General features: G+C 31.2%; 7 protein-coding genes and 1 non-coding gene across 9 annotated transcripts; 3 read left to right on the top strand and 5 right to left on the bottom strand.

Annotated features, from left to right (window-relative positions):
• Positions 1-10,115: 10,115 nt before the first annotated feature.
• TRNAA-CGC lies at positions 10,116-10,188 on the bottom strand. The gene has a single exon. It is a non-coding gene; the product is annotated as a tRNA-Ala (tRNA).
• Positions 10,189-13,249: 3,061 nt separating this feature from the next.
• LOC107004974 (putative U-box domain-containing protein 50) lies at positions 13,250-17,399 on the top strand. The gene is made up of 8 exons (XM_015203411.2): positions 13,250-13,421; positions 13,525-13,637; positions 13,724-13,851; positions 13,947-14,367; positions 14,943-15,083; positions 15,324-15,863; positions 16,073-16,759; positions 17,022-17,399. The coding sequence occupies exons 1-8, from the start codon at positions 13,250-13,252 to the stop codon at positions 17,217-17,219; spliced, it is 2,400 nt and encodes a 799-aa protein (XP_015058897.1). The 3' UTR covers positions 17,220-17,399.
• Positions 17,400-17,546: 147 nt separating this feature from the next.
• Positions 17,547-26,490, bottom strand: LOC107004975 (nucleobase-ascorbate transporter 11). 2 transcript variants are annotated; one of them, XM_015203413.2, is made up of 10 exons: positions 25,208-26,489; positions 21,832-21,929; positions 21,562-21,732; positions 21,254-21,354; positions 20,950-21,085; positions 20,513-20,563; positions 19,997-20,284; positions 19,206-19,440; positions 18,226-18,506; positions 17,547-18,019 (listed from the first exon to the last, which is right to left on the bottom strand). In XM_015203413.2, the coding sequence occupies exons 1-10, from the start codon at positions 25,914-25,916 to the stop codon at positions 17,798-17,800; spliced, it is 2,292 nt and encodes a 763-aa protein (XP_015058899.1). In that variant the 5' UTR covers positions 25,917-26,489; the 3' UTR covers positions 17,547-17,797. The 2 variants fall into 2 exon arrangements, with proteins under 2 accessions (XP_015058899.1, XP_027768766.1); XM_027912965.1 differs by lacking the exon at positions 20,513-20,563 and having other exon boundaries at positions 25,208-26,490.
• A 4,856-nt stretch (positions 26,491-31,346) lies between these two features.
• LOC107003343 (protein SKIP34) lies at positions 31,347-32,029 on the bottom strand. The gene has a single exon (XM_015201658.2). The coding sequence runs from the start codon at positions 31,921-31,923 to the stop codon at positions 31,630-31,632; it is 294 nt and encodes a 97-aa protein (XP_015057144.1). The 5' UTR covers positions 31,924-32,029; the 3' UTR covers positions 31,347-31,629.
• A 6,864-nt stretch (positions 32,030-38,893) lies between these two features.
• Positions 38,894-43,060, top strand: LOC107004694 (protein ecdysoneless homolog). The gene is made up of 5 exons (XM_015203002.2): positions 38,894-40,218; positions 41,139-41,459; positions 41,885-42,018; positions 42,359-42,525; positions 42,715-43,060. The coding sequence occupies exons 1-5, from the start codon at positions 39,092-39,094 to the stop codon at positions 42,895-42,897; spliced, it is 1,932 nt and encodes a 643-aa protein (XP_015058488.1). The 5' UTR covers positions 38,894-39,091; the 3' UTR covers positions 42,898-43,060.
• A 1,142-nt stretch (positions 43,061-44,202) lies between these two features.
• Positions 44,203-46,461, top strand: LOC107004695 (nicotinamidase 1). The gene is made up of 5 exons (XM_015203003.2): positions 44,203-44,398; positions 45,296-45,479; positions 45,560-45,693; positions 45,782-45,967; positions 46,104-46,461. Exons 1-5 carry the CDS (start codon positions 44,243-44,245, stop codon positions 46,197-46,199), a joined length of 756 nt encoding a protein of 251 aa, XP_015058489.1. The 5' UTR covers positions 44,203-44,242; the 3' UTR covers positions 46,200-46,461.
• Positions 46,462-46,602: 141 nt separating this feature from the next.
• Positions 46,603-50,685, bottom strand: LOC107004693 (kinase-interacting protein 1-like). The gene is made up of 2 exons (XM_015203001.2): positions 50,381-50,685; positions 46,603-49,542 (listed from the first exon to the last, which is right to left on the bottom strand). The coding sequence occupies exons 1-2, from the start codon at positions 50,472-50,474 to the stop codon at positions 46,817-46,819; spliced, it is 2,820 nt and encodes a 939-aa protein (XP_015058487.1). The 5' UTR covers positions 50,475-50,685; the 3' UTR covers positions 46,603-46,816.
• Positions 50,686-56,609: 5,924 nt separating this feature from the next.
• On the bottom strand, positions 56,610-59,723 carry LOC107004909. The gene is made up of 2 exons (XM_015203316.2): positions 58,538-59,723; positions 56,610-57,094 (listed from the first exon to the last, which is right to left on the bottom strand). Exons 1-2 carry the CDS (start codon positions 59,004-59,006, stop codon positions 57,045-57,047), a joined length of 519 nt encoding a protein of 172 aa, XP_015058802.1. The 5' UTR covers positions 59,007-59,723; the 3' UTR covers positions 56,610-57,044.
• Between the last annotated feature and the right edge of the window lie 9,795 nt (positions 59,724-69,518).

The following is a 69,518-nucleotide window of genomic DNA, read 5'->3' as shown; positions in this document are numbered from 1 at the left end:
GTGGGTGGGTGGGTGGATGGGGGGACTAATATATAGGTACAGAATCGTAGAGTTATATGAAGGTGTTGACCTATGGCTGCAACATACGTACAAAGATTTAATTATTTTTTAGGACTTTGCAAATAAAGGAAATGAGTTTAACATTTAATTTAGATATAGGAACAGTCAAATACAGTCTCGATTTGGTAAATTGGTCCTACGGAATATTCATACATAAAAGAAAAAAAAAAGTTTGTAATTTTGTTATTAAATTTATGCTTTACTAAAATATATATAATGAGATCCCATACAATAATTGAAGTTGGTGATATATAACAAGTCATATCTCATAATGGAGGTTAAAATTTAATTTTTTTCAACTAATATTTTTTCAATCGAATTTATCGTATTTATTTTGCATAATGTGATTTACGTTTTCTCTATAATTTATGATTTATTACCGTAAGTGAATTTATCTAGTACATATTCAATAGAAAATAATAATGAATTCTCAAAAAAATTTACTATATCAATATTTTTTTTCAATTTACTTTATGAATTATTTAATTCGCATAATGTGATTTACATTTCCTCTATAATTTATATATTATTATAGAAAAATTTGTATATAATAACAAACTAATAACCTAAAATTAATGGAATAGCTAGGTTTGATTTAATTGTGCTTCATAGCAAAAGTTTGCAAAAAATTGTCAGGCGCCTCTCTCCCAAATATCTCGCTCGCCACTCTCCTCCAATCTCTCGCTCGCTTCCTCACTTTTTATGCAAACACAAGTGTATAAAAATTGTTTCTAATTGCATAAAGCAGAGAAAATTATATAAATACATATATTTTTGTTCCCCTCTCTCCCCTCTTCCAGATTTCGCTCGCCACTCTCCCAAATCTTGCTCGTTACCCTCGCCTTTCTCACTTATACAAACAGAATCGAAATGTGTAAATTGCGTTTCTGTTTGTATAAAGCGTGAGAAAATTGTATATATACACATGCAAGTACATATATTTTCGTCCTATACACTTATAATTATACAATAAAAATACTCATCTGTCCAGTTTCTTTTGCCTTTCTCTCTTTCTCGTTTTATACAATTCGATTCAATTGTATATTCCTTGTTAAGTCTCTTTTGTCTTTCTCTCTTTCTCATTTTATACAAATTCAAATTGTATATAATCGTTCTATACAATTATAATAATACAATTCGTTTTATACATTTCGTTTTTATACAGTTCTTTGCCCAAGTATCTTTCTCTTTCTTGTTTTATACACTTTATTTTATACAATTTGCTTCAACTATATATGTATAGCGAATTATACAGTTTCTATGTTTGCTATGGAGCGCAACTATCCAAACTTTGCTATAGCATATAAATATGAATTTTTTATTTGCTATATATGAAAGTTAGCACTTTATTATATGTAAGTTAGTTTATCTAGTACATATTCAAAAGAAAATAATAATAAATTCTCAGAAATTTCACTATAAAAATATTTTTTTCTTCAGTTTACTTTTATGAATTAATAAATTACAAGAAGTAAAAAATGGAACACATTGCATCATCAAAGTGTGTAGAACTAAAAGTATTTTACAACCTGTATTTTTGTCTTGATTAGATATGAGTGAATTAAATGATATTTTTGGACACAAGTTAAAGAATATAATATATCAAAAAAATAATAATATTGCATGTGTAAGTAGTAGCAACACGTAAATATGGATTCATTCGTTAGTAATAGCGGTGCTAATCTCTAAATCTATTAATAGTCAAAAACAGTAGCCTCCGTCCACTATTTTTAATGTATATGTATGTATTTAGTGATAATCAAATTATTATTATTAATTAGTTATAATTAATAATTGTTATTACAATAATGTATCAAAATATATCACATGTTTTAGTAGTATGCTTAATCATATATCAATTGAATTTGATACGTATAATTATAAGAGATGACATATGCCATATTATTTATTTAATCATCTATTAAACATTTGAATATACTCTAAAGATTATTTTCAAAATTTGGAATCGAATGAAAAATAATTAATAGTATGTTTATATGTTCAATTTAAACGTAAATTTAAACTCTTAGTGTGGGACCCACAAGATTTCATAGGTGTGACGTGGCCACTTGTTGTGCTCCCTTGAATAAGGACACAATACTTGCTATTATTGTGTTAAAAAAATTCTCTCTTTGACTCCCTCTTTTTAGAAATTACAAATAGGCCTCTAAGTATTATTTTTATCCTTTTCGTATTTGAAATTTATATTAAAATTTAATTAAATTAAAATTTCGACTTTATATGTCACTCAACTCTAAGTATAGCGTTTTTAACATGATTTTTTTTTTCAAACTTTGAACCGAGAGATCAACTTAAAAAAAGAGAAATATAAAACATCACATCGCATCATAATAATGTTGGTGGCTTGAAATTTGAAATACTTTGGTCAAAGATTTTTCTATGAAGTAAAACAAATTAAACTTACGTACATATCTTTTTGAGCAAGCAAGTGAAATTCATACTACTACTAATAATAAATAAATATAAGTTTTAACACAAAGAATTATATTATTGCTTGCATTTTCAGCAAAATTATCATCTCCACATGTTAATTATAGCTGGAAAGTTTCAACTAGTAGTCCAAAACTTACTTATAATCAGATCACAACTTATTATAAATCCCCATAGGATATAAATAAATTAATACCAAATGGGAAATACATATAATGTTTCCTTCATTTAATTGTTTAAGATTTTAACTTGATAAAGATCGTTTGATATATTAGATAAATATAAGTATTATATTAAATCGTCATATCAAGTCATTTGTTCAGATACTCCTAATAATAAAGGTGAATATCAAAATAAGTTATTTCGAAATAAAATATTAAAATAACAAAAATACCAGTGTTACTCAAGCAAGCCATATTATAATCATATGGGATGATTCGTCTCAAAAAAAAAAATATTTCTTCAATAACTCCAAATATTATGTTAAATATTTAGTTCTATAAAATTAGTTTTAATTAATTTGTTTTTATTGGGGAAAGAAGAGAAGAGATCAGAGAGCTCTACTTTTAAGAAGGCAAATCTGAGATTAGAATTGCCTAATTTGATGGAGGTAGAAATGGAAGTACTTGATCCAATAACAAGTTAATTTATTATTCTCTTTTTTATTTTTATTAAAAAAATTACACCCTCAATTTTATATTAGTTTTTTATATTATTATCAACTTTGAACAATTTATAAAATTAGGATAAAATTAATTAAATTTAATCTCCAAGAGAAAAGAAAGGAGCGGAGAGGTCTATTCACGTAAGATTATTAGTGATTTTCACCGTCCTATTAAAAACGTATATTAAAAAGTGAACAATTAATATGAAACAGATGAATAAAAAAATTTGGAATTGTAAAAATGGTTTACCCGATGTCAATTGTAAATGGATTCTCCTCGGGTTTTCCGTTAAGCCGACCCAACTTGCACTTTTCCGGTTCCCAAGTACAATTTTAATTATTTTTCTCACAAAATTTTCGTTATTCGATATTTGATATTTATATTAAAATTTAATTAATCGGATATGATCTCATTTCCAAAAAAAAAAAATGTATAAACAAATATTAACTACCAAAGTGTTTGATATGTAATAAGTTTATAGCAGACATATCATAACGTTTTCTCAAGCTATCGTAAAAATACATTATAGGAAATTTTAAATTACTACAATGTCTCACATTTTTATTTTATGGTGATCTCATATTCAAATGGGATTTTTAGGGGTCGTTTGGTATAAAGAACAATAATGTAGGAATTAGTTATGCATGGATTAATAATGTAGGGATTGTAATGCAGGAATTAGTAATGTAGGGATTATTTTTATTAAGTGTTTGGTTCATTGTTTCTTATCTAATTCTGTGTGTGGTTTAAAAGTTTATAAAAAAAATTATTTTCAATTATACCCTAGAATCATTATGAGATTCATTTATTTCATGTAATTGAGTCAAAATATTAATTAACGAAGAATATTATTTTTTATAACATTTTTAACTTGCTAGGAGAATAGAAATTTTATTGTCATCTTCACTATTTTTTCACTTAAATTATTTGAGAATAAATAATTGTCATCTTAATAAATTGGAGTTAATATCTCAAAAGGTCACACAACAATAATGATCTATAGAGAAAATTTATTTATCATAAAATAAAAGAAAAATAAAAAATAAGCATAGCAAAATAATTTAAACTATTTTTATACTCTAGATGTGTGTATATATATATATATATATATATATATATATATATATATATAAACACTCTTATTACATATTATTTGTGTAATTTTAATGGACTTTCATTAAGAGACAATATTTTATATATGAATTATTCTTAAATTCATACATCAATATTAGTATATTAGTCCGATTATAATATTTTATATTAATAATTAATAGATTAAATAACTCATATTTTAGAAACAAAAAATTATATCTAAATAATAAAATTTGTAAGCTAATTTATTTAAATAAATTTATTAGTATGAATATAAAAATATACAAAATGATCAAAGGGTATTTTCATTCCATGGTATAAGAGCTAATATCACAAAATAAAAAGTATTAGTCATACACCCTCTAATACCATGTAAGGTGTATAACTAATTTATGAATTGATCCAAAATTCCTATCAAATATAGTATCAAATAATATCACACAAAATACACGAACTGTTTCTTCTAATACTCTCTACCAAACGATCCTTTATAGTCCAATAATTTCTTCTTATATTTTGATATATTGATATAAAATTTATGCAGAATAAATTCTATAATTGAATTCAACCGTCAATAATATATCTATATATTATATAACGTTAAAAAATACAAACATATCTACGTATAATGACGCTAAAAAATGCAAGCACTTTTTATTATGATATGTTTTCACTATTGAACGATTGTGAAAAAATGAGTACATGATTCATTAAATAAAATTAATAGTTTAACTTAGATAATTAATAGGTACATGAACTGTATATGGTCAATTAGTTTATAGTTATTCTGATTTACGTGCTGTAAATAGTTTTTGTTTATTATAATTATTTTATTTCATTTTTATGAATGACTCATAATTGAATAATATTTTTTGGTACCGTACATTAAACACTTATGTTGCAATTGGTTATAACTTTAGGTGACTAATAATTAAAGTCATTGGCTTAATTCTTTTTTAAAGGCCTTATTTAACGGCACGTGACACCACACGTGGTTGTACTATAGTGATAACAAAATTATTATTGTTACTAACATAAAATTGATTATTAAATTAAATAAACATAAGATAAGTAGGACTTTTGAACTAAAGGAAAAGCATTGTACATTTGTACTCTTTCTTTTAAGTATCTGTTAGAATTCGATTAATTTAGATTTATTTCGTATAAAATTTATTAAAGAAAAAGTATTGTTTATTGGAATTTTGTTTTATATATAGAGCTCGTTAAAATGAAGCAAAAAATAAAAATAAAAAAATACAAGTTTTGACTGCTATGATTAAATAATTTTGAGGGATCAAAAGCAATTTATTGAATTAGCTGAAACACATGAGAAATTCAAGAGTACTAATGGCAATATTTTTCGTTTTTATATAATTTATCTTTTTTTTTCCTGTTATTTTCTCAAACCACTTTTGTGTTTTTCTTTTTAAATTTAAGAATCATATCCCAAAAAAGGAAAAGAAAAAGATTATAAAAGAAAAAAAGAACTTGCATTTGATTTTCAAAATCTTTTCAGAAACTAAAACCTTTCAAAAAAGGAAAAAAAAAACTAAATTTCAAAAAGCAAGCAAAATTATCACTGAAAAATAAATTAATTATACTTTAATTTCAAACAAGTTAAAATCAATTATATGACTCTTCGTTTCTTCAACTAAAACTCATATCAATTAGCAGTTACTAACTATATGAATCTTTTTTTCGGATTGTGTCTCTCTTTAATTAAGTTCGTATTATACCAAATATTTGTAGTTTTTTAAATCCACTTCCTTCTATGTGATTTTAATTTTAGTCTATCACCCTTTTTGACATTTTTCACTTGTTATATTTCTATATATACGAACCAAATCGATCATCTCAAGCGATTTTCTTACATTTTATCCTCAATATTTGTTAGTTGCTATTTTTGACAAATATAATCATTATTTTTAATTTTATCTTATTTGAGATTATCGTAAATCTATCTTCTTATCCATGTTTTTGCAACACTTATTTTGTGGATATGATAAATTTTAGCAGCTCAACATTCATTACCATATAACATAATCTTCCTTAACATTGTTCTATAAAACCTACATTTTACTTAATTAGTTGGTATCCTTTTAAAACATAATATTTTCCAAAAAATCATAAAAACTAAAAGGAAAATGATGTTAAATATTATTTAAAATCTGAATGCTATCTCATTTTGTCAAAATCATATCATTATTTGATCAAGATAAACACAAACATGAAGAAAAAAAAATACTTTATTTTACTTATTTAATAAAAAAGATAACTACAAATTAGTCAAAAGTATACACAAATAGAAACCTAATCCCATTCAGACTTAACTTATATAATCTGAGAATGTCTGAACATAAAGCTAAGAATCTAAAAAAAATCCAAATTTGAAGTTTATCCCAAAAACCAAATCACCAAGAAAAAAAAAAAACATATTTATTTTTTTTAGAAAAAAAAGAACAGCTGTGAATTAAATTAATTAAAATATAATTAGCGGTTCCTATTTGTTCCATGTGGAATAAATCTAAGAAAAGGTAGAAATAAATAGCAAAGTAACATGCAAACCATGACCTATGTTCATAACAATTATCACCCTAATACTATTATTAATTCAAGAAAATAATCAAAGATCAACAGCCATGATTTGATCTTATCTTACATAATGATATCAGGTTAGCTTGCGAGCATTTTAACTAATTTATCGAATTCTCTATTCATTTTTATTAGCTCACAAGATAAAATTCATACATATGCTTAAAATGCTGAAAAACTGATATTTTGAACTTCAGATCTCAATAACTTATTTTTAATATCTTATTATTTTATAATTCAACATCCGAAATGTATGTTTTTGACTAATTCGAACTTTTATCACTAAAAAATCCACCATAAATTAATTAAATATTTCTATTAAAAACGACTCTATTTACATATTTTAAACATAAAAATTAACAACAAGAATTTAGTTAACGTTAGTAATAAACTAGTAATGCTATTTTATTTTTTTCTATCGATATTTAATTTTTCTATACCCAAAACTTAACTAATTTTAATTTGTGTTTAATAGGATACATTAAACTACACAAAAGCTCAAATTTATTTCGAAGTAATCATATTCATCACATCAATCATTTTAAGTGGTGTTATTCTAATGTCTTTATTAATATAAATAAACACAAGATTTTCCAAATAATTAAATACATTAATCAAAATGTGTATAATACCTTCGAGCAGGTTCTAAAAATAGGTAGAGTAATTTAAAAATAAATAATGTCAGAAATTCACCTTAATAAATTAAAAAAACCGTAATTTATATCATGTCTATATACTCTTTTAGAAGGCAGTAGCATATTAAGTATATTAATTAATCATATTATATAGTTTAATAAAGTGATTTAATTATGTTTTTACGGCCCCTAAACTCGTGCATTGTGATCACACTAACTTTTGACCATTGACCAAAGGCACGTGCGTGGTATCTTTTGACTCAAATATCTCGATGATTACGGAGCGATATGCACGTGCGCTTCTGCTATTTTCGAACAAATTAATTATTTTTTTTGCTTTATTTTAAAATATTTTGATACATGCTACCGTCCTCTAATTATTAATTTTGTTATTATTTGATTATATTATAATTTGGTATTTTAATAAAATAATGTTAACTAGGATTGGATCCTCTGTCATCCCTTTAAGGACATTTAACTAAGTGACAATACAAGAATTTGGATTCATTGTATTATTATAGATTAGAGGTCCCACTTTATATAAAGCAATGGAATTTCATAGATTTTATTTAGTATCATGACTATATGGTATTTCATTATAAATACTTGGTTACGAGATAGATTATATTCTTTGCACAAATGAATGAGGTGAGTTATTGATAGTTAAAAATTCTCGTGAAATGAAGAATTTTTTTTGTTTTTATAATTTATGGATTCTTAATCAGGTTGTAAATAAATTTTTCTTTATAGTTTGACTTTAATCACTTATGTCAAAGTAAAAAGTTAATTATTTAGGTCTACTCTAAGTCTGTAGCTGATCATGATACTGATTTTCTTATCGACTATGGTAAATTAATAAGAACAAATTGATAGCTATGAGAATAAGGAAGTTATTTCTAGAGTGGTGACGTTGACTCACGAGGCTAATAGTTAATTATATATAACACCTATTGATTGAATGTGGAACCTTTATTGAGTTTAATGTAGAGTGTTTGAATAAGAAATGTGAATTGAGTTCAAGTTATGACGAACAAAGGGGTTTTTATTTTTTCATCTTTCCTACCTTATCCAACATATTGCAATGAAAAACTTTGTTTAAACACGTATAAAGATACAATTATATTTTATAAGTAGGATATAGAAGGACGACAAGGTAATGTGTTGATTGATACCCTTATGAATGGACCCGATCCGATAATATTTTACAAATATAAAAATTAGGATTACATTTAAATTATCGAAGATGGTAAGAAATTCTTAACCAATTCGTACTTTAATAATATCATTTTAAGAATAAGGTTTTGACTTAATAATACCAATAGAATTTAAGATGGACATAAATCTAATGTGGAGAAGATTTGCATTTGAAGCTTCTTAGTTCTTGATCAATTTATCTTGATAGAAATTCTTAATATCGCTATTAAAAATAAAAAGCTACACATTTGATTGCTCTGTCAAAAATATTTACATGCATAAATATGCACCATATATAGGCTATTTTCTAGAACGGACGATTATTTACGTTAATTTCTCACTAAGAAATACATTTATAATATTTTGCAATATATGTATTTTTTTTAGTGTTAGATTGACACAATTTACCTATTAAACTTTATGATTTATGGCTTGATTTTCTTGTTGAACTGAGTTATTGGGCCTTATAAAACTGTATTATGGGCCATCAATATATATGGCAGTGGACTTTATGGAAGATATGGGCCCAATAGAGTACCCTGAAGTTCAACTTCTCCACCATTTTATTTGAAAGCCCAAATTTAATCACTATATATAATGTAATTTTTCGACGAGATTGTTGGCCATTATTAGCGGTTTTTTAGATACAAAGATACACGTATCTTATATATCTACTATAAAAATTAATTGTATCACTATGTTTTGTACAACCGTATATTATAAACTATCTCAATATCTACGCACAAAAATATGGTTGACCCTAACTAATTTTGTGTACTTGAAGAATAGTTGACTAATCGTCAATTAATAAGAGGATTAATATGTATAATTCCTTTTGAATTAATGACACATCGAGCCCGTTAAACTCGTCATATGATACATTGTTTCTATTAGAAATTTCCAACTAATAAATTGAATAAGTTTCATTCAATCGCCTCTTAGGTAGATTAATGAACTCTACTTAAAATATGTCTTTTTCATTTAATTATAGTTAATCCTATCCTCAATAAGTCGTAGAATCTTAATCTGCTCCAACTGATGTTGAGTGTATAGTTAAAAAAGATGACATATTTAAAAAGGTTTTCCAATAAATTTGAAGCGAAAATGTTTAACATGAACACTTTATCGTGTGTCAATTGAAACAGTTAATAGTTCACCATTTTCTGACAAATTAAGATATATACGTAAATATATATTTTTGACCTGACAGTTGATTAAGATACAATTTTTTTTAATTAAAAGAGGAAACCAAAAAGTTAGTGACACAAAAAGGATAAACTTTGCTTGGAGTACAAGAACTTGCCTCATATAATTTTCAGCAAATAAAATAAATGCACTTGACTATATATTAAAATTGGTAAAAAGAATAAAATTATGATAATTTGGTAAAAATATTATTTTATTTGTTAATAAAATAAAATAGAAGTGGAGGTGCGGGGAATCGAACCCCGTGCCTCTCGCATGCGAAGCGAGCGCTCTACCATATGAGCTACACCCCCTTGATGTTCTTTGCAATCTTAAAAAATATATAATACATATTAAGTGGTCTCATATTTTATCAATTAAAAAAATTAAGTTTATAAGATTTTAAAATAAGTTAATTTAATATTGTTTTATAACATTACATTACATTTATTAAAATGTGATAAGATTAGCAATAAAATATAGTATTGTGTTTCACTCAAAAAAAAAAAAAAAGAACTCTGTAATTGATGTAGAACAAGATATATTCATTAATAAGTAGAGTACGTTGATTTGGTTTGATTTTATATATTATCAATTTTGTTTATCCATTTTTTATTTGTAAACACGCTAAACTGATAACCTAATCAATAACATATTCATTAGTGATATTTTTTTAATTTAACAGTCAAGAAAATGCTCTTCTTATTTTATATCAAATCCTTTTTAGTTACATTAACATTACTAAAATGGAGCAAATTGATTTCAAGTCGAAATACTTGGAAGCTAAAGATAATATGTCACATGTAAATTTGTGATTACAGTAAATTAACTATATCAATACAAACTTACAAATATTACTGTTTATGATCAGTGACAAGATATTAATAAAAAAATAAATTTAGATTAAACTTAAATTACTGAACGAAAATATATACAAAGAAAAGGGATGTTCTTTTGTCATCTCTATATCGAAAAAGTAAATGTAAAGTTACAAGTGTAAATACGATAAACTTGATTACCATTTATGATCAACGACAAAATGTTAATAAGCGATAAATATTTAAGATCAAACTTGAATTACCGATGATTCGACAATACAATTAAAAAAGTATGTTTTTATCAGCTTTCTAACAAAAAAGTAAATGCAAATTGACAAATATAAAGACGATAGACTGTATTATTATTTATGATCAACGACAAGATATTATAACAAGCGATAAATATTTTCAAATCAAACTTAAATTACCGATGATCCGATAATACAAAGAAAAAGTACATTTTTATCGTCTTTCTATCGTAAAAGTAAATAATAGATAAACACATTATAATCAAATTTTAAAGACATATAGGATAAGTTCAAATAAGGCGTTACACTTACAAATAAGACAGGTACTCATACATATAATATACTCCCTTCTTCCGATATTACTTGTCATGACTTCTATTTTTAGAGTCAAATTATAAAAACTTTGACTAACATTTTAAGATACATTTATTCATCATATTAATATGTAAAAAATGTAATTTATAGTACTTTTTATATAGTTTTAGAATATCTAGTTTTTTTGTTTAAAATATCAAATTAATGTAATCTAATTTACCTTTGAAAATTAGTCAAATTGACTTTCGATAAGCGTAACATGACAAATAATTTCGGATGGAGAAAGTATTTTTTATCATGAATTTTTTCAGTGAGCTAAATTAATAAAAATGATTTTAAAAAAGTGATACTCTATATAACACAAATTTCCTATTGATTTGCAGTAGAAAAAAAACCTTTATTTCTAATTATAACCATTATTATGAAATGATAAATACATATACGAAAAAAATCATACTTTATATTTCTTTCATCTTATATAAATATCTGATACAAATAAATTATATCTCAAACAAAAAGTTGACTTGTCCTTGTAGTCGCACCAAAATATAAAAGTATAGTTTTCATTATTAATATTTAGTGTAAATTACCCGCAAAGAATATCCTCGGATATGCATTATATATCAAATGTCATAGAGTCAATCTTCTTTCTTTTCCCTTTTAACTAATCACATTAAATGTAATTACCAATAAAAATTTTTTAATCAAAGGGCTCGATTGACGTGAAGAATAAAGAATAAAGAATAAAGAATAAAGAATAATTAATTTTAAATAGATAAATTTTCAGTTTATGGGGTAGTTGGAATTCATAATCAGAGTGAAAATCACCCATTTGATTGAACATGCTGTCAATAGATATTCATCGTCTCATATTTAATTATGATATAATTTATTTTAAAATTAGTTATCTTAAAATTATAATATTATTTTTAATATATAATAATTCAATAATAATTAATTTCGAAATAAATAATCATATAATAACTTTCTCAAAAATCAAAATAAGATACCAATCAATATGGCCCCATCTTTGCTATCATCGGCTAAAATCCTAAACTAAAAAGTCCAAAATAAAAGATAATAACATTATTGCCCCCTTAAGTTATTAATAAATTTACTCTTAGTCCAAATGATATATGATTAGCATATTAAAATGAGTGCTTTGGTCCCCTTTAAAAGAAATATATGTTATATTTAGTTTATTTTTTAAGATTATGTTATTGCCTAATACTATTAACGTTATATAAACTTAACATATAAGTAAGACAGACACTTAATTTCATGACTCATTATTCATTCTTTTTCGACTCGATAAGAATTTTAATCTAGCACCAATAGGTAGATGGAGTACGTAGGTGGTCCGCACTTTCCAAAGGTAGAATCTTTTAGCTCCTTTTACTTGATCCGAAACCGATCGATCTAGCCATGAATAGGATAAAACTAGTGGAACAATGAATAATCATGATAAATTTGCGAAGATTCACAAACAACATATTCAATAATATTCCATAAATTGAGTAAAAAAAAAAGAAAAAAAGATACACCAACTTTATTCTTACCTTCTCGAGAATAGACGTTGTTTTCTAAAAATACACATTGCATAACAATTGGATCTAAAGTGCACATTTCAACTAAACTTTTAATCAAATATACTCAGTCAAATATCATAAGAATCAAAATCAAATTTCATCAATAACCAAAGGACCAAAAATGTTACTTACCAAAAGGGAAAAAAAGGACCAAAATTTGTTGTCTTGAGTCTTGCCACATCAAATATATAAAACCCAAATAATCCAATTCACTTTCCTTTTAAAAATCACCCCCTCAAGAAATCACACACAAAATATTCAAAAAAAAACCATAGGTTATTTTTTTCAAACCTATATATACTTTCTCCTCACATGTGCTTCACACTCTATACTTTCTATATGTCATGACTTATAAAATTACCACACAAATATAATATATAGTTTTTAAATTTAATTTCTTAGGCCATGGCTATAGAGATGGAGAGAAATAACAAGGTTTATGTAGCAATAAATTCAGATATACATGATGGTTTTTTAACCTTACAATGGGCACTCAAAAGATGGAGTTCTCACTCAATTACTATTGTTATTCTTTATGCCTCTAATAACATATGTAAAGATTATGTTATAACACCAAGTAAGTGTAATTCTATATGCATATATATATATATATATTTGATTGATTTAAACACCCTTTTCTTCATTTTTCTTAATTTTAATTTTTTGTTGTTGTTGTATAGTGGGAAAGCTACCAAGAGGATCAGTAAATGAAGAAAAATTGAAGGATCTTGAAAAGTTAGAAGAAGCAAAAAATCAAAATATACTTTGGAGATACAAAGTTTTTTGTGGAAATGTATATGTTTTTTTTTTAATAATTTTTTTTAATATATATATATATAAACTTTATGTTAACAAAAAATTAATCTTTTTTTTGTATAGGTGAAAGTTGAAGCAATCAAGATTGAAAGATATGATGAATCAATTCAAAAATTCATGGTGGATTTGATCTATGGTCTTAAGATAACCAAATTAGTCATGTCATTGACTTTTATGAAACCTTCATCATGGTACCAAAAAAAAAACAACAAAAAAACCCTTTTTTTGAATTTTTTTTTCTCTAATTTTAATTATTGTTTTTTTTTTGTGAATTTTGTTTTTATAGGAAATCAAGAAGTGCAATAAGTGGATCATTTTTTGTGCATAGACAAAAGCCAGAATTTTGTGAATTATTTATTATATGTGGAGGGAAATTAGTTTTTTTAAGAGAAGGAAATAATGAAGGATTAATTGAAGATGATGAAGGAATTATGGTTGCTAAATCAAGATCAATGAGACAAAGTTTTAGAGATTTGGTTGTAAAAATGTTTCCTGAAAATAGTTCAAAATTATTGAAAAATCAAAGTGATTTATCATCATCATCAACAAGTAATACTGAATTTGATCAATGGGAAAAATATAAAAAAGAAATTGATAATTATATGTGTCAATTATTATCTTCAAATTTTGAAGAAATTGATGATTTTGATGCTGATGAGATTCTCCACAAGAACATCATTACAGAGCTTGTTATGGCAGAAAACATGGTAAGTATTAATACATTTTTATATTATTCACGTATTTTAAATTATTATAACAGATAATTTACGTTAATTTCTAAATATACTTTTTATAGACGATAATATAAAATTATCTTCCAAGTAATTAAACAGATATTTGAAGATAAACAATAAACAATAAATTATGTGGCTATGATTAGTTGGTGTAGTTGCAAAAGGGATTTTTATTTATTTGACAAGTCAACTTTGGGTTTCTTTTAATTTCTTTATTTGTTTTTATTTTAAATTTTTTAATTTCTTGCTTAATTTGACATGATAATTTTCATCATAGTGAGAGCGTAAACTAATTATAACTTGTTTATTTGATCACGAAGCGTACTTCGATATTCGTTTAGATACTTGCTATCTCTCACCATTGCAAATGATGAATAACTAGTAACGTTAACGTATCTTGTCTTTATTGAGATTTGAATCACGACTTTCAATGTTTCTTATTGACTTCATCGAATGAGCTAGGCCATATTTTTATGTTCATAAAGTTTAATATCCTAATTACATTGGTTTTTTTTTTTGGATGAAATTTTGAGTTTTTTTGTTATTAGACTATGCAAGAAAAGAAAGAAGCCTTGAGAATCAAATTTTTGGAGATAAAAGAAGCAATACAACTAAGCAGAGAAGAAGCAAAATCTCATGTTGAAGCACAAGCTAAGGCTCAATGGGCTATCACTTTATGTACTAGAAGGGTAAGTGTTACGGTTTTACCGCACCGCGATTAATTCCATGGGTTACCTGATACCTACTACCAGTACATGTATTAGGTAACTCTGTCCACCGAGGCTTAGACATATGGGATTTGAACCTCGAGACCTTATGATTCTCAGTTCATTTCATTGATCACTAGACCACGCCCTTGGACGCGTTATACTTTATAGCTAGTTTCATTTTGCAAATTTACATACTTTAACAGTTTGTTGTATCTATAGGCTGAGGAAATTGATGGTTGCATAAATGATGAACTCGCGCGTAAGCCTGATCTAAAGAGAGAGTTAGATGCTACAAAAGACGAGCTGAGTGAACTTCACACGGAAGTAGAGGTCACGAAGAGTAAACTCAGCTCGAGTCTTGAACTACAACACGAGTTATCTACCAAGATGCAGCTGTCTTCTGTGGCAAGATCGCGTGCTGAGGTCCAAGTGGAAAAGTTATTGAAGCAGAGAATGGATACAGTTCAGGAGATTGAGGAGTTTAGAAGGCAAAGAGATGTTCTACGAAGAAGGATAACGTTTTGTAGAGAAAAAGACGCGATAGGTAATGCTTCAATGCTGATTGAACCGAGGCTCGAGTACAAGGAGTTCAATGCTGCAGAAATTAGAACAGCCACAGATGGATTTTCGAATCTTATGAGGTTGAAATCTGGTGGTGATTGGACTGATGTTTATAAAGCTAAGCTTCATCACACATCAGTTGCAATCAAACTGTATAGTTCTGCTGATGTTGATTCTGAAGACACCTTTCAAGCTAAGGTAATTCAACACACTTTATTTGCAGTTAAATCGGTAGAATTTCATGTGTCAAAATACTTTAGATGGAAAAAAATCGAAATATCCTCTGTTGTACTTCAGGGGAAAATACGAGATGATATGCTAATGGCAAAGGTATGAGTAGCTCTAAATTAACGATATCATGAAAATAGTAACATGACATGTCTGAAATCCGAAAAATTCTGATGCAGGTGAAGTTCTTAAGTAATATGAGGCATCCTCATATGCTATCGATGATCGGATATTGCTCTGAGCTAAGGTGCATCGTGTTCGAGTATATGCACAATGGTTGCTTAAGAGACATTCTCTTCTCAGGCACCAGAGGCTCTAAAAGGAGAAATAAGGGCCTAAACTGGCAAGCAAGGATATGTATTGTAGCCAATGTTTGTACAGGCTTGTGCTTCCTCCATCGTGCCAAGCCACGGCCCGTGGCTCATGGCAACCTGAACCCTTCAAAAATCCTTCTTGATCATAACAATATGGCGAAAATCCATGGTGTTAGGACACCTCTGTCATGTGACAAATCGGATATGAGATCAGATATCCGGGCTTATGGTAACTTAGTCTTACAGATTCTGACTGGAAGAAACTGGGCGGGGTTGGTTGAGGAGGCGATTATGATGGACCAGAGTAAGCTTATTGAAGTGCTTGATCGGATGGCCGGAGAGTGGCCATTGGATATAGCACTAGAACTTGGTAGAATTGGAATAAAGTGTTTATCTGTTCATGAAGATAAGGAGCTAAACATGTCGAATTTGGCAAGAGAGATGGAGAAAGTGAAGAAGTTAGCTGATGAAATAGTAGCAAATGGAAGAAATCTAGATGATCATCAAGACTCAACAGAGTTCCCTAATTTCTTCCTTTGTCCCATTTTACAGGTTCGTTGTCTATTTTGTATTATGCTTTGCTTGAGCCGAGGGTCTATCAGAAACAACCTCTCTATCCTCATAAGGTAGAGGGGTAAGGCTGCATCCACACCACCCTCCTCAGACCCCACTTGTGGGATTTTACTACTTATGTTTTTGTTGTTGTTGCTGCTGTTGGTGTCGTCTATCCAACATTTTAAGGGTGTTTTTGGTACAAGCAAGAGTGTCATTTTCTGGTGTTTGATTGACAAAATTGTTTCTTTTGTTGTTGCAGGAAGTGATGAAGAATCCACATGTTGCAGCAGATGGATTTTCATATGAGTTAGAAGCTATAGAGGAATGGCTAAAGAATGGAAGAGATACATCACCAATGACAAATTTAAGGCTCAAGGACAATATTCTCACTCCGAATCATAGTTTACGTGCTCTGATCCAAGACTCACAAAAGAAACAATCAACTTCAACCAGATAGATAGATAGATAGATCGATAGACAGATAGAGAGAGTTCATAGGAATTTGTACATGCAGGAGAAGAATAATAAAGGTACCAACAGCAACAAGAGAACTCATTCTCTGAGTAAACATGGTCTCAGAACCATCATTGCCAAGTTCTTTACTGGCTGAATGTCAATCATATAGTTTTATTTATAACTTTTCTCTTTTATAACTGAGTGTCGTTGGTGCATGGTTTGAAACTCGGTGCCATAATGGACCTGCCTTTTTACCCTTACTACGATAGATAGTAACAGAAATCGAAAAAACAAGAATCTACAAGAGTATTTCAATATAATGCTTCCATTCATCATAATAAAAAAACCAACTTACATTCTATATATAATAAGAAGAGTTAATTAACAGTTGATATGGGATTGCTCCATATAATGCTATATTTTGGTGAAATCTGTAACCTCCTTGTGTATAAGATGGTAAAATATGTATGTACCTTTCACCTATTTTAGCTAATACTCTTTTCTAAGCTTGAATAACAATAAGTTTCCTCCCTGAAGTTTGGCATGAAGCAAAAACGAAGTTTTTTCTTTTGCATTTCGTCATGTGCCAACACATTTAGCCCAGTGGAAACACCGTGCTACTCTACTCGGTAACGAGTAGTCTAAGAGGGAAGAAGGATCTGTCATAATGTCTTCAGCCTTTGACCACGCATACACTCCTCGTTCTTGTCTGCTTCCAGGGACAGTGTTGTCTAATACGAATGCTACTAATAGTGTGACCACCATGTTTAAGGACAGAAGTGCATTCATTGCAAAATTGAACTGTCAACAACACAAGGAAGAAACCATATGTAAGTTGAGTAAAAAGTACATCTTCTACAGAATTCCGTTCTTGTACACAAATTCCATGTTATGCCAAATTGTGTGCAATCAGAGGCAGAGTCAGGATTTCGACTTTATAGGTGTGATAGATAGTACACATTTAACTGAAGGACAATATATAACAGAAGTCTTTAAGATGAACTCACTTGTGCATTCCCGGTATGTACTGGTCCATTGGATGCTGCTGCATAAGGAACTAGATAGCCAGGCAAGATTAGGCCGGTCTCTGGTGCATACTGCTGAAAATAAGCAGGGACCGATAAACCAAAGAACAAGGATACACCAACAATTATAATGTTTCGGGAACTTGCATTTGTTGTATACTGCAATGTAGATAGTCCCAGAGCCACAATAAGAGCCCACGTGAAGCATAGTACCGCGGCTGCCAATGCTTGTGGTATAGAAGCAAGAATAGCACCAATTTTACCTACCACATCAGTTAAGAAATAAGAGGTTACATGTCTTTGCTAATGAACTTGCTAGCTATGCAAAGACGTCTTCAAGGCAACATAGTTTAGGCATTTTTCATATTAATAGAAGCAAATAACAAGAACATAAATGTTCAGTATCTACACGAATAGACCAAGAAGGCAGTGCGATTTATGAAACATAGCACTTAAAAACTTATCGAGAGGTGGAGCCAAGATTTGAAGCTTATGGGTTTGGGATTCTAGTTCTTTTAAGTTACTAGGTTGTTCTAAATTAATAACTTGTACATATCCCCAATAGATTTCCTAGGACAAATACAGGATCTGGACCAAAGCTACTAAGTTTGACCGAACCCGTAAGCTCAACTCTAGCTCTGCCACTAAATTTATTTGAACAATGCTACATGTTCCATTGATGAAAGTCTTCTTTATGGTTGAACTGCTAAATAGCAGGTTTCTGTCTCTCTTGTTTTCACATTTATTAACAAAATTCATGAACCAGTACAGTATTGTAAGAAAATCTTGCAATGCCTCTTTTCCATTCATCTAACAAGTATAGAAGTTTCCACAGAAGCGGACTAAAAAGAAAAGTAAGACAAACAAATTGAACTCGGGGAGTACTAACTAGAAAAAAAAAGAAGGGATAGGATAAGCTTTTTCCTGCTTCAATGAAGAATTGGTCTTTCATTAAGTCATACCTACAAAGGAGAATAGGATTAAAAGTACTGCTCCAAGCTGTACAGCCCTTCGGTTTGCTACTTTCGTTGCATTGATCGTGTGTACATTCTCTGTCAAAGTTGTTGCCCCAGTACCCGTTCCCCAAAGTCCAGCCAATACACTACAGAAACCTTCCAGACCAATCCCCCTGCTGACTATACCTGGAGTTGGGGGTTTCAAATTGATTCGTATTGCGGTGGAGTGATAACTTCCAATCTACAATTTGCAAATCTTAATCAATAATTAGTCTTGAATTATGAGAGATAGTAAGATCAGTATTTCAAGAGTGAAGGATCAAAAACACACCTACAGTATCCCCATATTTTGAGTTCCATGCCTAAACTATCAAGTGAGCGAATTTCCTAGCTATCACCAAATGTTCATTGAAACACACCTCGATCCTGACTAGATAAAATGTGTTTCGATAAACATTTGGTGATAGTTCAAGTACGAAACTTGATAAACAAGATAATTCAGGTGTGTTTTTGACCCTTCGATCTTCTCAAAGAGCAACATGAAAGATTTTACAGGAACCAAAAACAACAAAGAAGGAAGTTTTTCCTTTTTAAATCTTGCTGGTGAAATGCTGGTCAGCATAGAGAAAAGAAGAGTAATACTCCTTTTCCTCTTATAATAAATTATAAAAGAAGATGATATGCCAGAACCCAGAAGTGCCAAATTGTGAAAATGAGACCTAATGTTGGTGACACACTTAACTAGAATGATTTTGATACCATAAATGACACATTTACACAGGTAACTGCTAACTCACCGAGTCAATGGAAGCAACCAGTGACACAATAACCATAATGATTGAAGTTCGTAACCGAAAGGTCGGTACACCCCATTGGAAAGGGTAAGGAATCCTGACCCAGGCAGCAGTTCTCATAGCATTGGAGACATCAGTCCTACAATGCCTCATTGTATTTGCATGCTTTTGACAAGCATCAATAAGGATGTTGGAGTTTGGTATGTCGGGGTTACAACCCTTGAAGTTGTATGCACCACCAGCTGTCAAGAAAAACGCATACGCCCAAATGATCATAACACTAACAGGGACCTGCAATAATTCTTTTTGTTCGTTAGAAAACAGATGAACATGTGATGATAGTTTCCGTAGTAGCTGAAAAATCATAATACATCCCCAAAAGAGTTCTCCATAAGAAAAGTCTTGGAACTAAATCCACTAATATTATCTTGTTCAGAGGCTCCCGTCTCAGACACCCCTCCACCTCCCAAAAAGAAAATATTCAAAGAGAAAATAAGAGGAAGAGCAGAAACTACGTACAGCATATATACGAAACACTCGGTAACCAAAAATGGATATTCCTCCAAGGTACTGTAAAGAGAAATGACAGAATATAGTTATTGAAAGAAAACAAAATATATACTAGAGCTCAGAAGTGAGACACTGAAAACCTATGTTACTCGGACTCTTCAAAAATATCGATAGGTACATGTCGGATCCTCCAAAAATAGTGTATTTTTGGAGGATCCGACACGGTTCACGGGTGTGCCAGTATTTTTGGAGAGTTAGAGCAACATAGCTGAAAATCAGCTCATCATCTGATATTTAAGAGAGTATCTTATCCATGCCAATACAAAGCATTTTTCTTTAAAGTTCTATCAAGTAAGAAAGATTTCAGTAAATAAATGGAAAAATTCACGCAAGTCGTATACCAAAAACAAAACTTATGATCATAAAACATTCATACAGCTACCTACCAAGGTAAAAATAAGGATAAGCAGTATCTGAGGAAGGCTGATTTCTACACAACTACCAGCTTGTGGAAAGCCATAGCTAAAAAATGCTAAACCCACTGCAGCTACTGTTGGTGCGACCACAACGGGATTTACTAACCTGCAGGATATGTTCTTAAAACATATTGATTAATTCTTGGAAGTGTCTTAAAAATAGAACTAAAAGACTGATCAAGAAAGTCATATTTGTGAAATACAAGCTCCTACAAGGAAATTACAAAAGGGGGGCTGGTCAAGAAGGATAATGAGTAAAGAGCTCAAATATTACCGTAGAAAAAGGGACATCAAGCCACTGTAACCCAAGAAGCTCTGGAAAATCGATCCAACAATTATAGCTCCTTGTAACTCCCTCATTATGTACCTAAATTTCTGTGGACACCCAAAAAGTTTCCATCAACAAAAAACCATCATCTATTACAAGAACATGTGTGTATATGTATATATATATATATATATAAATTTCACGTGCAGTCAATATTGAGGGGTAGAGACGTTATTTCCAATAGACCATCGACTGATATATAAAAAACATTTACCTAAACAAAGTCTCACTAGGATGACTTCATTTTAACTTACATGATCAGCAAGATTCCGGTACTCCTCAGAATTCATGATAACTAATGCAGGAGCCAAATATACAAATGAACTCCCTTGAACTAACGGCAGACGGGTGCCAAAATATGAGTGCAGTATTGTGGTAAGGCCAGACACTAGCAGCACTGTGGAAACCACATCAGCAGTGTCTTTCTGTCACCACATGGAAAGAGAAATCAATGAGAATGACAAAAAACTTGCTAACTAGATTCTACTGTAATTCAAGATGTAAGTTCATAAGAAACAACTCACATCACTTCCACCCATGGTGGGAACAGTAATCAGAGGGATAAAAATAAGTGAACCAGCCAATGACAAATAGTGCTGCAACCCATAGAACATAAGAGGCACTGCAGTTAAAAGACCAAAAAGAGGTCAACAGTGATCAACAAAGAATCGCAGGAGATCATGCATCTGAATAATTTCACCATGAAAAGTCTTCGCTACTTCATCATGAATAAAATTCACCATGACATTGATATTATACCATATTCTTTGACAAGGGTAACATAATTTATACCACACGTGTATTTATTCATTTTTTTCCAACAGAGACAATTTTGTGATAAAATAACATAAATTTTGTTGAAGTGTGTGACCATCTCATCTAAATGCTTAAGCTACTATTAGAGAGAGCACATTTTTATATTCTACATTAATCATTATACAACAGAAGCTTCAGAGATATGTTTATTTAGTCAAAATATCTTGATTTTAGCAATGACTGTTACAGTGCAGACCTATCAATGCAAATTGGATGAGGACTTAAATGCATACAACGATTTCTTGGAATCCAGCTAGTTAAAAAAGAATTTTATATTTGGTTCAAAATCAAGAGAATACAACTTTGCCACAGGAATTAAATATGGGAAAGTAATGGCAAAACAGAATGGTAAAAACTTACCTCCAACAGGCGTTTACATCAAGCCAATGAATGCAAGGCATGTGTCATGCATATCACTTTATTGGTTTGGCGTAAACGCCAGGTGAGGGAGGGTGAGTATTTACCAACAAAAAGTTCATATAAACTATCTTTGTTTGTTTCCCTTGGTGAACTGAACCAAAATAAACTGTGGTTCTTTATAAATTCACTTCTTTAATCTATGTCTATACTACACTAAAAGTTGGAAGCCCCAAGTGTACTGTTGAACTACCAAAATATCCATTGAAAGTTGACATGCCATTTTACTCTTCACCACCACGGAGTAAAATTACCTTCGATTTTTATGATTAATTTGAACTACATTAAGCAGGGTAAATAGGAAGAGATATTTTATCTACCAATACTTATTGTTGATGTGGTAATTATCTAAATTTTATTTACAATGATTACAATGTCAGTTTTTTCACATTTCAACTTCAATTTATTTGCTCCATTCAGCTTCCACCATTAATAACATTCATGTATAACCTTTTCACATCCTTTATTGAACTTTATAAAAGTGCATAGCTATGTGTTGTTCACTTTATCATTTTCTCTTGTTTATATCAGAGCATTACCATTTGCAAGTTCCCTTTTCTTCACAATAACCTATTGCTCTTCCGTCTGGCATATCTTCTTAGCACCATTTGCAATAGACAGATAATTTTATATCTTTGTTTGTTAGTTGGCTTTCTAAATAGATAAATTTAAGTTCTACTTGTTGCCTACTATCTAGGAGTAAAAACATACCCGCACCGCATCAAACCACATCAACTCACCACGATTGAGTAATTTCATAATGTGAGAATACATATCAATTAACCATGGTTATGTGAAAGAAGTCCGTGAAAACAAGTGTCTTTCATGTATGTGAAAGAAGTTCATATGCAAGCAAATATCTTGCATCCATTGGTTTGTTGTAAGCATCAGGTGTGGTAAAAATCAACTCGCACACAATGTATACACCAAGCCAATGAATACATATTACATACACTGTGATCATTGAACCATAGTTAATTAATACACATTCTCACATTACTTTATCATTATCCATGGTAAATTAGTATATGTTGATCAACCACCAGGTGTTGGTAAATTTTTACCATTAATTAATCATCCGATCTCATAATTGCACGATGGTAAATACATATTGCAACCAATGTTTACACCAAATCAAGCACTTCACATTTAACCTTAGCATCTAAAATTAAATTGAAAATACATATCACTTAACCCTGATTAAGTGATAAATATGTGTATGAAAGATGTGTTTTGCATTCATTAGGTCGGTTTAAACATCGGATGCATATAAGATTTTACCATGGATTAGTGGGATTAATGGTCCATCTACTCTTGATGGACATTTTAGTATTCAATTTTAGACTTAAGGGCTCCCCAGTTTAAATATAGTATCAATAGATAGATTAGTTTCCAATGGTGAACCTATGTTTATGTCTACTGTAAGATGTCTCATTCATTTTTCTTAATAGTGATAAGTTGTCTACTGTACATTGTCTGGGGTGGCTCTTAAAATGCTTCTTATGCTTGAATTTACTTTCCACAAATGACCTTCTTAAGATTATACCCTTTCAATCTAAGCTCGGACTCTCTGAAATTGTTGTCGCACCCGTGTCGGATCCTCCAGACATACACAACTTTTGGAGTATCCGACACACACCCATCAACATTTTTGAAGAGTCCAAGCAACATAGATTTCAATTCGGATCAAACAAGGCAATCTAGAAATATAGCAGTGTACTTCAGTGTTAAAAGGCAAAGTGAGAAAAACAAAGAGAGGTGTGGGGGTCCTTATTTGGTGATAGTGTAAAAACCAAAAGGTGTTTGTTCATTTATTTGGTGATCGAATGAAAAAACAAAGTGCAGTTTACATTTTTGGTGATAAGAGTGAAAACCAACTCAGCAGTGTTGGTACTGAATGCTAGAAAACACAGATTTTACTAAAATTATAAAACTTCAAAATGTTTGAGATATAACTTCCTTGTGTTCCAAGGGAACTCGAGCAGGCACAATATTTGTGATATGAACCAGCATAAAAATTCCTCCACTACTTTACTTACTTGCAATTTATCTCTTCATACTTGTTCAACTGAAAAACTAATGAGTTTGTTATGCAGCTTATTATCTCAGTTTTCAGTCTAAATCAAACTAAGTCTACTCAATTTAGAGCTCCAAGGCCACTAACCTCTTGTGTTTTCAGAAGGAACGTTCTGTACAAATTTAAGCAAGACAGATAATTACAGTTCCATATATCAAGGATTGAATGTGTTATTGTGATTGCACATAAATAAATAAAAAGACACCCATTCAAATTTCACTGATTCACCTACATTGACTCCCTACATTACTAGATCTATGTTGCTCGGATCCTTCAAAAATATTAACAGGTGCATGTTGGATCCTCCAACAATAGTGCATTCCTGGAGGATCTGACACGGGTGAGGCAGCATTTTGGTTAGTCTGAGCAACATAGACTGAGATACTTCTCCCTGCTTCGCTTTGTGCTCTACTTATATGGTCACGGAACAGTCTCTTCTTAGTGATGATATTCTAAAAGATTCTTAAATTTCCACTAAAATCATTTGACATAAAGACACTAGAATAAGAATCACAACCAAGTGTAAGGGAAAAATGATTAGTTCAAGTCAGAGACCATACAACAATGTTAGAAGCAGAATAAATACTAACCAACACCCGGATTTTCCCTTAATCCACATTTCATCCGCGGAGACTGATGCCACCCTCCGTAACTAGGATCCTCGCAATCGGGATATATGCCCATTCCCACTTCTTCATCCACATTGCCGTCATCCTTCCGTGGTACTTCTGTAACTGGAGTAGCTGCTTGAGCTATGTGTCCATTCCCATTCCCATTAACAGCTCCATTAGCACTATCACCATCATTGCCATTCTCATTCCTAGCATCTTTCCTCTCCTCATTATGACCTCTCAAAATAGGCTCCATCTCAGTTCTCCTCCCAAGATTTTCACCTCTTCCTCTTCCTTTTCCTCTTCCATTTCTTAAACCCTCGTCGTTAGACCCGGAAATTGGCTCAATTTCAACCCCTCTATTCCTTGCCCTTCCTAAAATAGGATCAAGCTCAATCTTTGGAGATACAGTTTCAGTTTTATTAACCCCTCTTTCCAAATCAAATCCAACATTCTCATTACTACTCACATTCAGATCTCTACCATTATCAAAATCCCTCCTACTATGACCACCACCTCTTTCAGTCTCACCAGAAAAAGTAGTTGACACAAAACCAGTCCTCTTAGCCCAAGATTTTAACTCTCTAGGATCATAACCTTTCTTTGGTACAAAAGGCTCAATCTTTGGATTTACCCCCTTTTGCCTCTCCATTCTTTCTTTCATGTCTGAGTTTGACCCACCTTCCATTTCACTATTTCCTCAAATGGGTATCAAGAAAACACCAACAATATCAATTCTCTCACCCCCACCACACAAAAACAAGAAAAGACCAAATCTTTAAAGTAAAGAACTAAAGTTTCAACTAATGCAATAAAAGGGTGTCAATAAAACACCAACAACATCAAATCTTTCTTCTGTTTCACCCACCCCCACTACACAAAAACAAGTAAAGAACAAATCTTTAAAGCAAAGAACTGAAGTTTCTGATAATGCAATAAAAAAGTGTCAATAAAACACCAACAAAATCAATTCTTTCCTCTGGCTCTCTCACCCCACACAACCCAAAAACAAGAAAAGAACAAATCTTTAAGCAAAAAAAAGAACTGAAGGTTCTAATAATGCACTAATGGGGTTGTCAGAGTGAAGTTAACATGATTTTTCTGAGCTCTTTCAAACCATTAATGGCTACTGCTTAGCCAGTAAGAGCTCAAAAAACTACTACTACTATATTACTGCTCAGCTGTTGCTATCAACAACCTTAAGTTTCTTCTTGGAATGGTGTGGAAGTGTAAAGACAAGAGTGCCACTATTGTGTAAGTTGCCGTTGAGAAATAGTGACATTTGTATTTTCTTAAATTTCGTGTCAAGTTAAAAGTCGAAAATAAATAAATTAAAACAAAAGAAACATACAATTATGTCACTTTTTCAAAATTATGTGATTTGGCTCCCTTAGTTTTCAAGCATGTTGTCCCTTAGTGAGTTCATGTTGTCTTTACCTAGTAAAAGGAAAATAATTTGTCTGTTCTCTTGAGTGATTCATGGATGAATGATGATTGTCACATTTTGTTGAAGAGGAACATTTTAGTTGGTTTAGGTTCATTAGGTTTAGCAGAATATTTTTTTTAGATATTCAAATTAAATTACGTATCAAAACATATTTAGTTCATATATATATTTTTTAAAATTTAAATTAAAAGTGTCTTATTGAAAAACTTTTTAAAATTGAGGTATTTAATCGGAACATAACTTAGTTTAATGTTAAAATAAAATATCATAACAAGTTTAAGGGATTAACTATTGATTAATTCTTCCTTTTTTTTTACATGATAATGTTCATGTAAACTAACCCATCCTACGTAATCAGTACAAATGGCGAGTAACTTTTATAGTTATCAGAATTAGATAAGAAAATTATGATTATAGGATTGTTTTTTTTTTAAACGATATTATATATCTTATAAGTATATTAAATCGAATAAATTGAAATTTACATCGAAAGTTCTTATATTTAAAATAGAGTGTTCTCTAATAAAAGTATTTCGAAGAGTGAAAATAAAAAATTATTTAAAAAAGCTAGTAGATGATTCTCAAATTTTTAAGACAAAAAGGTACTCAAGATATACATGAAGAAAGGAGATTTAAGTGATTTCCCTAATCTTGATTTTTCTCTAAATTTAATTTCTGTTTAGTGACTGATATTGACAACTCACTGAGATGTACCAAACTTTGTATTTAAAAAATTATTTCTTACATGAAGTGAAACGGACACAAGAGCTTTTAATGTGCAATATAGTAAAGATTGAAAACAAAATAATATATAGTAGTAAGCCATGTGCAAAAGTATAGCACTAAATAAGTATTTAAACCATATGTTAATTGTCATGACTTGGTTGGCTAGAAATTAATAGGTGATAATAAAGTTTAACAAGAAATGAAGTGTTACTATTAGTGAAAGAACGCATAAAATTCAAAAGCCTTAATGGAAGTGTTGATTTGAAAAAGTAAGGTAAGAAAGCTAAATAAAATGAAGTTTATTTATCCGCAAGAATTGTAACAGAGCGATAAGTATTCATTTATCTTTATTTAGATATCTTAGCCTTTTGATTTTGGGGGTTATACCCTGATATGGAATCATCACTATTTGTTCGATTTTTTATTTCGAAATCAAAATTAATCAAACTCTAATATAAATATCGAATAAGTAAAAGGATAGAAAGTGAGGTCTATTTCACCAACAAGATTCACTATGAATTTTACATCTTGAAAAGATATCAAACTAATCAGATTTCTCTAAGTTTAAGAATGGGGTCCTAATAATTACAATCTATAGTAGTATATACTAATTATATGTTTTTTCTACAATCTTAAGAAACAAGATAAGATTGGCACTTTGGAGTTGTTGATGATGATGATGATGCATAACCAAACAAAAGTTCTCTGTCTTTGCTACCATTCTACTTCTCATTTCCTCTTGGACTCTTTTTTTTTTTTCTTTCTTTTACTCGGTATTTGATACTTATTTTAGAATCTGAAATTTAAATTAAAATCTTCTACAAAGTATCATTAAAGGTACAAAGTAATCCTATCCTTTAATACATGGACACATAAAAAAAAATCACCTAATATTTTTGCTTACCACACCGTGATCACTTTCGAATGGTTTTCCTTCAAATCCAAGCTAAAATCCATTGGAACTTTCGATTTTCATTCTCTTTTAAAATTATTGCAAAATAGTTACTCTTTTTTACTCGACAAATAATTTAGAAAGTTTTTCCTTTTATACTTTTTCAATGCAAGAAACTGCCTTTTAGAGATCAGATAAACATAAAATCAATTAAATTTATTATATTAAAGCCAGATAAAAGTTTCACAGATTCTTAACAGTAACCTTTACAATCGATATCCTGTAAATGTTTGATTGGAGTGAATCTTACTTTATTGCTGTCTTTCCAAGATCCTCATCTTTCCTCAAATCTCTTTTTATCATGATAAATTTTGAGATGATAGAATATAGGGATCGATTTAGAAATAAAAAAAATTACTAGGTAGTCGATCGTTGTCGAACATGGCTCATCTGCAATATCTTTTGTTTCTCATTCTAGTACAGGTTAAGGGATCAACAAGACTAGGGAACTAGCCATGATGGCAACAAACATACAACCTATTACTTTTCTATAAGTAATTTGGACATCTCCTAGTGCAAAAGTATGATAAAGATGTGCTTTTGTGAGATAAAGATTGGATTCTAAAAGATGTGTGTGTGTGTGTACACAAAAAGGAGATGAAGAGTGATTCAGACTCTAGAACACAAGAAAGATCATGTGCAACATTTTGTATTTCAAGGTAACAACAGCCCATGCTTGGTCATTTCACAAAATATCTGACATCCCATATATACAATGCCAATGAGAATTTGAAGCTTCTCTTGAATGCTAATAATTGTCAATGATTAGATGAGCTGTAACCTAAGAAAGTGGGAGTTTTAATCTCCATGGTATGGCTAAACGGTTAAGGCATCCAGATTGTAGTCCCAACTACAACACTTGGTGTGATTCCACCTGTTCTATTAAGGTGAACAACATTACCTTGGCAACCTGCCTGCTCGTGGACTTCGACAGACCGTCTGGTGGATCAGTGAAGGTATGCGTAAGCTGGTCAGAACACCAAATATGACTAAAAAGAAGTACTGAAAGAAAATTTATGATGCTAGAGCAAGAAATTAACAAAAGATAAAAGTAGAGCTAGCTGCAGGTCTTAGGTTCACAGAATGGAAGCAAAATCATTCTTATAGTGATTCCAAAATCAGTGGCAAAGAACAACCATAAACAAGAGTTAATAACATCATGCTTACTAGAATGATGAAGCAACATGGAACTGCCAAATATGTGGAAGCTATGTCAATCATAAACCACTAGCAGAAAAGATCACATGCCTTCTCAAGAACACATTTTGTCATATTGAAGAACTCAACTGTATCACTGATTAACTGATTGTAGAATATTTACCATTGAACAATATGTGTTACATGTACTTTTTCACTACTGAATCACATATTACTCCATCTATAAGTTCTAGTAAACCAACAACAACTTAAGAAAAGATAGTAATTTGGATGTAAGAAAACTTGCAAAATCATGTTCAATAAAAATCATCATAAGATCTCTTAGTGTGTGTCCTATATGACTTCCTAGAGAACTCAACTGTACATTTTCAATATCCTACGATATTTGACATGATGCATGAACCATTTTAAAGATTCAATGATGTTAGTAAATACATAACGACCTTTAGGATAAGGATATGCACTCATTCAAATTAAGTTGAAGTACCCAAGCCTTCATACTGGCGGAACATACCCATGTCCTACATGTGCTTAAAGGGAACTCCTTAAGAGGCAGTTAGGATGCGACTGTCAATTGCACAAGGCAGTATGGTAGACACAGAGGTACAAAAGAGGTAAGGCATACAACCTTCAAGTATAAGATATATGGCCTTATGTGTCAGGTGTTGGTACATGATACAAAAACGAGATAATTGCAAATGGAAACATAGTCAATAAGGTCTATATTAGTGCGCTATAAAACTGTACATGTTAGGGAACATAGAAATTTTGTCTTGAAGTTTTTAAATAAGCAATACAGAGAAATAACCTATCACTTCTCAATTTCTATAATATGTCCTCAACTTTCAAGCTAATTGTACTCCATCTTCATATCGTTATGGAGTCCTTTACAATCAAAAGAAAGAAAACATATACTCAAAAAGCATTTGCCTATGCCCTTCAAATCACCACCATACAGATCCTTCTCCATACATACAAAAGTTTTTAGAACTTTAACGTAAACATATGAGAGAATCAATATCTACTTGGACCATAATATCACTAGATAACTAATTCTATACTTGGATAGAAATTTATCACATAGCATAAATTGCTGAAGTTAAGGCATATCAAGCTTGCAATGGCACAGAGAAATGTCTACTACATGCATTCAATTTGCCCTTAGAGAATTCCTTCTTCAGAATCAAAGGTACAAAGAGAAAGAACTAAACAACTTCTCAGATATCCTATTCTAGGCCATAACTAAGCATCTAGTGTTCAGCTTCTGCTTCACTTTTATGCAATGTCTGACAATGAGCACAGAGCACCAGGGCACCATAGGTACTACAATACATCATATGTCAAGAAACCCCAAATTTCTTGTGTCTTATAGAATACAACTCTCTGAAAACTCAAAGGCCCGCAGATAAAACAGTGAAAACATCATGGCAGATCACACATCCAATGCACACAGAACATCCACTTCTCCTATTTGATTCATCTAAACATTATTCAGGGATAAGCTCAAAACCATTATACTCAACCCCAAAAACATAAATTACAAACTAACAATTCATGCAGCAAATTCAGAATTCTACTCTTCTTTCTGTTGACACTTGACACTAAAACATTAAGAAAAGAAATGGCTCCGACTTGAGTGGAAGGTATACATCAACTCCACCTAGTTTATAGTTGAAGTTTTCTGAAAGACAATGCCTTTCAGCATGTGCCATCATTTCCTCATATCAATCTTGCTGTTAGCGAGAACACAAATCACACTCGTAGAGTTGGTTTAGGTGTGTAGATGATATATACCTAAACCATTGCAACTGAAATAGCTTTCTTACAAACAAAAATAACAACTTTTAACAGCAAGCCATTGCACAACCAATTTACATTCAGCTCCTCGACCTCGAGGAACTTCCCTTACCATAAATTACTATACTGCTTAGCTCCACTATTTGAAATTTCTAATCCAAATTAACATCAAGCTTAACACATAGAACAATAAAATTGAAGAGTATTTCAAGTTCAATAGATTAACAATTCTATATCACACTGAAGAATATACAATTACAACACACATGATTACATAAATCACGAAACCCTAATAATCCATTTTAACCACATAAATCATCTTTACTTCGAATTTACCACTGCTAGGTTTCTAACTTGCTGTTCCCTGTATCGGCGCTTGAGGTAACATTCCAGAATTTCCATAACGCAGACGTACCTCTTCATCTCTTCCAGCTGCCGGCTCAGCTCCGCTTCCCGAGCCCTAGCTCGTTCCAGCCGCGCCTCCGTCTCAGCTAACCGGTCCCGAAGATTTTCAACTACCACTGCGTTCTCGTTCGCCGCCGGTAAAGTTCGGGTCCGGCGGGTCGGGTCGGTTAAGTCGTCTTTTGACGGTAATCGTTGACCGCCGTAACACATTTTGATTGGGAAATTTGGAATAGTGTTGCGATCTTGTGATTAAAAACGAGAGTTAGGAAAGGTGCAAGGGTTCGGATAAAATTACGGAATAATTAATTTTAAAATTAATTATTTTAAAATTATAATATTAATTTTTTTATTAAAAAAATATATCAAAATATTTATATATTTACACTATGATCAAGTCATCTGAATTTTTTTATTAAAATATTTGTAACAAAAGATAAAATTAATTTGATAGTATAAAAAATAAAATTTAATCCGATAGTATAAGAATTTACGTCACTTACATTGTATAGGACTTAAATCCATATAATAATGACCAATTATTTCACTATAATACCACTAATTATTATGTCTATTGTTTAAAAGTTAGAAAAAGATTATTTGATTCATAAAGCAAATTGATAGAGGGAAATAATTTCACCCTTTATTACTTTTGAGCAATGGGTGTCAATATTTTATTTTCTATTTTAACTATTATTAATTTCTTGAATTTAACTCGTATATGATGATATTAATATAAAAATATAATATAATATTAGATTATGTATTACAAATCTTATTTTGTGAAAATTTACTGAGTATTACATAGTTATTATTATTAAATTATGTATGATAATTATAGAAATAAGGCATAAATTTATTTTTAAACTTGTTTCTAAAAATTAGTTACACATTTAAACTACGGACAAGGGCCTAAAATACCCTTAAAGTATTGAAAATGGTACAAAATTACCCTCTATCCATCTAATGGCTCCAAAATGCCCTTTTTCATCCACCTATTGGCTTCAAAATACCCTTGCCATCCACCTTTAGGTTCAAAATTGACAACTTTTTTAATTGTTTTAAAATTAAACTCTTTAAATATTTTTTAAAATACTTGGTGTTCAACTATTGATTATAATTTTAATTTATTGATATAATTTATAGACCAACCCACTACCCACTCATTACTAACTAAACCCTACCCAATTAATAATCCAATTATAATATCGAAATCGTCATAAACACTACTAAAACACGATGAAATTATAGATTCCCGAAAATGACATTTAAAATTATTTGAGTCCGAATCGAAGCCCCAATTAAATTTATGTTGAGCCGCTTATTTAGGAGGACACTTTCTTTCAAAATTGAATTAGAAATTTATGATCAAAGGTAAAGAAGTAGTACATCCCGAATTAATTCATGCACTTTTTTTAAATATAATTTTATAAATATTTATGATTTGTTTTAAAACCTTTAATATATTATTTTGAAAAAAATTTACCTATCAAGTAACATCACATAATTGAGATGTAAGAATAATTAAGATGAACATAGTCAGACTTTTAAGTTTATCGATTATTTTAATTTAGCCACTTGAATGTATGATAATTTACTTCTATATAATTTTTAAAAACACTCAATTGGTAGTAGCTTGCATTAATAATGTGACAGGTTCATTAATTTAGAGGGATTTAATTAGTAATGGGTGGGTAGTGGATTTTAATTTATAAATTATACTAATAAGTTAAATTATGATAAATAGTTGACCGCCACGTATTTTAAAAAATATTTAAATAGTTTAAATATAATATCGTTAAATAAGTGGTCAATTTTGAACCAAAAGGTGGATGACAAGGGTATTTTGGACCCAATAGGTGGGTGAGAAGGGTATTTTGGAGCCAATAGGTGGATGGAGGGTAATTTTGTACCATTTTCAATACTTTCAGGGTATTTTAGGACCTTTTCCGTTTAAACTATCATAATGAGTTATTATACACTTTTATTACTCAAATAAATTTATTTTCCTCTAAAGCTAAGTGACAAAAAAGAAAGGCATTTTAGAAAAATAAATAAATCAATCAAATCTGTTTTCCACCCCACCTCGCACCTCTTCTTCTTCACACCCCACCCGCATCTCCTTCATATTTTTTATTTGTATTTTTATTTTACATCATCTTTTATATCGGATTTTCATCCACTCACCCCACCCCACCTCCCCCAGTATCATCTTCCCCTCCCCTCCTCAATCATATCCTATTTTAATTCTTCTCCAATTTCACCATATTTATTATATTCGATTTTTTCTTAAACTTCATTGATGGTTGATGAAATTGATGTCTAAGTTTTAAAAAGTTAGTAATCAATTTATTAGTGATGGACAGTAGGTGGCAAATAAGAGGGAATTGAAGGTGGTGACGAAAAAATATAAATTGATAACGGTGAATATAATATTTGATGGTGAATTTTGTACTTTTGAATGATGATGATATGATTTTAGTGATGAATTTGTTATGGGTTTTGAATTTTGTGATGGCTCTTTACAATTTTTATGAGGATTATAGTGGTAGTGTGACCCCGATGGTGGGTTTGATCATATGTGGTGAAATTTCTGATGGCTATTTTAATTTTTGATGGTGACATAAATGAATCTGGTACTAATACGATGGCAACGGTGGTGGTTCCATAACGGTGTTCCTTAAAGAAGAAACAATTGAATGACAAGAGATTTTTTTTTTCTTCAAAATTTGTATTACATCTGAGACGGTAGTAAGATGACATTGATTTGGCACGAGCGTGATACACCTCACATATGAAAGTGATATTATATGTTTTAGAGGTAAATAAATTCACTTCTGAATAATATAGAAGTATAACCAGTCACATGATAATTTTAATATATAATAACTGACTTTTAAAAAATAAGTTTAAAAATAAATTTATGTCATTATAATTGTTCACGCTATATAAAACTTTAAGAATAAATTATACACGAACCCTACGCCAAAGTCATAAAGTAAAATTTCTTAGTATTATCTAGTACAGTAACACACTATTTCCAAGGACCAACCAAGAAAACAAGAAGCAATTTCCACAAAGTGTGTATTTTCCAAGAAGGTTCATAGGAGTTGCATCGTTACTTCAATTGAAATAATGTCCAAGACTATATGACAATTGACATGACATTTTGCCACTTTATATTCATAACCCTTCTATATATAAATGTAATACACAAAGATATAACACACACACACAAAAAAAATAAAAAATAATGTATACACAAACTAGTTGTAAAAGAAGAACTCCAACTATATTCATGACAAACTCTACACCATTCACATTACAATGTGTTCAAACCTTATTGATCATATTCAATTTTATTGCTACAATATATCGAGCATATTCTAACAGTCATTATTCGTTCTTAGCTTTCATCTTTTTCATATATTTTAGTGCTTACTTGGCAAATCACTTATCATCTATATATCGAAGCATTCCATCGAAAAATAAGTCTTTTGAGAAGAGTTTGTTGGGATTTGCTATATGGTTCTTGTATTCTTCCATTATTTTTGGGTTTGTTTATCAATTTTATCCATTTTTTGGATTTTGGGCTGGTCTTCCTATTCATATTATAGCCATAATTATAAGTGGGGTTGTGTTTTATGACTATGTCATTTGTGATAATCAAGATGGAGATAATGGTCATAATTTTAGGTATTTTGGTAGTAGCAATGATCAAATGAAGAGGGGTTATTATTGTGAAGAAAAATGGGAGGTCATTTGGGAAAAAGTTTGAGTTACTAACGAAATTTCGGTACATTTCACGAATTCGAGATAGAACTGAATTACTAAGATTTATTATACGTAGTTTTACTTAAAAATATTTGTGTTATTAGGAAGTAACAAGGCGTGTTTGTTTGTACACTAGTATCAATCTCAATGTTATGTGTTAAATTCCCCCCAAAATCAGTTTGAGAAAGACAAATTATATGTGAGTTTGTAAATGAATCCAAATTAAGGCTCTTCAAATGCAATAATTATATATTAACTAAAAAATCAAATGAGTTAATTAAGCTAAGATGGAAATTAATTAAATTATTTTCAAAAAAACAATGACAAAGCTAATTTGAACTTTCCAAAGTAGGGAGCAATAGCTACAATATTACAATATTAGGTATAGGTTTATTGCACCCAATAACATATGAGATAATAAATCGAGGATAAATTCATAATTCATAAATTTTAATATTATTTCTAATAAAAAAGAGTGCGCGATCACGTGAATTTTGAATGTAGTAAATTAATTAATACACATTATCACTTTGATTTATTAACGCAAACACATGGACTTATGTGAGAAAACAAAAAAAAACATTTAGTAACAGAAGTAGATATAAATATGTTATAATTTATAAAATATAATAATTTAATTTATCTAATTCAAATAAATTAAAGATCAATATATATCAAATTTCACCAATAATATAAAAATTATATCAATCACTATCAATACATATTATACCATACAAATTCATTCATTAGACGGACTTTGATGATTTTCTACATTTTTGCTTGATCAAGTGCTAAAATTCTAGCAATCACTATCTACATCACTATATGTATACGATACAAATTCATTTGAAAGACTTGAATGTTTTTCTACGTTTTGCTCGTTCATGTGTTATTTTCTTATGAGTAAAAAGTTTTATATATCAACAGTTGAAAAACGATTTGAACTTTTAAATCATTTACGAAAGATATAGTAAGATTTATGAGTAAAAGTTTTATATGAGTTGTTTTTTTTTAATCAATCTTAAAAGAATGATATATTTTAGTATTAAGTAATAATTTAATTTTAAAATATCTATTTTACTATTAATAAAAACAATTATAGTCATATAAATATTTATCATTTATTTTAGACTATAAATTTTAAATATATTTTTTTCTTAAATTTTAGCTCGAATCAATCTATCACGTATAAAATAAGACGGATAAAATAGCGGATAGGTTCCATGAACCCACCAAGAAGCAACAAGCACAACTTTCAACTATAATAAATGAGGCATCTTCCAAGAGAGTGCGAAGAAAATTCGTCTAAGTGTTTTTCAAGTGATTTGACATAAAATTTGTCCCTTTATTCTTTGACACCCCCCCCCCCCAAACCCCCCTATATATAATTATATACAATTTTATATAAATAAATTACATCACACGACCTAACTTTAGTTTTCAAATTAAAGTCTTTTTTATAATTTTTCTATTCATATTTCATTTTCAAACTTCATGCATTCAACGATCAACAACATCATTATTATTGCTAAGGAAAAGGGTCTGATATACCCCTCAACTTTGTCATTTGGAATTGATATACCCCTCGTTATAAAAGTGGCTCATATATGCTCTTACCGTTATACAAACGGCTCACATATACCCTTGCCGTTATAAAATGGCTCACATATACCATTCATTTAACGGAAGTTAAAAAATTAGTTTTAAATTTATATTTATTACTTCTAATTTTTTTTAAAAAATTATTTAGGGGTATATATGATTCTTCAATCAAAATTCAAAGTATATTTTAATTTTTTTCATACATAAATTATTTTTTGACTTCTTTTATTATAATTATTTGAATTTTTTATTCTTATTTTGTTTTTTCTTTCATTCCTTAGTTTAAAGAATAAAAAATTAAACTATTTTTTTGTGTGTATTGTAATTTAACTTCGTATTCGAAGAAAAAATTTGGTCATGTACAATAAGTTTTACAAGAATATTAGTGAAACATAAATAAATTTGATTATCAAAATAATAATTATAAATTAGTCATTAAAACAAAAAAATGTCAAAAAAAATATGTTTCACGAGGATTAAATTTACTCATATGGTATTATATTTTTTTTTAAAAAAAATAAAAATTAGATTAAAATTATTATTTTTTTCATTTTCGTTAGAGGAAAAGGGTATATGTGAGCCAGTTGTTTACAAGTAGGGGTATATATGAGCCACTTTCATAATAAGGGGTATATCAGCTCTAAATGACAAAGTTGAAAGGTATATCAGACCCTTTTCCCTTATTGCTATGGAAATGAAAAAGAAGAAAAAACTCTCCTCACAATACTTTGTGTTGAAACCTTCTTCTTGATCATAAATTGAAAGTATTACAATTATCGTTGACATTTTTTTTTAATTTTTATTTTATTCGTATTACTCTTAACTAACTACTTATCATCTGTAGCTCAAAGTCTTTTACCAAAGAAAAATAACATTTGGAGAAGAAGTTGTTGGGATTTGCTATGAGGTTCTTATTTTTTCCCATTAGTTTTGGATTTGTGTATCAATTTTATCCACTTTTTGGATTTTTGGCTGGTATTCCTATTTATGTGATAGCCTTAATTATTGGAGGTGTTTTGGTAACACAATGACCATATGAAAATGGGAGGTCAATTAAATACTATTAATTATTTTTAATAATAGATGTAAATTTCAATTCTTTTATTGTAATTTTATTTGTCTTTGATCTTCCAATGGTAATGAAATTATGCATTAGATCATATAATTTTTTCTAATTTGAGAACTCACGATATGTTTAATATTAATTTATGTTCAAAATTTATGTACCTAAATTGAAGTTCACGTAAATTAATTAAAAATTTGGTCATTTTATATAAACTTTGTTAAATTGCATGAACTTAAATAAATCATTAGTTTTTTTAAAAGGTGGGGGCGTGAGGCGAGACGTCTTATACAGCACAAGGCGAGGCGTAAGCCCCAAGAACGCAAAATGGAAATCTCGTGGATCTACAGGGTGTTGTCTCATGTATATTCAATTTTATAATTTTATTACTAATAAAGTAAGTAAAAATAAACCTTTCAATGATTATGATTTTTATTTGAGATAAGTATTAATAATCAATGGCGAAGAAAAAAAAGTTATAATTGCTATTTGAGAAATATCACTACACCAACACTATAAATATGATTTAACGTAAAAAAAAGTTTTAAAAAATAAATTAAAAACGCACAAGCTTACTTTTTACGTCCAGGACTTATGTTTTTATGTTCAAGCCTTCCGTCTCAAATTTTAAGACTTACGCCTAATAAATTTACGTCTTTAATTTGCACTCCGAAGCATTTTCGTACGTTCCATTCTGAAACTCACTAAAAACGTTTCTAAAAAAACTAAACTTTATTCAACCATAACAAAATGAATACAAGTTAAATGACGATGTGAGCCGAGCGAGCCCATTTTCTCTCCGGCCCAAACAACGAACAAAACCAATATTAGGCGGGACGGAAAATTCCCGAATTTTCGAGCTTTCAGTCTCTACTTGTTCTTCCAATTTCCAGAACCTCACCGTCACCGGCGGTCTATTTCCCGGCGACCCAACATCCAACCATGGCGGAGCAAGACCCTTACGCCAACATCTTCTCCCAGAAAAACTCCCGTCTAGCTGACGACACGGTATTCTTCTCCATATACCCAGACTTTACCTTAAACCCCACTTCTCCTCCAACCTCCATAACTTCTCAACTCCAATCCCTTCACCTCCAAATCCTCCAAACTCTCTCCCCTTTCACTTCCAATTACATATGGCAACACGAACCCTTCACCCTCACCCTTTCCCCCGGCCCCACCCCTCCCCATCTCTCCGGCAAACTCCGGTACGGGGACAACCTCGAAGACGAATGGTTCGTCGTATTCCTCCTTTTCGAAACCTCAAAACACTTCCCTAGTGTGTCAATTCGTGTTTGGGATAGTGACGGGGAGTTCTTATTGATCGAAACTGCATTTTATCTCCCCCGTTGGGTTAACCCTGATACAGCAATGAACCGTGTTTTTATCAGAGGTGGGTTTCTTCATATTATCCCTAATTCGGTAATACCCACAATCCCATCAATCCACGAGGCGTTAAATTTGTTAAGGAATGAGAGTAGTACTAGAGCACCTGAAGGAGTGCAGCGTCAGTTAGAGAATAGGTTGAAGGAGTATCCCAATAGAGCGGAGAAGAATGTGCATAAGGTTAGGGTTAGGGTTCCGGTGTCAGTTGCAAAAGTGTTAAAGCATGAGCCTTGTTTGATTGCGCTTGCGGTGGAAGGATTTTACGATAGGGATATTGATACAATGAAGTTCGCGGCGGAGATGGAGAGGTTTTTGGGGAATGGGGGTAGTGGGGAGGAGCTGGTTCGAGTTTTGGTTAGGATGTCTAGGGCAATGTATGCACAGTTGGTGCAGCAGACATTTCAGGCGCCGAAATGTTATCCGGCTTTGCCACCCAGGAGTGATGTGGGTGCTTATATGGAAGCTGAGCTGGGAATGAAGATTGCTTGTGGATTTGAGATGATTTATCAGTTGAAAAAGAGGCAGGGCATGGAGGGAAAAGGGAGTACATGGGATGCGTTTAGGCTGAGTCTAGAACGGAGTGGGTACTTCGAAGGGCTGTTGCCAGGATCGAAGGAGTATAAAAGATTGATGCAGAATGCTGAGGAGTATTACAAGAATAGTTCACTGCATGCGAGAGAAAGGTATCTATTGTATTAGTTTGTATAAAAGTCATGTTTTTTTTTGTAAAATTCTAGATGATGCTCACTGATGACAGATTAGAATTTGGTACTACGGGATTAGATATCTGGAAATTTGGTGTATATATGTCTAATTACTTCCCTGCCTGGGGGAAGGGTGTATGCACTGGCTTGTTTCAATGATACTATTGTTAAGTAACAAAAACAAAAATGTTGGTGACATCGTTAGAGCATCACTGATGATATCTGTAGATTGGTTAAACTTTTTCTTAGTGTTCCTATCATCAAAATAATTTCTGCATATCGGGTAAAATATGAGCATTGCATTATCAGGATCTATATGGTGCCATTTGCAGCTTCACGAGTCCTAGGCTAAAAAGTTTCTTGGGTGTGTCTGTTTAGTTATATTTCTCGATGATTCGAAATCTCTGTGTCTGTTTAGTTATATTTCTCGATGATTCGAAATCTTATGACTGTCCATCCCTGAATTATCAATAATGAGGTCAAATTGTTGTTTACTTCCCCATGTGTCCTAGATGTCAAAAGGAAAATTTGAAGCTTCTATATAACAGAATTTGTGTACACATACTATATATTTTATGAACCTTGTGCCTTATTTATTAAAAAAGAAAAAAAAAAAACTGGAACTGGATTTTGTAGAGATCTGAATCTCCTAGAGAAGTTGTTAGTCTTTGGATATTTATTTCTTGCCTTACTGAAAGGAAAGCTTGAAAATTCTATGAAGTGACATGGTCATATTGTTTACTGTAATGATACTTTATACTCTCTGCTTGATTCATTGTTCTCTCCTCTTACTGCTCAATATGCTGATAGTACTGTTTTTATGATTCTTGTCTGAGACGTTCTTGTGTGTCATAAGTATACTTTAACCTGCTACTAACCAATATTGAAAAAAAAAACAGTGGTATACTAAGTGCTCCAGTGCGAAGAATCGATGAGATCCTTGCCCTTCCTGATTCTGCTGATGACTTTAAGGATCAGGAGCTACCGCCATCTGATGATGATTCATGGCTTTATGGTGGAGAGGATGAGCTAAATTCCGTTCTTCAAGAGAGGCAAAAGGAGATGGAACTATACAATTCAAAAAGGAAACAGAAATCAAAAGAGCAGGATGGGCCCAGCAATCATTCTGATAATTTTGATCTAAAAGATATATCGAAGTCTATGCAAGCATTTGTCACAAAAGTGGCCAGTTATGAAGGTGCAGAGGTTCCAGAGGACAGGTTTTTGTGCTTCATTTCTCTCATTTCAACACATGAAGTGGCATATGCTTGGTTTCTTTATCTTATTTTTACTGATGAGAGGTTACATTGTAGTATCCTATTGTTATACTTTGGGTTGGTCGTTTTTGTATGTATTCTGGTGTGCAAGGGTAAAGATAGATCAGATAGTTAGCAAGAGATTTTGTCATCAATTTCATCATAAATATTAAGTTCCTTGTCAAATAGATATGAAGTCACCTACGAGGGTGGTTTGAGTAAGTGATTTCCCAAATGGGGGATCACAGGTTCAAAACAACCTGCATGCCTTTTTGGTTGAGTTTCTCACACGGGGCTTGCCTAGGGCTGTTTACCTTTTCAGTGTGGTTTGTGGGCTATTACATTGAAGCGAGCTAGTAACTTATTTTGGCCTATCCTGTCTCCTATAGGAATGTAAAGGAAGTGGACTTTGATGTCGATCACTTTATGAAAGACCTGGAATCGTTTATGAGGGGTCAGGGCAATGAAGACATTGGCAGTGATGTTGATATTGAAGAAGGGTCATCATCAGATATGGAGTTTGGTGAGTGAGATTTTTGTAATTTCTTCAAGTCAATCTTTTTGGTAACACTAGTAAAATGTTATATATTAACTTTACATGCAGATTAGAATTTGTCACTTATTTATACCATCAGTGGCTCTATGCCAATGGAAATCCCTAGTCTAGATTGATATCTCAGAGCTTTTGGTTTATCTTTCAATTTTTCCAACCACTATCATTCTTTTTTGGGGTGGGGGCTTATGCTTAAAATTATAATATGTTCGCACATCACAAGGAAAAAAAATCATCTACATGTCCTCCCCCTCCCTCTTTTAAAAGAACGCCGAGTAAGAAGCAAAAATGACATCTACTGCACATGCAGATGAATCTGAAGATGAGAGTGATATTGGCGAGCCACATGATGATAATGATGAGGGAGGTGCTGCTTTCATGCATTCGTATTCGGACACTCTGAATGAAGAACTGAAAGGCACCACACTAAGTAATACCTTTGTCCGCGCAAATGGAGAGTCCATAAAGAAAGATGAGGTTAGTCTACACTTATTCCTGCTATACTAAATTTACAGTTGATTCATTTGCCCCAAACGAATAGAGAATGTGGCTTGTTGCTTGATATGCCCCGCTATGTCACGAAACATGGAAATTGTTATGGTTCGTTGCATTTGTATTTACGTCTATGTTGCTACGTTCACTCATTGAACCAAATATATGTATCAGGGAACATCTACTGCTGCAGAAAACATGGAAGAGGAGGATTTCAGTCCTGTAGATGTTGATTTCAATCTTGTAAAGAATTTCCTGGATTCGTTTTCTTCTCAAGATGGACTTCCAGGACCTGCTTCTAACTTGCTTGGACTTATGGGTCTACAGCTACCACCAGATGCTAGCAAAGGGAAATAACCATATTATACACAAACTTGTTTCCTCATTCTCTTTTCCTTGCCTTTTTCTAAACGGCAATCTTTACAATACTATGTATTACGTATGTATGTTTTAACTTCAAACGGAGAAAAAAGAAGAAGGTGGATTTATGTGGTATTTTTCTTTTTTGACCGTCAAATAATTTATATATATTGATAAATTATGTAAAAAAAATATTATAAGTCACAATAATTGACGAAATTTATCATGACAAGGAAGTGAAGTAGTAGGTTTTGGTTGTGACTTTTTGACTTAGAACATCAACCAAACAACATATTGCAACTCTAGACTGAAAACATCCACCAATCAATATTAATAGGGAAAGTTTGCAAAATAATAATATTTTAACATTTAATAGGATTTCTTAACAATATTTTTTAATTTGTTATGGATTGATTCATGTATTTCTTTTTTATTTAACTTAACGCTATAATTAAGAAACAACAAACTTGAAAAAATCAAGGGAGGGAAATATTAAGTTGCTAAAAAGGTGTTTTTTTCCTTGTTTATAAAGGTCATTACCTATAGTTTTATATGTTATTTGACATACTTTTCTCACCGTGTATATATTTCATTTACTAAAATTTTGTATCCTTTCTTAAATCGTATAGTTTGAAATAATGTATACCTGATTGTTTATCAATCAAAAAAATCCTTTACTTAATGCATAGATTTTATTGAAGAATCAAATTTGAAATAACTTTTACTTGAAAATAAAGAACATTAGGGAAATCGAAAGGTGAGAATTGTTTTAGAGAATGACTTGAGAAAAGGAGAAAAGAATATTGTATTTGTTTTTTATTTTAAATTTGTTATTAGTTAGAGTGTGATCCAATTATTGAATCTTTTAATTAATAAAAGGAAATTCAAAAAAATAATAAATGTGAATATAACTTATTTTTGAAAATATTGTCAGTATGATATTTTAAACAAATATTTTTAAATATTGTTATTTTAACTAAATAAGTTTTATATTACTATATACTCCTTTCGTACCATTTTATGTGGCACCATTTCACCAGATACGGAATTTAAAAAATAATTGAAGACTTTGAAATGTTTACCAAATTATCCTTTAAAAGTAGATTTACTTTTTTTCACTCTTTATAAATGTATTAGAGTACTATTTAAAATTAAGTGGCATCAACAAGGATAAAAGAGAAATTATACTTTTACATATTTACCATATAAGAAAATGTGACTTTTTTTTTTAGATTAACAAAAAAAAAATGACGTACATAAAATGAGACGAAAAAAGTAGCTAATTTTTCCATATGAATAGGAGAGAAGGAGAAGACAGAAAATAACTTTAAAAAAATCAGTGATGGGAACAGTGGGGCAAGAGGCTGCGATTGACTTACTGAAGAGTGAGATTCCGGTGGAGGAAGATGACCCGCTGCTTCTCACCGGCGATGTTAACACCGGTCTCGTACTCGTCGATATCGTTAATGGCTTCTGCACCGTCGGAGCTGGCAATTTGGTAAATTTATAATCACAATCATTTAATCTAAGTTTTAAGCTTCATATTAACGTATATACTTTTCTGTATTTATAGGAAATAGACTGCACAAAAAAACAAATAACGAATTTAGACGAATCTGTATATTACATCCGTCGTGTTCTGTTTGGATCGATCTATTTGTGAAGGAAATACTTCGAAATTCATAATTATATGATTTGTGTGGTCAATTTGTATGCATCTCGAGTACGGTCGGTATTCACCAAAGTGAAAACATTAAAAATTCATACTTTTCCTTCTCAACCAAAAAAAGAGGAAGAAGGAAATACTTTGAAATTCCTAGTTTAAGCATTTGGATATAAAAATTGTGAATTTTTTTTTAAAGTGGAAAATGATGTATTTGGAAACTGGAGTTGTGTTTGTACATGTGTACAAATTGGAATTTTTTTTTTGAATTTTTGTGAGTGATTTTAAGCAAAAAAAAAATAAAATGTGAAAACAACTTTTTGGAGTTTTCCAAATTCTGGAAAATTCCAAAATTTATCTTAAAACAATTCTATATCCAAACAGTTTTTCGGAAATAAGTGAAAATTATTTGCATACAAGTGTGCTTCGAAAAATCATCTTTGTTTTTCTTAATTCAATGTAATTTCTTGGGATTCAGGATCCACAGGGTAGATAATCTAGTGTGATAATCGAACCTTGCACTCTAGTAAGGAGCTTCGTTCAATCTATGTTATCTTTTTTGAGTTGTTTTGTTCTCTCTCTCTTTCTATTCGTATGTTGTTCTAATGTTTGTTTTTCGACTATTTTGGTGACTATAGTGGATAACTCGTTAGTTTCGCTAAGCAATTCATGTGATCCTTATTCCTCATATATCAGTTAGATTGTGATTTTGTGCCATTTGTTTTGCTATAGGCTCCGGTGACACCAAATAGACAAATTTCAGCAATGGTTGATGAGTCAGTTAAACTTGCAAAAGTGTTCTGTGAGAAGAAATGGCCTATTTATGCTCTTCGTGATTCTCATCATCCTGATGTGCCTGAGCCACCTAATCCTCCTCATTGTATCGCTGGAACAGATGAATCTGAGTTGGTTCCTGGTTAGTATTTCCTTCGTGTTTTTTCTCCTTTCAGGTTAAAAGTGAGTTTTGTGAATGTGGTCTTTTATCATCATTTGCAGCACTGCAGTGGTTGGAAAATGAACCTAATGTGACAGTGCGATGCAAGGATTGTATTGATGGTTTCCTTGGCTCGATTGAGAAAGATGGATCTAATGTCTTTGTAAATTGGGTGAAAGCTAATGAGATTAAAACTGTAAGTATCGCCATATCTCATAATTTAATCAAAATTTGTTTCCATTCCATTTCTATCTGATGTTGTGAGTATCAATATGTTGGTTTAGATATTGGTTGTAGGGATATGCACGGACATATGCGTGCTTGATTTTGTGTGTTCTGTCTTATCTGCACGAAACCGTGGATTTCTCTCCCCACTGAAAGACCTGATTGTATATTCCCCTGGCTGCGCTACTTATGATCTTCCAGTCCAGATTGCCAGAAATATAAAAGGAGCTTTACCTCATCCACAGGTGAGCTGATAAGTATATACACATGCATTTGGGCTGTTAGCCATAAAAACTTGAACCTCAGATACTCTTCTTTTTCACGGGAACAAATCTCGAATGTCTATTGACAATTTCACCATTCCCATCATTTTCTATGTAGGAATTCATGCATCACATAGGCCTTTACATGGCCAAAGGAAGAGGAGCAAAAGTAGTTTCACATATTTCATTTGACACGACAACCAACGAGACATAACTTTGAACAATGAGATTTAGATCCATATTTCTCATTCGAAACTCTGAAGGACACTGCTACAGCTATTGCAGACACTGCTTAGTATATTTTAAGTTATAGTAGTAAGATAAATATGTCCATATGCATCTTTTCTTGTTCAGTTGGCTCTGCAGCTAACTTCTCTTGTTCCAAAACTACTAATACTTCTACCATATTGTAATAACTATCACGTTTTCGATGCCAAATAAATTTGTCTATAGACAACTTTGATTGTTCAGTTGGATATGCAGCTAAACTTTTCTTGTTCCCACGTTACTAGTATTTTCGCGGTATTGTATTAATTCTTGGTTAGATGAAGCACCTTCAGAATCATAAAGGTGATTCTTTTTTCAGTTTATGAAATCAACGACCAACTGAGTAAGAGTTACAAGTTGAAGAATGGTACTGTTATATAAATTATCTGTTTACACTAACTTACACATCAAGACCATACATACAATCCCCAAACCTTCTCACTCAAAACCAAAAAAAAAAGAAGTATGACCAACATTCTTGCCTATCCAGATACATGAAAAAATACCTGGAGAAGAATGAGAACAAAGGGGAAAACCGAAAAAAGAGAAAAAAAAATAAGACAACTATAAAGGTACTCCACCTTTCAGGACCTGGTATTTCCTATTGTGATGAAAAAATGAACGTTTACTCTTCTTTACTTTCGTTCCAAAGATGAACGCTCTCAAAGGTATCCTTGATCTACTTGCTGAGTTTGTTAATTGTGGTTGATTTCCACCAACATCAAACTGATGATCTAGTTTTCTTAATGTCTTCTCAACATCTACTTGAAGTGTAGTTACATGCTCTACACCAGCTTCTAGTTCCTCTCTAACTTTGTTGTTTTCTTGTTTCATGTTCAAAACTTCACCTTGGAACTTTGCAGCTTGATGGCTACTGAATCTGATTTCATCTTCTTCAACGCCGTCCTTTAGTGCTTTTGTGATTTCCTCCTGAATGCTGCATAAAGACGAGAATCTACGTTTCAGTTCATCTTTTAGTGACAAGCTTTGTTCTAACCATACGGTTAGCTCATTCTGAATCTCCCTCAGGTGTTTATATATGGGCCTGATTTCTGATTTCATGTCTGTTTTGGAGCTTCCCTCTTTTGTTTCCTTTTCTTTGAGTGTTGTTATTTCGCCCTGCAAATCTTGGGCTGTGGTCTTGAACTTTTGAATCTGATGAAATGCTGAGCTAAATCTTAGCCAGAAATTCAAGTTTTCGTCTAGTAATGCATCAATGCCCATCCGGAGTTTCTCTTCAACTGGCGAGAGGGATGAACGTTGATCAATCAAAATGATCTTGGCATCCTGTTCATCCTTCTCTTCATTTTTAGGCGTGTCCTCAGGTTTTAAGCTTCTATCATCAGAAGGATTGAGATCTTGATGTTTTTCTTCTTTCGACTCTGAACTTTCAGAAGCATTTCCTTGTACAAGACTTAACTTTAGACGTAAACTTTCTATCTCTTCATCCTTCTTTGAAATAGTACTTTTTAGCTCTCTTATCTGCAACGTGACTTCGAATTCAGTGTCTCTTTCTTTCTTCTCCATTTCAATTAGTTTCCTCTTTAATTCCTTGTAGTTCCTGAGAATTGTTGTATATTCTGTTAAGAGGATCTTCTCTTTATCTTCCAAACCAGTCAACAGCATTTGCTGCCATGTAAGGTCATCGTCTTTCTCCTCGTCTTCCAGTGGTTTTTGCTCATGATGAACACTACTTTCAGACTTAGATGAGACTCTCTCTTCACCTTTTTCAGCTACTGTTGGCTCTAGAAGTTCGACGTGTTTCTTTGGGGATTTTGTATCTTCCTGAACTTCTTTATCACTAACAACTGTAACAGGATCTTGCTCTTTCTTAACTTCACTTGCACTAACAGGATCTTGTTCTTTCTTAGCTTCACTTGCACTAACATGATTTTCTTTCTTTTCTGGCTCTTTTTGTAACCTGATATCAGCAAGATCCTCCTCTTCATCTTGTGATGAGTCCGTCTCATCAACTTCTTCATCTGGTTTCACACTCGTCAATTTGAACGATAACTGGCCAAGACTGTTATGAGCTTCAGCAAAGTGAGTCTTAAGGCTGCTGTTTTGAGTTTCAACGTCTTTGTTTAGATCCTGAATACCCTTCAACTTTTCCTCTAGCACGGTCACTCTAACGTTCAGATTGTGTGTATCCCCTGTCAGAGTAGCTGCCTTATCGTCTTCCAAAGTCCGAATGTGTGTGTGGAGTCCACAGGCTTCTGTTCTTAATCTCTCAATAAGAACAGTTTGTGTTGAAACTGCTGCTTCTAAGCTGACTACCTTATTCACAAGCTCATCAATCTTCTCTGCCAATTGTGTCACTGTTAGAGATGACATAGAGCTTGCATCAAATTGCTCGTTCATCTTGCCATGCAACGACTCCATTTTCTCACCGATTTCTTCTTGGCTCGTGCATTGTGATGATACATCTGTTACTCCAGCAGATTCATCATCTTTTTCATCTGGTTCTGTTTCATCAGCTGGATCACCTAAGTACTTTTGCCTGAATGACTTAAGTTTCTTACGAGCTTCTTCTATCTTCTTAAACTCCTCTTTTGCTTCGTTGGTGGACTGTTCTTGTTTCTCCTGGAGCTGAGCCAACGTTTCTTGACACGATTTTAATGCTGCTTCCGCCATCAAAGTCCTAGCCTCATCATCCTCAATAACCCGAGCCTCACCAAATTCATCCTCCAAACTGCAAATCTTTTGATGCTTCTCAACAATCTGGTGCTCGATTTCCATCGTCTTAGCAATCCCACTTTGGTAAGAGCTTTTCACAAACTCTTTCACAGTTTGTAAAGACAGTATATCTCTCTGTAGCTTGTCAATCTCTTCAAGCGCCTCATCTTTAGTCAAACCAGATTTTGGTGTTTCTTTGTTTGCATCTCTTGCTTTGTTAGCTGTTTTCTTGCCTAGAAATTGCAGTGTGCCTGTTTTCAACAGACCTTTCATGTCTTTAACAGGAGCCTTTGGAGGAACATTTGGTATATTTGCACCAGTTGTTGCTACTTGAGGGAAGTTCTTTGGCATTCTTGGTGTACCATAATCATCTTCTTCATCCATCGCGAGTTGAATCTGTTCTGGAAAAAGTGTTGCAATGGTGTTGTTGGCACTCTGCAACTCCCTCGATAACTTGTCATATCGTTCAGCCAACGCTCGATAGGCACGATAAGATTCTTCCACAAAGTTTATTAGCTCTGGTCTTTTCTTGTAGTACATCTCTGCTCTTTTAGCAAATGAATCTCCATCTTCTTCAATGAGCTTGATCACATCTTCTACCTTCTCTTCCATATCTGCAATGACACGAGTTACAATTAGAACTTCCGGTTTCCACACTCGTGACTCAACGAGCCAAAACCATTCAGTCATGATTCATATACCCGATCCTAACTTGCTTGGGACTGATCATATAGTTGTTATAACGAGCCAAAACTATGTTAATAAAACTATTGACACAAGTACAATTAGAACTTTTCATTTCCACCCTCCACGAGCCAAAACCATGGGATTAATGGAACGACATAGCCCTAACTTGCTTGGGACTGAGATGTAGTTGTTGTAACGAGCCAAAACCATGTTAAGAAAAGTTTTAGAATGACACAAATACTATTAGAACTTTCCAAAACCATTGGTTTGACTAGATGAGCTTAATGGAACGAACATAGTTAGTGATTATTCATATACTTGACTCTAATTTGCTTGGGACTGAGATATAGTTGTTGTCGTTACGAGCCAAAACCATATTAAGAAAGCTTTTAGAACGACACTACAAAAGAACATAGAAATCAAAATGGCAATATGATGTTATTCCTATACCTACAGGTACCAACAATCTCCTTGGATTTTTTTTGTTATCTTTTATAACATTGTGCAATTCATATGTTAACATTTTTATATTGTAATTTGAAACTAAATAAACAATAAGAAAATGGAAGAATTTGCAAATTTGTCAACACAAAATTTTAGGTGTAACAAGACAGATCTTATTCATATTTGAAATAATTTCATTTTTCCTCCTCAGCAATCCAAAGGTACTAACCCCATGCTAAAGTACAAAGTGCGCGTTCATTATCTATCGAGTTTCAAAACTCTAATCATAGTATTTCTCGAATATCGAAAAATAAAACATACCTTGAAGGCTTTGTTCTAGCCATTTGGATTGTTTAGTCCTAATATGGCTAGCAGCCCACCATGAATAAGCATTAGTTGCAGCTCTTTGTAACATTTTCAACCAATTCTTGATCTTCCTTTCTACTAAATTTCAAAAAAATACAAATTAAATATGAAACTCTTCCTCTTTTTTCTATTTTTTTTCCCTAAAATAACAAAAAATGTATCTCTTTTTTTTTTTGTTTAGGAAAGAGAGAGAGAGAGAGTTTCAATCCATGAGAAATTTTGTTGTTAATGAAAAATGATAAGAAAAAAATAGTTGAAAGGGACTAACAAACTATGATGTGTTTTTTTGTTTTTGTTTCTCTTGTTTGGCTTTAATGTCTAATTATGGTTTTTATGGTTGAGAGTTCCTTTAGCACCAAAATAAATGTTGGACCCTTCTCTATTCTTAAATAGTTTACTAGCTTTTTTTTCACAAAAAAATAGTAGTGGGGATAATAGCATTTTTAGTCCCTTGATTATTGTTAAAGTTGGATTTGGTCCTTGTGATATCTGAATAATTATATTTTACTTTCAATTACTTGAGATGTGTACTGTTGATCTCTTTGCTTATGAATATTTATAAATTATTCGATTTATTAACAATTTCATTGTTAATTACTCACGTGTTATTCTAAATCCGTAATTCGATAAATTTCTTTTAACAACAGAGATATAAAAGTGTGTTAATTCTTCAACAAAACCAAGTCTCTTCTCGCGACTGAAGAGAATACAAGAAATCAGTTCGAGATCAATAAGCCAAATTAAAGAACAAATATATTGTCTTGATGAGTTTTGCATCCCCAAAGCCTTATCCTTCTTTGCATAATTCATCAACAAAAACAATTTACTCGGATGGTTCATCTTGATTATGAATTTAGTAATTACAAGAGATCGTATTAATAGTTCATATGATTTTTTTTCCCTTTCTTCGATTGTTATTCTATATTTCAAGATGATGTAACAATAACATATCCAATATAATTTTATAAGTGACGCCTGGATAGGGTAGACCCTAACTTTATGGCAGTAAAAACAACTCTACTCTGTTTCTGATAGATCCTCGATTCAAAAGGACATTTTAAGGTAATATAGTTCTAAAAGTAGTCCAAGTAAGACATATATTTTACATAAGTAAATCGAATCACATATCATAATGACCAAAACTGCAATTCATCAATAATTGAGGGATAAATCTAGTATTAAGTAAACCGAATCACATATCATAAGGACCAAAACTGCAATTCATCAATAATTGAGGGATTAAATCTAGTATTAAGTAAACCGAATTACATATCATAAGGACCAAAACTGCAATTTATCAATAATTGAGAGATCAAATCTAGTATTAAGTAAATCGAATCACATATCATAAGGACCAAAACTGCAATTTATCAATAATCGAGGGATCAAATTTAGTATTTCCCTTCCTTTTTTTTCTTTTGTGACAAAACCAAAGCTAAAGCCATTGACAACCAATTATGAAATTAGATTATTGTGAACATGGTATCCACTGGCCTCTTTTAACAACTTGTCACATTCTCATAAAGAAGAAAGAATTATAAAATCAATATATAAAAGAAGAAATGTCTTTTTCTTTGTCCTAAAAGTTTTTTTTTTTTAATAATTACTATTATAATTATTATTTGGGTACATTGGAAAAGACTAAAGTAAATATTTATGTTTCTTTTTTGCGTATAATACAAATAGCTCCTTTTGGCCCGTCATTTACTAACTTTCGGTTACATATATTTAAAAGAATGTCAAGTGAAACTCAATATACGAAGTTATTGTTTATTTCGAAAACTTGATTATTTCAGATGTATAAAAGAAAATATATTTTTTTATTTTTCAACATTTGAATCTAGGATTTCTGATTAAGGATGTAATAATCTTATTAATCCTGTCATGATCGTTGATGATCTCTCGAGGAAAAGACTAAGGAACGACTAAATATAAATTCGTATCGAATATTTACTCTCCTTCTACATGAGTTTATTCTTCTTTTGGAAAAGAATGTCAAGTAAAACTCAAGATACAAAGTTATTGTTTATTTCGATATTCATTTCGTGAATTCAATTATTTCAGATTCATATTGTAAAAGAAATTTTTTTTTATTCATTTTCAATATTTAAATCTAGGGTTTTTGATGAAGGATGTAAAAATCTTATTAATCCAAACCATGATCGTTGATGGTCTCTCGAGGTAATCACTAAGGAACAACTAGATATAAATTCGTATAAAAAATTTACTCTCCTTCTACGCGAGTTTATTTTTCTTTTGGAAAAATTCAATTGGAATAGGTCTTTTTGCTTCTATCAAAATAATCAGTAAAAATGAGGGCCATGATCTCATGATAACAACAACAAATAAATTATTTGAAAGAATAATTATTTAAATACAACTCATAATGATCTGAGTTTTAGATGCTCAATAGCTGGGGAAAAAGATCTCTTAATAATTTTCTTAAAAAAATAATGATCTTTGAACAAATTAGTTTACTAATATTTTATAATTAAGGGTGTAAAGTATCTAGTGCTTAGAATAAATAAAGAAATGAACACATATTAATTAATTACACTTTCATAATGAACATTGAAACGAAAATTAGAAGCTTCATACAAGGAAAAAGAATATGCCAAGGGAACTTATGTACTCTACCTTTTGTTGTTTAGACGGAGTCAGAATTTAATATTTATTAATATATACTCGATAAATTTTTTATTACAATTCAGAGTTCGAATTTAAATTACTGATCTTGACCGAATTGTAAATATAACATAATCTTCGTAATATATAGTGACACGTCTCTAGTACATAATACAGCGTCTGAATCAATTTGTATACTTTAATTATTGAAAATTTTATAATTCTTAATGTTTACCTTAATTAAATAACTTTCGAAGAGTATTTATTACTTAAAACCATAATTAAGAATATGTGTTATTATTTCAATTGCTATCTTTAAATTATTTAATTTGATATAAATATTGATAGAGTGCATGTGAGTATTAAATTATCACTAAGACATATATATTTGTTATCTTCAACCTAAATATCCTACTATTCTTACTATATAGTATATGATAACAAATCAATTTTGCTCATTTTTTATTAGTAATAATACCAAAGTCACATGTTTATTGCTTACTAGGTAAAATCCTATTATTGCTATCTAAAGAGAATAATAGAAAATCCTTAAAAATAAATAAAACAAAGTTAATCTCTCCTTGTTAAACTTAGTTATGTAAGCAAGAAAAACCTTCATTTTCAATATAGTTTAAGGGCAATATTTCTATCGACCTCAAGTCGAGGTTGGTAGAAATAACACACACAAGCCATTTTTTTAATTTTATTTTTAAAAAATAGTCATTATTTTAAGATTTCAAATTTTACGAATAAAATTCAAAATAAGTCATAATTAGCCCAAAAGGGTAACATGTAGGATGAATATTGAGCCCAATCAAAGCCCAACATTGCTGTAGGCTTCATAAACCAGCCCAATAGCAAGTCATTTTGACATAATTTTAGTTTGTTTGTTCAAATTTTCGAAATATAACGTAACATTTTGAAAGATGTTTTTTCAAAAAAGTACTTTTAGTGAGAGGTTATTACAAGTTTAAAAAACACCTTTGAACGACAATTAACGTTTGGTCAAACTTTTAACATTGCCTTTGAAGAAAGAGGTAAATGTTCTAAATAGCGGATCGATTCGAGAGCAAAGACCGGAGAATAGTAAGAGTTTACTTTGTCTCAATTAGGCTTTTTGACAGACCGAACAAAGATCTTATTTGAGTTTAAGGGATTTTCTAATTATATTTTCTTAAAAGTGTCTCAGAAAAAAATTACTTTTTAAACTTCTGGAAAAAAAACTTCGACTACTTTATAAAATTATTTGTTTTCTCCTAAAAGCTTGATAAATATCTCACTTTTACTTTCGATATTCCATAAACTTAGTCAAACAAATTAGTATGTGTTTTAAAGTAAAGAACCAAACAAAAGTTGTACACAATAAAGGTAAAAAGAATGATATAGAGATCTTTATTAGTTGATCATATTCAAATTGTAAAGGGTACAAAATTCACAAGAATTAGATTAAGTGAACAATTTCATAATGACTATCTTTTAATGCAGGTTCAATGAACATTTTTTCTACCAAAAAAATAAAGTTAATTAGATTTCATTTTGATTTATGCGATATTTTTTATTTATCGAGAGTTAATTAGATTAGCTCAATATTTTAAAACTAAAATTTAGATAAATACTGAAAAACAAAAAAAAAATTACAAATCTTTCATATCAATATAACAAGTAAATATATTAATAAAAATTTATATACTCCTTTCTGAATTTCAAAAAAACGTGTCGTATAAATCTATACAAAAGAAAAGATGGAGTATCCCCACAAACCACTCATTTTTTCATGGCATGTGATTATTAGAAAAATATAATATATCGAGAGTTAATTTAATTAATATTTGAGATTAAACTAAATTAATTCAACTCAATAAATTAAAGTTAAAATTTAGTTCGATATTTGATAACTATATAAAAATATTATAAATTAAAATCTTCTCATATTAATATATTAACATAATGAGTACATATATTATAAATATCAATCAGAATTAATATACTTTTTTGAATTTCAAGAAGCCTATAGAGAATCCCATAAATCACTCATTTTTTCATGACATATAGTTATCATCAAGTGGAATAAATCCATCTTTTGTGTTACGTGATAAAAATATTTCAAAGTACGCAATTGAATTGAGAAAAGATAAATTAATTATATCTTGAAATAAAAAAAGTCATTTTTAAAATAATAAATAAATTATAATCAATAATTGCTTGTCGAAATCTCTCTAGTGATACTTTTGCTTATCAACAACATTTATTAGGATTAGAAGGAACATCAATGAAAGTGACATTTGCAAAAAGCACCTATCTCTTTTTTGAAATTTTATCCATAAGAATCTAGCTACATTTTCAATAATGATGTGGTTCCACCTACACGAGTATCGAGTAATAATAAATTTTCACGTAACGATTAATATCTTCGATATATGTTGTCTAAATTTATCGATCAACGACGTAGAGTATTTTGCACCTCATGACTTAACCTATGGATCATGATATCACCATCTTTGACGACATGATCTTTTCTTGTTCACTTATGCAGGTAACGCACAGGCCGACAATTATATTGTCTCACAAAGGTTTAAATAATCAGGATTTATACTCGTTTCATTAATCAATCACTTTTGTAATTAACTACGCGATGATGCCTCACTATATTAATCGCTAAGATACGTCCATAAAATTCAGTAATATAATTCTTGACATAATGCAAGTAGGAAGCAACAAAAATATATAAATTCTTTTAAAGTTATCTAAACTATTCTATTTTTGGCACTAATATGTGGTGAAGAAGCAACCATTACATAAAAAAAAAAAAATAGCCACAAACTACATTTTCTTTCCCCTATCACAAGTGCAAGGGACACAAATTTTTTTTATTTTTATATCTCAATATGTCCCATTGGTAACCTCAAATACCAAAAGTGGGGTCTGTTTCTTTTTGTTTAGCAAAAACCTCCTGGTGGAAAAAGTTGGAAACTTTTTATAAAGGGCAGAGGAAAAGTAGGTTAAAAGAACTTTATGAAGAGCTAACAAGAAATACATGTTTGTTTTTTTTTATCACTTTTCACCCTTAAGTAGCAATGGTCACATGCCATTCTTGCAAAACATCAAGTGTTGGAATCAATGTGTGTTTAAAAGGGGCTTTGAATCAATACAACAACAAAAATGGTCCAAATTCATCTTTTTAGGGTTTCTTGGCTTTGAGTTGAGCAATCAACAAATCCACTTGTCTTTCGTAGCTCATTGTAATCAAAGAACTTGCTTACGGAATAACTTTCCTAGTGAAGGAAACAAAGTTCGACAAGTTAAGATAAGTCTTGTAGAAAGAAAAACTAATCAAAGATCTTGCTTACAGAAGAATAACCTTCCTAGTAAAGGAAAAAATGACGACTATTTTCACTAGCTTCTACAGTAGTGTACTAATGAAGCAAACGATGTGCGGTGGTCCACAAACATAGAGGGTTCTTGGTCAGCATAGAAGCCGGAACCCACGAAGAAATGAAGGGGTATGAACATCTAGTATATATACATAATGAACAATAAGACAGAGGGAACCACAACAGAATAGATTCATAAGAACATAATATTTAACATTAATGTATGTTAAAAGATATAAACAATGATGTTTTCATTTGTCTGGATATTGGAAGACAGATGATTTATTTACAATAGCAGCAGTTAAAAAGCATACTACTTCTCCCATATTCACATTAGCTATATTTACACTAAAAAATCAGCTTGATATGTCAAGTTTTCCCCCCAACAACAGAAGTTGATCAGTTCTAAAGTTTAAGATGACATCGATTTGTGTATTTGAGCCCGAAACCAAAGATCACTGCCACGAAAAACTTGATTATTTGTCTCTCGCAAATGAAAATGCTGACCTGCTGCCACTACTATTCGATATTGATGCAGAACTTGCATATCTCCTCAAATACTAAAAGATAGACCCTGCTTCAGAAAATTCCTAATGCGTAGATAACGACCAGCTGCAGTATATTCAAAAATTCTGAAGAGAAGAGAGCCATTGCTCCATATACTTCTTACCCTCTGCAAGTATGAAAGAAGAATTTCAGACATGATCACATTCACTCGTACGTCTAATACGAGACTACACAGACTGGCATAGATATGATACATATTACACAACCTATCTAGAAGAACTCATAACAAATTCTGCAGGCTTTAAATTGGTTCAAGGCAAATACAAGTCGTAAGTTTGGAAACTTCATACAGGAAGAAACAATAGCATTCAAAATAAAAGGAAAAGTCAGTTCTTTGTTCATTGCTCTATCAATGTTTAAGCTTTCTTTAAGAACCAAAAGGCTGGATTGAAAGAACATAACATCACCAAGATGGAGTATGTAGAACTCACTGCATTAGGTTAGAATGAAATTTTATTGAGGTTCTTATTGTCAAATTGCACAATAATACAACACCATACTCATAGAAATCCCACAAGTGGGGTATGAGGAAGCTAGAGTGTCCTCAAGGTTACCCCTACCTTGTGAAGAGAGGCCGTTTCTGAAACACCCTCGGCTCAAAATACACAACAACGGATATGATAAATAATGTTCACTGATTGTAGTACGATAACAGTAAATATTGCTCATCAATTCTACTCCATTAATATTATCTATCCTTCAATTCAACTATTGCTTATTAAAATCTAAATCCAATGCTATTACTCTATCCATCTGCGTCCTGATGGGAGACTGGCTTCTATTTTTAGCACTATAATGTGACGCTTGTTACCACGCGCTTGGTAACACGAAGGATAACAATACGACAAACTCACATGAATCTTTTTCTCAGTCTACACATTACTAAACATAACTAATTGTTAAATTCAGCTCCAGAGGTGTCATTATTGTCAGAGCAGTTGCAAACAAGCATAAAGAAATTCAAATCATAGTTATCAAAGAACAATAATCCAAAAGAACGATATTCTACATAATCAATGCAGCAAAAGCAACAAGAACATAATGCGACGCTTGTTGCCACGCACTTGGTAACACGAAGGATAACAATACGACAAACTCACATGAATCTTTTTCTCAGTCTACACATTATTAAACATAACTAATTTAACAAATTAAGCTCCAGAGGTGTCATTATTGTCAGAGCAGTTGCAAACAAGCATAATGAAATTCAAATTATAGTTATCAAAGAACAATTATCCAAAAAAACGTTATTCTACATAATCAATGCAGCAAAAGCAACAAGAACATAATGCGACGCTTGTTACCACACGCTTGGTAAAACGAAGGATAACAATACGACAAACTCACATGAATCTTTTTCTCAGTCTACACATTACTAAACATAACTAATTTCACAAATTCAGATCCAGAGGAATCATTATTGTCAGAGCAATTGCAAACAAGCATCATCAAATTCAAATCATAGTTATCAAAGAACAATAATCCAAACGAAAGATATTCTACATAATCAATGCAGCAAAAGCAACAAGAACATATCTAAAGCTCTTACCAGCAGGATACCCATTTGAAAGATTCTCAATGGCACTTAAAAACTGATTGTTTGGCTCTCCTATCTCTCTACAATCATGCCTGTAGCAAGGAACCAACACAGCAAAACTGTCATCTCCCTCATCATCATTCTGGAAATCAGGGGCATGTGGTTCCAGCCACCCGATCGACCAGTCAGAGTCATCGGATTCGGAACCTGATAAACAAACACCATCAGATGGCACCAATACCACATCATATTTCTTATCAACCCTCTTCCTCTCCTCTCTACTCTTCCATTTCCTCTTTACTTTCCTAGTAGTTGAAGCTAGATTAGCCCCCCTCACTGACTTAAACTTCAAACTATCACTTTGTTCCTTCAATCCAAATCCAAAATCTTGCAAGGGATTCATTGAAGATCCATTAGACACTGGTTCCTTCTCTTTCCCACCCCACCACCACCATGACAAACGAGTCAAAGAAACTGCCATTTCATCCAAAAGGGATTCTACAAATGATCAAACTTAGCAAAAAAAAAATCAAACTTTAAGCTCTGAAACACAATCAAGAACTCAAATCCAAGCCCCAGAACAAAAATTCAACAAATGCTTAATCCATTACTAAAACAAAATATCAGATGGAAGGCAAAAGATTAACTTTTTCTATCAAAAGAGCAAAAAAGCAAACAGCTTTCAGCAGTTTAACCATAAAAAAAACAACCCCTTTTCAAGAAAAGCTTCAAAATTCAAACCCCACCATCTCCTAGCACTAAAATTCAACTAAAATCCCAGAAAAAATCAAACAGTTCAAAAGGGTCTAACAATATGATAAATCCACAAAATTCAAATCAAGTTTTTCATCTCAAACTCATGATTGATGAGGGCAAAATTGGAATTAAAACACTAAAAACCCATTTCTCCAATCGGGTCAAACCGAGACCCGAATTTGTTTCTCAGTAAAGAAAAAGGATAAGCTTTCGGCAGATGTGTGTATATATATATATATATCAAACGGTGTCACCACCGGAAAATTCTCAAATCCTCGCCGGAAAGTGAGATCAGCACGGTAATATCACCGGAAAAAAACAAAACTTTTCACCGGCATATCCATTTTCCGTCACCGGCGGTGAACCCCTTTTTCTTTCTCTCACTAAAACTCCCTTCTTTCGTCGTCACCCCACCCCCCCAACAGTAACACACACACAGTAGAAAATCAACTGAATCGTTTGTGGCGGGGCCTATATATAAGCAAATGGATAACTATTTTTTTATTTTTGTTCAATTTTGATCTCTTATTTTATATAAACTACATTTTAACCCCCAAAACTTTCCTAATTTGCTATTGTTATCTATTTTGTTTTGTTAATTTTTTATTGCTTATTTTGTACAAAAACTGGACTTTAATCCCATAGCTTTCCTAATTTATTGGTGTATATTTCAATTGCTTATTTTGTATATATGGTTGTTTCGTTCGATAACACGATTTTTTTATTATTCTACACAATCATGTTTTTACGATTTAAGTACTTTTATTTTATTTTTCGTTTTTATGAAAATTGCTTAATTAATGAAAAAAGGATTAGCTTAATTAAATTTTTTTATTGATGAGTAATGTAATGACTAGGGGGGGGTGTTGATATTTCATATTTTTTGAAATTGAACTTCGGAATATATATTTAGTCAGAAAAAAATATAAAATATTTTCATTAATTTTGGAAAACACACAAAAAAAAAGATTTTTTTTATTTTTATCATTTAAAACTATTCACAAAAAAATTTAATAACAGACAACTTTCATTATATTAGCGATCAAACCCAATTTCAAACATTTTAATATATTTTTTCACTAAATATTCACAAGGTCCTTTTTAACTCCCATAAATATTCTAATTTGTTGTTATATCTATTTTGTCTTGTTAATCTTTTATTTTCTTATTTTGTTCAAACTTGATTTTAACACCATAACTATCCTAATTTGTTGTTGTACCCATTTTGTCTTATTAACTTTTTATTGCTTATTATGTTCAAATTACATTTTATAACCCCCATAGTTTTCCTAATTTGTTGTAAGACCCAATTCATTTATCTGTGTAAATATTATTCATGAGAAATATTTTTTCTTCCTATTGAACACAACCTTAAAATAAAATAAAATTGAACTTGACGAAATTCAAGTTTTTCTTTTAGCAAAAAAAATAAATAAATCATATAATCATAGATTTAGAAAAAAAGAGGAAAACTATAGAGGGGTGATTTATAAATCATGTTTTTCTTTTAGGCCCTTGAGTTAAATCAATGGCTAAGATTTGATGATAGAATTGTGACCGTCCGATCATGTTTTGTCTGTCCAATGAATTAAAACTATATTGTAATCTGAGAAATAATAAATGAGTTAGAAAATCATCGCCAAAGAGTGGTTTGTTTATCGAGATTAGTCAAAATCTTTGATATTATTTAGTCGATCGTTCTAATTTATGTGATATCATCCGTTACGAAAAAAATATCGTATAATTTAAAATTTTTATTTTATTTTTATTTAATCTCACAATAACATTTCATTGTGAAGGAAAATAAAAATAAAAATAATTTGATAAATATAACAAAATTTTCTGTTGTTTTATAGGTTCTGCATTAATCAAATGATATCACATACTTAAAGACGAAGGAAGTACCTCAGATAAAAAATGAAATTATATGTGATTAATCATAAGATAACTTTTTTTTAATTAAATAGCTCGTCGTCGTTATAAGATGAATTCAATTTCTTACCCTAGTTTTGGAGAAAATTAATTTTATCAAAAGAAATTTAAGTTTGAAAAAAGATCAAAACCATCAAAATTAGTTTATAACTATACCCAATAATTTTGCATGAAGTTGTTTTGACACAAAAAATATTATTAACTATATATGTATAACATGATTTTTTTTAATGAGAAAATCACTTTTACCCCCTTTAATTTTGCTCCAATCATAGTTTTAGTTGTAGGTATTTAACTTAAATTTGGGATTTTAAAACATCATTAATATATAGAATTTTGTTCTTTCATTTTAATTTATTTGTTTGATTTTAATTTAACACTAATTTTACAAAAAAAAATATATATTACAAAGGGATTCTATTTATTTGCCACGTGTGAAGTGTGTCAAATGTCAGCTTTGTAAATAAATATTTTTTCTATTTCTTTTTTAATAAAAAGTATTCATAACCTCACCAAATTTGACAAAGCTTATATAGTCATAATTAACTAAAATGAAGATCGTTAAGGTCACATTTGCATATAATAATATCAATTTGATAGTCAAGAATGACCTACGATGTGTCTTCTTCAATAATTGTGATATAATTACGAAAGAGTTTCTTTTATCGATTTATTATTTTAATTTTATATAGTTTAATATATATTTGAGATAATTTAAATATCTTTTTCTTTTCTTAATCATGTTGGACACTAATTAGCTTGTGTTCGATAAAACTGAATGGATTTATTTTTGATCGATCCTATTAAAAATTTACGTTTTTTAAATATTAGCAATACTTGTGTGCATGAAATGCTCGATATACGCATATGTGATTGAAACTTAAATATATTTTATTATTATTTTCCATAGTCGAATGAAATTCTCTTAGTATAATTTTTAAAATAATAAATAACATCCAACGATTAGAAAACGTATTAAAAAGTATTTAATAATTCTCTCATTTCATTGACTTTTAAAAAATAAGATACTTTTGATATATATGTATTTGTTGGAAAACAAGTTGTTCACATATTTTTCTCATTTTGTTATCATTTGTTGAATTTTATTGTACATATTGACCCCATCAATAATTGATTTATATATTATTTGTCAACCTTGAAAAGACAAGAAAAAAAGAAGGAAAAAATAAAGAAAAAAGGGGACGTAAATGAAAATGAAAAGGAAGTTACGTTGAAACTATTTTTTCTTTAATTATTTTATTAAAAAATAATATATTATTTTAGTCATATAATTATCGTTTGATCATCTTTTTTGAGTTATGAACACACAAGGTTTTAAAGTATGTGTTAGGCGCGTGATTTATTAACATATAACCTATTAACAATATGCAGTAAGTAAAACGTATCACGATAAAAGTTATATTCCAAAATTTAAAGCTACTTACCATATATCGCCTTAGGAAATATATTATAATTTAACTTATTTATTTTTGAAGCGTGAAATAACTAAAGCAAATTAATAACAAAATTATGATATAGTGTATACGTTTTAATTAATTGTGGCTCACAATCAATTTATTTTCCACACTTGTTATACACTTGTGATGTTTCATTTTACCATCTTTAAATTCATGTAACATGTGCTAAAATCTAGAATAATCTAAGTTAGGTTCAATATGATTAATGACTAATCAAAAGCTATCATAATCTTAGTTAGATATATAACAAACTTATGTTCATGTATATGTGTGACACTGTTGATATTTATATATGTAAACAACTAGTTAGTTATTAGTTACAGCTCTTCAATTAGTTAGTTATATTTCCATTAGTTAGTTATTAGTTACATTTCCATTAGTTAGTTAGAAATTGGTTAGTTGTTAATACTCTGTTAGTTGGCTATATAAATGGCTACTGCAGATTCATTGTAAGTATTACTTTGTATTGTGTTTTCCACAACTTTTATCAATTCAGATCACAGAAGAGTTCTATCTCTTCTTTTTCACTTCTTCTTCTCTTCTTCCTTAAGCTCCATCAATGGAGATCTTCCAAAAGTGTGCAGCCTGTTCTTTTGTTTAACATGGTATCAGAGCAGGTGTAGATCACTGTTCTTCTCATCTCTGAAAATCGAGTTCATCTCCTTATCGATTTCTGCACTCATCTGAAGATCGAATTCCTCTTCTTATAGATTTCAGTGTGTTCTGTTATCTTCTTCTTGTTGATTTCTTCAGTACTCTGTCTTTTGTTTCCTGTAAATCGAATTCACCATGGTTGAAGTTTCTGGCCAATCTTCCACATCAGGAACAGGAGGAACAGGAGGGAACATAATTGATATTAGTAACCCTCTCTACATACATCCATCTGACAATCCAAGTTTGACCCTAGTTCCAGTAGCTTTCGAAGGAATTGGTTATCGATCATGGCGACGAGGTGTGATGAGATCGTTATCTGTGAAAAACAAATTAGGATTCATTACTGGAGAGTTCAAACGCCCTTCTTCAACATCTCCACAATATTGTCAATGGGAGAGATGTGATAACATGGTAATATCTTGGATCCTAAATTCTCTTAGCAAAGATATTGCAGACAGTGTAGAGTATGTTTCTGATGCAGTAGAACTATGGAAAGAGTTAGAAGATCGATATGATCAAACGAATGGTGCCAAATTGTTTCAAATTCAAAGGGATATAAATGATCTAAGTCAGGGAGTTCTTGATGTTACTGTGTACTACACTAGGATGAAGAAGCTCTGGGAGGAGTTGAGTAATCTGAGTATCAAAAACCAGTGTAGTTGTGCTTGTAGCTGTGGAGGTAAAGAAATTATGCACAAGGCTGAACAAGATCGAAGATTGATTCAATTTTTAATGGGGCTTAATGAAGTCTATACTGTTATTAGAGGTAATATTCTGATGATGAATCCACTACCATCCATGGCTCAAGCCTTTGCATTACTTGTACAAGAAGAGAAACAAAGGGAGTTTAAGCCACATAGTCAAATGTTTGCTGAAGGAAGTTCAATGAATTCATCCATACGTGGTGGTTCATCTAATCCATCAGGTGGAAGGTTAAATTCTGCCAATACCAGTTCATCAAACTCAACAGGAGGAAGAGTGTTCAGAACAAATTATGCACCAAGCAATTATCCTGCAAACAATAGGCCTAGACCTTTTTGTGAACATTGCAAGAGATCAGGGCATGTTATTGATAAATGTTACAAGTTACATGGCTATCCCAATCAAAATAACTCATCTAATGGTCAAGGTGTTAATCAGAATCAAAGGGTACAGACCAATTACAATGCAAGTAATAGGTATTCTAGAGGTAAAGGAGTGGTGGCATCTAATGTCTTTGCAGAATCATCAATGGGAAAAGCTGATGCTCATACAGCCTGTAGTGCTAATCTCACCAATGAACAATGTGGTCAACTTATTAATCTGTTGCAACACATTCAATTAGGACAGCCTGAAGATGTTGATTCTGAGGAACAAGTGACTTGTGGAGCTGCAAACTTTGCAGGTATGATAGCTTGCAACTCATCCATTGATTTTGATAAGCTGTCGTGTGGTTGTCTCAAATCAAGGACTGACTTATGGATACTGGATTCAGGAGCTACACACCACATGACCTTTAACATCAACCATCTTTCACATATTACTAATCTACCATATCCTCTGTTAGTTAAATTGCCAAATGGATACAAAGTTAAGGTGACTAAAGTTGGAGATGTTAGAATAAATGACATGATCACATTGTTCAAAGTTCTTTTTATCCCTTCCTTTAAATACAATTTAATTTCTATTAGTTCCTTGTCTCTACATCTCAACTGTACTGCATCATTCTCTAACTCATCTTGTACCTTGCAGGGCCCTTCAATGAAGAGGCCTCTGGAGATTGGTAGAGAACAAGATGGATTGTACTTCCTTTGCTCAGATTGTTTGAAAAAGAAAAAAGACAGTCCATTCATTTCACAGGTCTCATCTTCAATGTCTTGTTCTTCTCACAACAATAAGATAGACTCTCAGTGTCAATGTTTCTCTCATTCTTGCAGTACCATCAATCATTCTTTTTATCCTTTGTTCAATTCTCAGAATGTTAAATCAGCTGTAATGAACACAATTCCTAGTGACACTGATAATGTACTTTCTGATTCTGTACCTCTTTTATCTCATGATTCTTGTAATGATTTGTTATGGCATTATAGACTTGGGCATGTACCTTTTATAAAGATGAAAGGGATTACATCCATTCCTGTAGTTTTTTCATCTAAACAGCCTTTTACATGCAATATTTGCCCTATGGCCAGACAAACTAGACTTTCTTTTCCACCTAAGACTCATAATACATCAAAGATTTTTGAACTTCTGCATATAGACCTATGGGGTCCTTATCATGTGCCTACTCATGACAATTTTAAATACTTCATTACCTTAGTTGATGACTTTAGTAGAACTACTTGGACACATTTGTTGAGTTGCAAAAGCAATGCTTTACACATTGTGAAATCTTTTGTTAATATGGTAGAAAATCAGTTTAAAACAAGTATTCAAACAATAAGATCAGATAATGGTCTTGAGTTTGTGAATCAAGAATCTATCCTTTATTTTCAATCCAAAGGAATATTACATCAGAAATCTTGTCCTTATACACCACAACAAAATGGTGTGGTAGAGAGGAAGCATAAGTATCTACTAGAAACAGCTAGAGCTCTTCTTTTCCATTCCAAATTACCTACTAAGTATTGGGGAGAATGCATTCTTACTGCCACATATATAATCAATAGACTCCCTTCTGCATATCTTCACAATAAGTGTCCCTTTTCTATACTGTATAATCAAGAACCCCAATATTCTCACATGAAAAGTTTTGGCTGTCTTTGTTTTCCTACTACACCCAAACATCAAAGAAATAAGTTTGAACCTAGAGCTACACCTCATGTATTCCTAGGATATCCTTTTGGAGTTAAAGGTTATAAGGTGTTAAATTTGAGCAGCAAGAAAATACATATTTCTAGAGATGTTGTGTTCCATGAAACAGTATTTCCTTTTTCCAGTATGTTCAATTCTCCTGTCAAGTTAAGTTCTACATTTGATAATGTTTTTTTTGACAATGATAATATTGATCTCACTTCTCCAGAACCTGAACAATGTGATCCCATTTTGACTACTTCTCCTTCACCAAACCTCACACCCTCAGAATATGATCCTCCCATCAGAAAATCTACTAGATCTCATAAGCCTCCAGTTTATCTTAAAGACTATATGACCTCTTTACATGCCTCTTTTTCACATCACCATCATATAGCTTCTACATCCTTGTATCCTGACAGTCAGTCACTTATATTGAGTGTCACGTGATTGTGAACCATCATCATTTAATGAGGCTGCAATGAATCCTGCTTGGCAAGATGCAATGACACAAGAGTTGACTGCATTACATGACAATGATACTTGGGAACTTATGCCACTTCCTACTGGTAAAAAGGCTATTGGATGTAGATGGGTTTATAAGGTAAAACATAAGGCTGATGGGAGTATAGAAAGGTACAAAGCAAGGCTAGTTGTAAAGGGTTACACTCAGCATTATGGAGTAGATTATACAGAGACATTCTCTCCAGTTATCAAAATGACAACTGTGAGAGTTTTGATAGCCACTGCTGTAAAGAAGCACTGGAATATATACCAGTTGGATGTTAATAATGCCTTTCTTCATGGAGAGCTGCATGAAGAAGTATATATGGATATTCCACAGGGATTGGATGTTACAACTAAAGGCATGGTTTGTAAGCTCAACAAGTCCCTATATGGATTAAAACAGGCCAGCAGACAGTGGTATGCTAAGTTGTCTGATGCCTTGAAGTCTAGGGGATACACTAACTCCTTAAATGACTACTCTTTGTTCTATAGAAAACAAGGTCCTTCCACTGTGTTTATAGCTGTATATGTAGATGATATTCTACTTACTGGAAATGATGCTGAAGAAATTGATCAGTTAAAGAACTATCTTCATAACCAATTCAAAATCAAGGATTTGGGAAAGCTGCACTATTTTTTGGGCCTGGAAGTATTATATACAGAAGCTGGAATGCTTATCTCTCAGAGAAAATTTGTACTTGATCTTCTCAAAGAGTATGACTGCACAACATACTCTAGTCTTGCTTCTCCTCTTGACTCTACAATCAAGCTCAAAGCCAATGAAGGGAAACTTCTGGAGAATCCTAAGTCATATAGAAAGTTGATTGGAAAGTTAAATTTCCTCACCAATACAAGATTAGATATTGCATATGGAGTACAGCATCTGAGTCAGTTCATGCAGGAACCTAGAGAGCCTCATTTGCAGGCTGCATATCATCTACTTAGGTACCTTAAAAAGGATCCAACCTTGGGTTTACTCATGTCTTCTACTAATGATTACCAGGTCCAAGCCTTTTGTGACTCAGACTGGGCATCCTGTCCTGACTCAAGGAAGTCTGTTACTGGTTATATTGTGTTGTTGGGATCAAGTCCTGTCAGCTGGAAATCGAAGAAACAAGAAACTATATCCCTATCTTCAGCTGAAGCTGAATATAGGTCCATTAGAAAAGTAGTAGGGGAATTGGTATGGTTAAGCAGATTGTTTGAAGAGCTAACTGTGCCATGTGCTAGTCCTTTTCCTGTTTTCTGTGATAGCCAGTCAGCATTACAAATTGCCAAGAATCCTGTGTTCCATGAAAGAACGAAGCATATTGAAGTCGACTGCCATTTTGTGCGAGCTAAGCTTCAGGAGGGATTAATTTCATTGCATCATATTGGAACTGGTGAACAACTTGCTGACATTCTAACCAAAGCACTCACTGGAGTAAAGCATTCAGCAATCTTAAGCAAGTTGGATCTGCTTGCTACACCTCCAACTTGAGGGGGGGTGTTGATATTTATATATGTAAACAACTAGTTAGTTATTAGTTACAGCTCTTCAATTAGTTAGTTATATTTCCATTAGTTAGTTATTAGTTACATTTCCATTAGTTAGTTAGAAATTGGTTAGTTGTTAATACTCTGTTAGTTGGCTATATAAATGGCTACTGCAGATTCATTGTAAGTATTACTTTGTATTGTGTTTTCCACAACTTTTATCAATTCAGATCACAGAAGAGTTCTATCTCTTCTTTTTCACTTCTTCTTCTCTTCTTCCTTAAGCTCCATCAATGGAGATCTTCCAAAAGTGTGCAGCCTGTTCTTTTGTTTAACAGACACGTTTTGCATATGAAATTTAAATATGAATGTGAAAGTTCAATATATTTTGAAGAAAAAATTACTATGAAATTATTATTGTTAATAATACAATTAAAACATGGTCATTATAAGGTTCTTAAATATTTTAGTACACTTGTTAGATATCAGTCACATCTATAATATTTAATTACAATGTTTCTTCTTGTTTCACTCACCGTATTATTTGTTATTTTTATTTTTTCTATTTTTTTAATATAGATTTTTTAAATTCGATTTGTTATATATTTTTCTTAAATTGGGAATAAAACTTTCAGAAATAAGTTTTTTATCCTCAATCACAAGATAAGAATATGATTTGCAATATATATTAGTACTTTTTCAGACTCTTATTTATAAAATTACACTGAATATTCGAATATTTTGTTGTGATTACATTCATAGTACTTTTGGCCTAATACCATGTTATTGTTTTTGTAATCTTCTTAACACTTGCACTTAAAAATAAAAAGACTACCATTACTTTAATATTTTTTAAAAATTGATAATTACTACTAAAATTGTCCTTGTATAATGATTTTCTCTATTTGCATTAGTTGTACTTTTGTCTTTAGGTAGCCAAATTCCACATTGTCACATGCAAATACCCCAACAAGGAAAGAAGAAAACATGCATTTAGAAAGCAAGCTTATAAAATCTACACTAAAATTGTATCCACTCATCGCGATTAAATTAGTTTTCCATCTCGTATCTAATACTTATATTAACGTTTGACTATGATTAAATTTACTTTGAAAAATCCCACCTCACTTGTTGATTATTTTTTTCAAAATTTCAATTTGAGACCTTTGTTTAGCCATATAAACTTTGGCATAATTGATATTATTATAAGCAAGTCGTCTTTTTAAAAAATCATTGCCTTTTATTTAGTTAATCAAATCTTAGAGAAAGTTCATCATCTATAATACGGGTCCACAAACATAATCACCATTATAAATGGACATAATATTGCACTTAAAACTATAGTGCAATATTAATTGAGACAATTAAAGTTGTTTATGCTATTAAACAAATTAAATTATTATTCACTGAATAACACG

Source organism: Solanum pennellii, chromosome 11 (assembly GCF_001406875.1).
Source record: "Solanum pennellii chromosome 11, SPENNV200".
NCBI lineage: Eukaryota > Viridiplantae > Streptophyta > Magnoliopsida > Solanales > Solanaceae > Solanum > Solanum pennellii.
The sequence above is the reverse complement of the archived record's forward strand: the minus strand, read 5'-3'. Positions and strand labels throughout refer to the sequence as shown.

What these genes read in the sequence shown, in the direction of transcription:
- LOC107004909 (XM_015203316.2), bottom strand. Translation starts at nt 59,006, where the DNA reads ATGGCAGTTTCTTTGACTCGTTTGTCATGGTGGTGGTGGGGTGGGAAA. An exon ending in TTCAAATGGGTATCCTGCTG is followed by an intron (nt 57,095 to 58,537) that starts GTAAGAGCTTTA and finishes TCATACTTGCAG; the next exon opens with AGGGTAAGAAGTATATGGAG.
- LOC107004694 (XM_015203002.2), top strand. Translation starts at nt 39,092, where the DNA reads ATGGCGGAGCAAGACCCTTACGCCAACATCTTCTCCCAGAAAAACTCC. An exon ending in GCAGAGGTTCCAGAGGACAG is followed by an intron (nt 41,460 to 41,884) that starts GTTTTTGTGCTT and finishes TGTCTCCTATAG; the next exon opens with GAATGTAAAGGAAGTGGACT. An exon ending in ATCATCAGATATGGAGTTTG is followed by an intron (nt 42,019 to 42,358) that starts GTGAGTGAGATT and finishes CTGCACATGCAG; the next exon opens with ATGAATCTGAAGATGAGAGT.
- LOC107003343 (XM_015201658.2), bottom strand. Translation starts at nt 31,923, where the DNA reads ATGTGTTACGGCGGTCAACGATTACCGTCAAAAGACGACTTAACCGAC.
- LOC107004974 (XM_015203411.2), top strand. Translation starts at nt 13,250, where the DNA reads ATGGCTATAGAGATGGAGAGAAATAACAAGGTTTATGTAGCAATAAAT. An exon ending in AGATTATGTTATAACACCAA is followed by an intron (nt 13,422 to 13,524) that starts GTAAGTGTAATT and finishes GTTGTTGTATAG; the next exon opens with TGGGAAAGCTACCAAGAGGA. An exon ending in AAGACACCTTTCAAGCTAAG is followed by an intron (nt 15,864 to 16,072) that starts GTAATTCAACAC and finishes ATTCTGATGCAG; the next exon opens with GTGAAGTTCTTAAGTAATAT.
- LOC107004695 (XM_015203003.2), top strand. Translation starts at nt 44,243, where the DNA reads ATGGGAACAGTGGGGCAAGAGGCTGCGATTGACTTACTGAAGAGTGAG. An exon ending in CCGTCGGAGCTGGCAATTTG is followed by an intron (nt 44,399 to 45,295) that starts GTAAATTTATAA and finishes GTTTTGCTATAG; the next exon opens with GCTCCGGTGACACCAAATAG. An exon ending in AAGCTAATGAGATTAAAACT is followed by an intron (nt 45,694 to 45,781) that starts GTAAGTATCGCC and finishes ATGTTGGTTTAG; the next exon opens with ATATTGGTTGTAGGGATATG.
- LOC107004693 (XM_015203001.2), bottom strand. Translation starts at nt 50,474, where the DNA reads ATGTTACAAAGAGCTGCAACTAATGCTTATTCATGGTGGGCTGCTAGC. An exon ending in GCTAGAACAAAGCCTTCAAG is followed by an intron (nt 49,543 to 50,380) that starts GTATGTTTTATT and finishes GTGTCATTGCAG; the next exon opens with ATATGGAAGAGAAGGTAGAA.
- LOC107004975 (XM_015203413.2), bottom strand. Translation starts at nt 25,916, where the DNA reads ATGGAAGGTGGGTCAAACTCAGACATGAAAGAAAGAATGGAGAGGCAA. An exon ending in TTATCCTTATTTTTACCTTG is followed by an intron (nt 20,564 to 20,949) that starts GTAGGTAGCTGT and finishes TTCTCTTTACAG; the next exon opens with TACCTTGGAGGAATATCCAT. An exon ending in GAGTGTTTCGTATATATGCT is followed by an intron (nt 20,285 to 20,512) that starts GTACGTAGTTTC and finishes GAATTATTGCAG; the next exon opens with GTCCCTGTTAGTGTTATGAT.